Here is a 72,089-nt window from a genome sequence, read left to right as displayed (position 1 = left end):
AACATGACAATCTTAAATATGGTACACTACACGATGTTTTTCAGGAATGTTAAGTTGATGTTTTGGGATGATGAAGTTTTATGTGTTGTGTAAATAAAGAATAGGTGTCCATCTCATGATATCAGAAACAAAAATCCCTATGAGATGTGTTATGGCCACATTCCTTTGGTAAGGTGTCTCATGGTTTTTGGTTCCACCTGTTATGCATTGATACCTAAGGAATGCAGAAACAAACTCGGTGAAAGTAGTAACAAATGTATCTTCTTGGGGTATTTAAATACCTCTAAAGCATATCGTCTCTATGATGAAGTGAATAAGAAGTTTATAATATCTAGAGATGTGATCTTTCTTGAATCTTCCAAGACTGACAATGTTGTTGAGTGACAGCTTGATCGCTTGGATATATTTAGACATGAAAAGTATTTTAGAGAGTTTGATAATGAGATTCCACATCTTGAAGTGGGGATCCCTATACTGGATCAATCTATGGAATCTCCTTCTGAAGCACTCTCTCCCCTACATGAAGCTCTAGCCATTGATCAAGATGACACTTTGAGTGATGTGATTGACAGAATTGGGAGGCTAAATCTTGATTCAACCCCATCTCGGTCAACTAAGTAGCTAGGGCCATCTCAGAAAGGTCGTCCAAAATGGATGAAAAAGACACTTGAAAGTATTCGTTCTGATGAGGTTGGAAAGACAGGAACTGTTAGGGTCCAACCCTAACTGCTTTATGTATGTAATAAACCCAATGGGCCGAGTCATAGTCATAGTTAGTTAAAGAGTCAATAAAGCCCATATTAATAATTGTAAGTGGTTGACTTGCATTTAAGAAAGGGACCATGGTTAGTTGGAAACCGGTCATAGTTAATAAATAAAGTGGTTAACCCATGTTATGTAAAGGACCACTAGTCGTTAGGTTGTTGGAGGTAATTTAGCTATAAATAGTCGTAGTTAGTAAGGGAAATATCATCGAGTCTTATTTGTAATCGAGCTCTACTCTGCTAGAGGTTTCCCCCTCGAAGAGGCAAGTGAACATTGCATCTATTTCTGCATAATAAAATACTTGCTATTTTTCTCATTTTATTCTATGTTCTAGGTTATATTTCTTCGCATTTCTAGTATTATGGAATTTCTTGCAGGTCAAGAGCATAACAAGTGGTATCAGATCAATTTCCAGGGCCAGTGGTACATCCAATTTTCACAGATTTTCTTTTTAGGCTAGAGATGTGTTTCGACATCTTTAGACCACAGGATCTGTCGTTGAGCGCATAAACCTACGGATTTGGGGAGGCATGCACGCATGAACTACAAGAGGTGGTCATGCTTATTGGACTCCCTTGTAACCCCTATGGGTACCCCTTCAAGTAGTGACACATTAGACCGAACGATGCACTGAATGCACTTCCATGTACCCTTAGGTATATAGGAAGCCCCCTAGGCTCACCTGAAACCTAACCTTAGATAAGTCGTGAACCATATTTATTCTACAATACAATGAGAACAACACTCAGGGAGATTACTCACGTGTACGATAGGGTAGTTAGGTAGTACAGCTAAGGGTACGGTCGATCCTCCTTAGTTAGCACTCTGAAAGATTGGGCCGAGTACTATTGTTGGACCCTTGTGTATATTGCGATCTTGGCCGAGTACCATTTTTGGACCTTTATTGTTGGGTTTCTACTGCCGCAATGAAAATCAGATCTAGCAGTTGGGGTTGTGCCATTGCCGCACAAATAAGATCCAACAGTTGGGGTTCTGTTGCCGCCATGAAACTCACATTCAACAGTTGGGGTTTCATAGTGTCGATCGACTCTCGGTGCAGTGAGGCTTCCTGTTGTTATAGTCTGGGCCTTATTTTCGTAGGACATTGGGAATGATCAAGTTTTATGGAATTTGGCTACTGTAGTATTGATCGGTGGGGATTAAAACTCCTTTCGAAGTAAAAATAAAAATAAAAAAATAAAATAAAAAAATAAAAAGATTGAGGCCATCCTAGGATGCTTGCTAGAGACTTATCCCATAAGCTTCAAGACGCTAAGCTGATCGGCATGGTACCATTCACTTGTCAGCCTCAATTTTCTTGTGGTCCCAAATTTTTCCGGAGTGACTTCAAGTGACCCTCGCTAAAAGATTCCTTAGCTCACCCTCTTTCCAAGAAGACTACTCTTAAGTAACTGATTGAGGTTTGTGTATGGTCAGTACCAGATCTCAAGTCATGGCCCATGATTTGATCGAGAGCCTTGAAAAAAGGTTGGCTGAGTTACAGGGACAAATGGACTGAATTGAAACCACACTTTCACAGTTCACTAATATGATGCAGGCGTCTCATCGAAGGAGCATAGTGTTGATGAACACCTCGAAGGAGAATCTAGCCATCACATTCACTTCCATGGAAATCACCAATATTCCCACCCGCGGCCACCCAAGCTGGACATGTACAAATTTGATGACTCTAATCCGGCAGTATGAGTAGCACAAATGGAAAAATATTTCTCCCTTAATGATATCTGTGAAGATCAAACTAAAATATGTGCGGGAGCCCTTTAGTTAGAACAAGAGAGATGGAAATGGTGGTAGTGGCATTAGAAATTTTATCCCAAGAAAATAAATTGGCACATGTTCTCAAAAGCCATATGTGACCGCTTTGACAGAGAATCTAATTTTTTTGGGTTGTCTCACTAAGCTCCGATAGACAGGAACAATAAAATACTATATTGTAGCCTTTGAGACATTGGCCATCAGAACTGATGGTCTAGGAGATGACTTCTACTTCGTGTTTCATTAGTGGTCTCAAAGAATCCATCCAAGCACATGTCCAGATGCACCACCCACCTACGTGGATGGGCGTTGTCAAGGTGGAACTTGCCTTAGCTGCCCAGTCCACTTGTCCAAATTTTGTAGCCAAGGGTCATCCCACCTAGGCTCAGGGCCCTACCCAAACATTTAAGGTTCAAAAGGTGTCTCCAACAGAAATGGCTGAAAGAAGAAAACAAGGATTGTGCTACTACTGTGATGACAAATACTCCCTGGGGCATAAATGCAAGGAACCAAAATTCTTTCAAATTGATACTACTGATAACAACTCATCTGAGGAAGCCCCACTCCTTGGGGGGCTAGAGGATGAAGTTGAGGAAACCCAACATGAAAATGATGTCACAGCTACACCCGATGAACCAATTATCTCACTACATGCTTTGGCAAGAATTTCTTCGCCTCAAACTCTCAAAATCTAAGGCTTTCTTAAACATCAACCAATAGTGGTATTGATTGATAGTGGCAACACTCATAACCTTATCCATAAGTGAGTCGCTAAAGCTGTTCATTGTTTTGTACAGGAAGTTTCTAATTTCCAAGTCCTTATCACTAATGGGGGGACCATGAAATGTGAAGGCCGCTTAGGAAAATATTAAACTTGAGATGGGAGACTACCACCTAAAGACTCGCATGTTTACTATTGAAATGGGTGGTTGTGACATTGTCTTGGGTGCTGAATGGCTTCGCACACTTGGCCTGATCACCATGGATTTCCAGGAGTTATATATGAGCTTTAAGCAGAATGACCACATTCATACACTACCTGGACTCTAGGCAAGTGCTCCTACTATCATCAGCTCACATTGAATGGAAAAGTTGATGAAAAAGGGTCGTCATGGAGTAATCGCCCAATTTGATGCCATCCAGGCCATTGAATCCACTACTCTTCATATTCATCCTGAGATGTAACAGGTCTTAGATTACCACCAACAATTATTTAACAAACCTAAATATATTCCACCCTCTAGGGGTGAACATGATCATAGCATCCCTTTGGTCCCGGGGGCCCAACCACCTAATGTGTGCCCATACATATATCCTTTCACCAAAAAGAATGAAATTAAAAAATTCATCATGGAACTCCTCGAAGTAGGTGTTATTCATCCTAGCATCAATCCTTATTCATCACCAGTGGTCACTGTGCAAAAGAAATATGGAGACTGGCACATGTGTCGGGACTTTCGGGCCCTCAACAAGCTCACTGTCAAAGAAAAATTTTGTATTTTGGTTGTTGATGATCTTCTTGATAAGATACATGGTGCTCAATTATTTACCAAGCTAGATCTTCTCTTGGGATATCACCAAATATGCACGAAGGAAGTAGACATTCCCAAGAATGCCTTCCGAACTCATGAAGGCCATTATGAATTCTTGGTCATGCCATTTTGTCTTTGTAATGCTCCATATACTTTTCAAAGCCTCATGAACCACCTGCTGAAACCATATCTCTGAAAAATTTTCCTTGTCTTCTTTGATGACATTCTCATCTACAGCCTAACTTGGGACAAACATCTTCAGCATGTAGACCTAATCTTGCAACTACTCTGGAATCACAAATTATTTGTCAAATTATCAAAGTGCTCTTTTGGCGTGGAATAAGTTGAGTCTTTGGGACACACTGTCGGTCGTGAAGGAGTGAGGGTTGATCCCAAAAAGATATAGGCAATGCAAGATTGGCCCCAACCAAAAGCCTTGAAGAGTTTGAGGGGATTCTTGGGTCTCAATGACTATTATCGCAAATTTGTCCACAATTATAATCGCACTGCAGACCCCTCACTAATCTTCTCAAGAAAAAATAATTTCTATGGACTAATGCAGCACAAAAAGCATTCGTGGCTCTCAAACAGGCCATGTGCTCCACTCTCGTATTGGCCCTATCGGACTTCACCAAACCTTTTGTGATTGAATGTGATGCTTTTGGTACTGATATTGGTGTTGTATTAATGCAAGAAGTTGACCATTGGCCTTCACCAGCCAACAACTGTTTGGAAAACATCTAGGTCAATCTACCTATGCAAAAGAAATGATAGTCATCTTACATGTAGTAGACACCTCGTGACCATACTTATTGGGGCGACATTTCCAAATCCGCATAGACCACCAAAGCCTAAAATATTTTTTGGAGCAACGTCTATTATCGCCACAACAAAAAAAATGGTTGGCCAAAATGTTGGGATATGATTATAAGATTGGCATGACAATGTAGTAGCTGATGCTTTATCATGCAAATTTGAGGATGAAACCACCTTTCTATTAATCTCTCTACACATACCAGATTGGATTGAAGAAACCCGAAAGGAATAGTTCTCACACCCCTCTCTCCCAAATTATTAATAACTTGAGAGAAGATCCTAATTCCTCAGCCGACTACTCTTGGAAGGATGATATTCTTATTTACAAGGATTGGTTAGTTATATTTTCGGCATCCAACCTCAAAACCTACATTTTGGAAGAGTTTCACTCATCTCCAAATACAGGGCATTCAAGATTTCAGAAGACTTATGCTCACACTCGTCATTATTTCTTTTGGACTAGCATGAAAAATGACATTCTTACTTTTGTAGCTAAATGTGATGTGTGTCAATGAAAAAAAGGAGAAACAGCCAAGTTACCGGGAACCTTACAACCATTTCCACTCCCTACCTCTGTCTGGACGAATGTTTCCATGGGTTTCACTACTGGTCTACCAAAGTCGGGAAACAAATTTGTCATCATGGTGGTTATGGACAACTTTCTAAATATGCTCATTTTTGCGCTCTACCCCACCCATTCACCCCTGCTTTGGTGGCTCAATATTTCATGGACCAGATCTTCAAACTGCATGGCATGCCAACTTCCATTGTGTTTGATCGCGACCCTACTTTCACTAGCAAATTTTGGCAAGAAATTTTCAAGATAGAAGGCATGCAACTCCAAATAAGTACTGCCTATCATCCCCAAATTGATGTTTAAACAAAAGTAATCAAAATTTTTTTGGAGACATATCTAAGGTGCTTCGCTTCCGAAAAGTAGCATCAATGGGTACAGTGGCTACCTTTAGCTGAATGGTGGTATAATACTAACTATCATGAAGCAACCAAGATGATTCCATACGAGGCAGTGTATGGCCAACTCCCACCTTCACCTATTTCATATATCCCCGGATGTTCTAAGGTGCAAGAAGTTGATCAAATCCTACAAAATCTTGCTGCCATGATCGCTCATCCCAAATATAATCTACATCAAGCTCATAATCGAATGAAGCAACATCGTTTCGAGTGCACATTTCAAGAAGGGGATCAGGTATTCCTGTGACTAAAACCATATAAGCGCACATCTCTCAAAGAAAAGGGTTGCCAAAAACTAGCACCAAAATTCTATGGACCTTATCAGATACTTCAACGCATTGGAGCAGTAGCCTAAAAATTGGCCTTGCCACCAATTTCAAAAATCCATCTAGTTTTCCATGTATTATGCCTCAAGAAAGTGGTGGGGAACAATTGCATAATTCAAACCAGTCTACCCGAATTGGATGAGGAAGGCTCACTTTGGCTCCAACCAGAACAAGTCCTCAATACCCGTTAAAGACATCTCCATGACCGCACAATCAAGAAAGTCCTCGTCAAGTGGAAAGACAACTCTCCAGAAGATGCGACCTGGGAACCAACGATTATTCTTCAGCAGTTTCTACAGCGTCATCCTTGAGGACAAGGCTGTTTTTGATGGGGGAGGTCATGTTAGGGTCCAACCCTAACCCCTTTATGTATGTTATAAACCCAATGGGCCGAGTCATAGTCATAGTTAGTTAAATATTCAATAAAGCCCGTATTAATAATTGTAAGTGGTCAAACCACATTTAAGAAAGGGACCACGGTTAGTTGCAAACGGGCCATAGTTAATAAATAAAGTGGCTAGCCCATGTTATGCAAAGGATCACTAGTTTTTATGTTGTTGGAGGTCATTTAGCTATAAATAGTCATAGTTAGTAAGGGAAATATCATCGAGTCTTATTTGTAATCGAGCTCTTCTCTGCTAGAGGTTACCCCCTCGAAGAGACAAGTCAACATTGCATCTATTTCTGAATAATAAAATACTTTCTATTTTTCTCATTTTATTCTGTGTTCAAGGTTATATTTCTCCGCGTTTCTGGTATTATGGAATTTCTCATAGTCCAAGAGCATAACAGGAACAAGAAGCTCAACCTGACATAATGGAGGTGATTTAGACGATCTTGATTCACATGTTGATACGGATGTTTCTTATGATTGTGAACTAAATTTCTCTACATATTTTGAACCAACTTCCTTCAAAGAAGTTGCTTCCCATGATGAATGGAAGGAAGCGATGCAGAAAGAATATGATGCATTAATAAAGAATGGCACCTGGAAGTTGGTTGATCCTCCATTAGGAACCAAACCAATTGGCTGTAAGTGGGTCTTCAAGAACAAGTATAAAAAAGATGGCTCACTTAACAAGCATAAAGCCATGTTTTTTGCAAAAGGTTTTGCACAAAAAGGAAATGGTCGATTATTAGGAAACCTTTCCACCACAAAAAAAAGGGTTACCATCTAGACACTCTTTGCCTTGGCAACTTAGAACGGTTGGAAAGTCCATCAAATGGCTGTAAAAACTACTTTCTTGAATGGAGATTTGAAACAATGTTTTTATGTCCCAATAAGAAGGATTTTTTGTAAAGGGTCAGAAACATAAAGTATGCAATCTTTTAAAATACTTGTATCACCTCAAGCAAGAACCATGAACCTGGTACAAGAAGTTGATTGAGCATCTTCTAAAGCTCAATTTCAAACAATATGATCTTGATTATGCAACATTGTTTGTTAAGAAATTTCGAAAACCAATTGTATATCTTGTGGTGTATGTAGATGATCTTTTGATTGCAAGGAGCAATGAGAGCTACATTGCATCCATAAAGAAAGAACTGAGGAAATATTTTAAATGACATATTTGGGCTATGTTCACTACTATATTGGTATTGAAGTAACCCAACATACGAATTTTATATTCATCTCAGAGAAGAAGTGCATTAGAGATATTTTTAATAGGTTTCGCATGGATGAGTGTAATCCTTTAACTACTCCAATGGAAAATAAAAATCTCACATCCATTGAAGGAAAATAATTCGAGGATGCAAAAAAGTACAAACAATTCATAGGAAGTCTCAACTACCTGACTATCACTGGACCAGACATTTCATTTGTTGTTGGAATCCTCTCCAGGTTTATGCAAAAACCTTATGAGGGTCATTGGTCTACTGCAAAAAGAGTTCTAAAGTACTTGAAGGGAACTCAAGACTTTGGACTCAAGTATACACAGGTGGGTGACTTAAGCTTGATTGGATACTCTGGTTTAGATTTCGATGGAGATAAAGAAACTGAGGTATCTACTTCAGGTTATGTTATGAGTCTTGGATCATGATTTTTCTCCTGGAGGTCATGCAAACAATCAGTTCCATGAGATTCCACAACTGAGGTAGAATATGTGGCAGCAGCTAAAGCAACAAAGAAAATTGTGTGGCTCCAAAAAATTATGGAAAATTTGTAGAAGAAACAAGTACATTCAACTCCTCTTTTAATTGACAACACTTCTGCAATAATGTTGGCCAAGAACCCAAAGTTCCATGATCTAATGAAATACATCAATACAAAATGAAATCTAATTTAACATCATGTTGAGGCAAAAACAATCCACCTATGGCATTGTTCCACCAATGAGCATATTGCATACATCTTCAGCAAAGCGCTTGGAAGGGAAAATTTTAAAATTTCATAATGATGCTTGGACTCGCCAACATCCCTTCATATTAAGTAGGGGAATGTTGACACCTAATATTTGGGATTAGGAAATCTTATGTAAATATTGTAAATATAAAAATAAAGGAAGTTAGAAGATGAAACCTGATAGTATCCCTCTCCTTGTATATATCTATGTTCTCTCTTAATGCAAATACAACAATTTCATTCGTAGTTACTCCTCGCCTCACAAGGTTTACCATTTAGATTTTCCTAGAAGCTCCGTTTTCAACCTAATTTTCAAAAGGTTATCCTACCCCTACCTTGTAGTTTTGGACCTCTTCTATGAAATTATATCATTTTTCAACTCTGCCTGAGAATTTGGTGCTAATTCCTATATAGAAGGTAGGACATGTTCCTATTCCTGATCTAGCATAGAAGACTCATAGAGTTTTAGATCATTTACATTCACCACTAAGTCAATGTGCATGCATGGGTGTGGATTGAGTCTATAGGTGTCACTCAAGTCATTTATAGTATCTCAAATGGACCATATTGTAGAGCCTTGATTTTCTTTACTAGGACCCTACAATGTTTGCTTGTTCAAGCACAACCATACTTTGTCTTGCCCCATGAATGAATCTCTATCTTGTGTTAACCGTGCATAGCCTTGTATTTTTCTTGTGACTTCTATAGTGTCTCTTGTACTTGTCTATGTATTTTCCTCATCTTCTCAGCAAACTTTTCTGCCCCTAGGGCATACACTATAAGATCCTCTCTCACTTCTCCTTGTTTCCCATATGCAATATCCAAAGATGAGGTGGAAAATATATAAAAACAATTTCAAATGGGGAATTAATAGTAGAAGTGTGGACTTCTCTGTTATAAGATTGTTGTATATATACAAGATTTTCATTCAAAGTCTTTAGATGCTTCTAATTGTATCCCATCAAAATTTGCACCAAAGTCCTATTGACTACCTCTATTTTCCTATATGTTTATGGATGGAATGTTGTATACCTCTTTAACTTTGTATCCATCTTCTCCCACAATATAATCTAAAATGCACTAAGAAATATTGTAACCCTATTTAAAATAATGATCCTCGCTATCCTAAAGTTCTCCCAAACCTATCCAAAGGACAAGTTTTCCACTTCTTGCCTGTTGATGGCATTTTTATAGGGCATTAAAACACACATCTTGTTGAACCAATCAACTATCATACACATGTAGTCACGTCCCTTCATAGTTATTAGTAAACCTCCCTCAAAGTCAATGGAAATTATTTTCCGAGGATGAGCGAATATAGGAAAGGGATGTTATTTTGGATGGAGTGTTGTCATTGATGTAAAAGGGGAAGTTTAAGGGAGCAACAACGTCCTTCACAAATCAAAGAAAATAGTATGGTAGTCCAATCTCTTGCATAACCTTATTAAATGAAGTCAAAGTGGTTGATGTTTATTGATTTTTTTGTTGAAGTTATGTTGTAATAATGCGTCTATGGATGGTATGGTTGGATAGTCCTCTATAAGAATTTTCCAACTGTATACTGCACTTGTAAAAACTCAGTAATTTAGTGATGTAATTTGTTCATAATGTCATGGTTTTTTAATTTTATAGTTGAAAAAATTTCAATTTCTTTTGTATCTAGCATGTTATGGTTGAGAACATGATGAATTTATACTTAGGAAAGAAAAATGATATTCTACCAAAAACATTAGTGTGTTTTTTCCTCATAAACAACTTTGTTTGGCACATAAAAATTTGGTTTTACTAGCATTTTTAAAAAAATTTGAAGATTGACCCTAAAAAAAAAATCATTCCAGTATCATCACTTTTTCATTTTCAAGCTGTATTTTGCACGAAAATTTCGTTTTCACTACCATTTTTAAAACATGCTCGAAATTGACCCTAAAAAAAAACCATTGTTCCAGTATACACACTTTTCACTTTTAACATTGTTTTTGATGTTTTATCGGGGATTTTTTGGCGAGAGTTCCCGTTTTTAGTTTATAGTTCCCGTTTCAAAGTTTACATTGTTGTTATAAGATTTTTGTATATATGCAAGATTTTCATTCAAAGTCTTTAGATGCTTCTAGTTGTATCCATCAAAATTTGCACCAAAGTCCTATTGACTACCTCTATTTTCCTATATGTTTATGGATGGAATGTTGTATACCTCTTTAACTTTGTGTCCATCTTCTTCCACAATATAATCTAAAATGCACTAAGAAATATTGTAACCCTATCTAAAACAATGATCCTCCCTATCCTAAAGTGCTCCCATACCTATCCAAAGGACAAGCTTTCCACTTCTTGCCTATTGATGGTATTTTTATAGGGCATTAAAACACACATCTTGTTGAACCAATCAACTATCACACACATGTAGTCATGTCCCTTCATAGTTATTAGTAAACCTCCCTCAAAGTCAATGGAAATTATTTTCTGAGGATGAGCGAATATAGGAAAGGGATGTTATTTTGGATGGAGTTTTGTCATTGATGTAAAAGGGGAAGTTTAAAGGAGCAACAACGTCATTCACAAATCAAAGAAAATAGTATGGTAGTCCAATCTCTTGCATAACCTTATTAAATGAAGTCAAATTGGTTGATGTTTATTGATTCTTTTGTTGAAGTTATGTTGTAATAATGCGTCTATGGATGGTATGGTTTCATAGTCCTCTATAAGAATTTTCCAATTGTATATTGCACTTGTAAAAACTCCTCCCAAATGACAATTTATGATCATTTGAAGTTGGTAGATATAATGAGCACCAAAAACACCAAATTTATTTGAAAATCACCAAGTTTGTTTAAGATCACACATGCTGGGGGTAGATCCAAACATTGGTAAACAATCAATGACGTCAAGCGCACACACGTGTACTTTTTAACATAACTAAACATCATTCAATTGATCTGACATTGATCAATATCATGTATGGTATATTATATGTAGAGATGCATGATGCTTAACAAAGAATGCACTCCAATATATTCCATGTGGTTTTCATTGGACTAATGACATGTTGACATGTGGAAAACATCTAATGGGTGTAAAGGTGGTAGGATATGACTAGTCGAATGGTAGTGATGACATGGAAACAAGATGATGATGTGGAATTGCCATGTAGCACTTTTGATGAGGATGCCAAACTAGCAGATCCATATGGCATAACAATGACACATGGCAACATGTGACAGGCTCAAAGGAGATGATGTGGTAGGAAATTATGACATGGAAAGTGGCGATAATGTGGAGTGAGGAGGATGATGTGGCATCATGTCATGGTCCCATGTGGCATGCCAATATGGCATTTTTCAGTCGACCAAATATAGGGGCAATTCTTGGCTACATGTGGCCCACTTAAAATGTGACATGTGGTCCCGTGATGTATATATTTACGCTTGGTTTGTGACTTATGAACATTGAATGAGAGTGTTAAGAATAAGGTGAAGGTATAACCTTTGTGACTAGTCTAGGGCATCATGGTTTGGGTGGTTGTAGGGTCGAAACCCTATTGTGAGAGCATCAAGAGCATAGTTATGTTGATTGGTTCATTCTAGTTTGGCATCAAAGCTTGACATGGTTAGTTCTTTGAGTTGAAGCTTACCTCTCAGCCCAAGTGAGTTATTTCTAGATGGGTCTTGGCATGAGGTCATGATAGCGTGTAGAAAAATCCTCAAACTGATGGTGCTCGTGAGTATTTCCCGTATGGGCCCGCTCTTGGTAATATGTGGCACCCCTCGAACCCATACCCATTGACGAGGCATTGAGGAGAGAATAGCAGGACAAGAAGACTAGAGCATTGGCTAATAAAGGCTAAGGAATTTAGGAGTATAGGAGGGATGCCACGTAAGATAAGTTCCAGGTAAAATATAGCTACAAATAGTGGGGATGTCTAGGAGGGATATCGGAAATGGCATCATAGAGTGAAGGAGAGAAGGACGACGAACCCCCACACACACCAACTCACCACTAGACCTTAGAAAAGAGGTTTACAAGGAGTCTAGGTTGAGAGAAGAGTGAGCACGACTGAAAAAAAAAAAAAAAAGAGGGGCAAAGATTCAACACCACATGGGAGAATTAAATCTTGTATCCACGAGAAACATAAAGGCACTAGGGAAGAAAGCTAAGATCACAAAGAATGAAGGAGGGGCGGGGACCTGCCGAAGCACCCAGGATAAATGACAAAGACAAGAAAAGGCAAGACCTCAAGCCCCAAAACAGAGAATGCACTAACACCTTGCAAGTTAGCAAAGAAGTCTGTTTGAAAAAAATATATGGAAAATTGAATTACCAATTCCCAATTGATGCTAAATAACATGAGAGAAAATAAGTCCACAAATTGTTAGAATCTCGTCTGGTGAGGTGGTTTCACGATAATTAAGGTTACTTCATGATTTTTCTAGTTGCATAACCACACTAGCTCTGCTCCATAACCTGCATTTGCTATCCACAACGTCCTCTATATGCGTCCCAGAACACTCACGAATTTTTTTTGCGAACTGAGTACCATGGGAGGAGTCTTAATGTTAATTTCTATCACAAGAGTGCCCAACTCGATTGCTATGAAAACTTCATTTCACCAACTATTGTTTGATTTCGATCATGGTTTTGCTGGCCTTAATGATATTCACCAATAGTAACTCCACTACTTTTAACATTCATGTCCATTGGCCAGATGAGATGGCGGTAGTGTGCCGCGCCCCTCCCCCCACCTGCATGCCAACCCGCATCCACTCTAGCTCAATTATCGCCCGATCCAAAGATGTTTCATGGTAAGTATTATTTAAGTAAAGAAATATTAAAAATTGCATAAATAATACATCACGTGTTAAAAAATATTAAAGAGAATTTTTTCATGTATATCTTCATCTAAGTTAATATTTAATTAAAAATCTTAAATTATGGAATACGTAATTAGTTCGTAACATAGATATTGTATGTTGTTTTGTAAATTGGTTTTAAAACATTAATATAAAATAAAATAATAATAATTTAATTTAATTTTAAAATTATAATAAATCAAGCTTAAATAATATAATTTATTTTTAAAATTATAATTAAAATTAGATTATTAGATGAAAATATTTTCTAATAAATATTTAAACTATTAAAAATATAATAATTTTTGTGATTAACAAAATCAATGATGATTATTCCCAGAGGCTATTAAAATCAAACAATAGTGTCTTTAATTGACATAAAACATATCAATATATTTTTATTTTACTTCATGTTTGGTGAAACAATAGTGTCTTTAATTGACATAAAATATATCAATATATTTTTATTTTACTTCATGTTTGGTGAAAGTCCATGGAAGCCAATATATCCCTTTAAGGATTTATTTTATTTTGGGCAATTTATTGACTAGGTTTAGTTTGAATGATTGAATTACTATAATATTTATTATTTTGAACCAAAATACAATTATTTCAATTTAACATTTCTATCGGCCTCTCTTTATACTTTTTGGAGCAATTGCTAGAGATCGCCGAATTCACGTACACTCTTCCACTCACAATGGAATGTCATATTTGAATGAAAATGAAAATTAATCTTTAAACATATCTTGGTTTCATCTAAATTTTTTCATTCAATTTTAATTTATATCCAACCAAAATTTAAATAATAAAAATTACGAACAAAACGCCTAATCTAGCCATAATCTAGCCATGGAGGCATTGTTGCTGGTAAATGGAGTAACACTTTTTCCGGTTTTAAAAGTTGTTGTAGATTAATTTTTTAATGGATAAGTATTTTAGTTAAATAAATATTAAGCATTATATTTTAAGTTAATAATTGGTTTATTGTTTTTATATTATTTTTATTTGGATAAGAATAAAATGATATTTAATATATAAGATGAAAAATAAATGAACTAATCATTTAATCATTTATTTAGTGTATGATCTTTAATTATAGTGAGGTCAAGAGGCTTCTCCAAGCTTTTTGAGTATAGGAATAAAATCTTAAATTAAACTAAATAAGTTGTTTCTTTAGGTATGATAGACCAAAATTTGGTCTCAGTGAATGTTAACCATCGTCATCATCAATATTTACTTTCTAATTATATTTTTATTCTCTAACTTATTTGTCAAAAATTCATAAAAAATTAGACATTAAACTCAGATACATTTAATTTAAATAATAATAATAAAATAAAATAAATAAATTTTATCCCTGTAAAAATTATTATTATTATTATTAAAATATTAACTTATTTATCAAAAATACATAAAAAGAAATATACATCAAACTTAAATATATTTAATTTAAAAAATAATAATAATAATAAACAATAAAAAAAATTGTTATTATTATTAAAATATTAACTTATTTCTCAAAAATGCACAAAATATACATCAAATTTAAATATATTTAATTTAAAAAATAATAATAATAAAAAATAAAAAATTGTTATTATTATTAAAATATTAACTTATTTCTCAAAAGTGCATAAAAATATACATCAAACTTAAATATATTTAATTTAAAAAAATAATAATAATAAAAAATAAAACGCAGAATGGAAATTTGCGAGGTATAAAAGGACTAAGTACAAAAGGACTACGTATCCCTCACTCCGAGTAATGAATGATGTCCTATCCATATGGAATTCGTTATTAAAATATTAGTTAGTTGGACAAATGAACGTTATGCCGTTAGTGGAATTCGTCATAAAATATTGATGAATTTAGCCAAAAGTACGCATACATCTTGGAATAAAGTTTCAGAATGGGATTCTTTTAGATTCAGACGTAGTAGCCTCTGACTTTGATGTTTGAGGTTAATGTTGATATTTAAACATAAAGTTTGTTATTTTAATATTAATCAATTGGCCAAAAGTACGCATGGAGTTTGGAAAAAATAAAGTTTCAGAATGGAAATTTTCAAGATTCAGACGTAGTAGCCTTTAACTTGAATGTTTGGGGTTTATGTTGATATTTAAACATAGGATCGTTGAATTTGATTTTAGGAATAATTTAGAATTTAAGAATAAAACTAAATTTGATTGTTTTATTTTATTGAGTATAATTATATTTACTATTGTGATTGATATATATTTATATGCATATATCTATATGTATATGTCAATCATGTTAATAATTAATAATAGATGTATAGTATAATTATGGATATTAAGGATTGACTATTTGTAATTTTTAATAATTATAAAAGAAAAAGGATATATATATATATGGGGTTATTGTCACACATCCATATATTAGAACAATTTGTAGTAATAAAAAATTTAACTACATATATATCCAAAATACATAATAATATAAAGTATTGAATGTTTAACAGTTGACTTTAGTATAATGGTATATCGCTTGGACTTAAGCACTATACATATTAGATTCTTTTAATCATAAGAATTAATGTTATATTTCATCGTCGATTTAACTTTTTGCGGGGTTAAGGTATACAGAAATACTGTTGACTAATTATCTGGCACCATTATATGTTTAATCACTTAATATAAGTCCCGCCTTATATTCAATGTTACCCACCTTGACATTACAGCGATAACCAGATCTTTATGGTGCTAATTAATTCCTCTCGGTGGTGGCATGCCCTAGGGCTACGGTCCAGTCTCTGGTGTATTCGCTATGGTGCCTCCATATTCGTGTGAGTCGATGCGCAGGATCAACAGTGTGCAGGTGATCACCAAATCGAATGGTGAAGGCATTGATCTGTTGAGCGAAGTATGGACCGAGAGTGGAAACCCGACATTTGGTGCTTCTGTCGAGTTGTTGGTATGGTCTCTGGAGTAGTCAAGCAACCTCCCTTCAGGTAAAGGCTTCTATTGCTCTTACTTCTTGCATTTCGTTAACTATTCTTTCGGCTAGCCCGAGTTTTGTCTCTGGAGCTGAGTTTTCTGCGGTCGCCACAGTTCAATGTTTGATTCATTCCTTGCTTTGAGAAGGGGTTTGCTTATTTCGTTCACTGTTTGAACAGGTACAGATTTTTGGCTTCATTCCTTAGAGGGTTATTTATACTTCTTTTTTTTTAAACAATATTGCTATCTAACTCCTAGTTGTTGCCTTGTTTTTCCTTGGCAGGATTATTCGGCTCTAGTGCAAAACCCTTGGGGTTTTCCAATTTCGATTGTTGCATTCTCTGTGTCTTGGCATTTCCCTTATCGGGTATGCGGCTTTAGAGAAATTTAGCTTAGATGTTACATGTTGGTTGCTATTCGTCCTCGTATGAGCATATAATGTTGGCTCTGATCGCCTAAGGGTTTTCTCATGTTTTGAGAGTCTCAAGCTTAGGGCCATGGACTCGTTTTCTAGTAATTTTGAGAAGAAAATGTTGTATAACAGAGGGTAACCCTATTATGATTTTATTTCTGTGAGGTTTAACTCTTCTTTTTTGTAGACCGATACTATATAATTGATTATGGGTTTATAATAGATTGACTATGTTCTATAATGCATAATTATCATATTCAAATCTTGAAGACCTAGAAGTTCTTTTATTCGAAGTGTTGCAGTTGCTGAATGTTCTTAAGCATCTCATGAATGGTATTCTGTATACTCAAATTTCTAGTTGCATTACTTCTTGGTTTGACAGTGTCTAAGCGGAAATACCGAATTTATCTCCGGCTCTGTCTTTAAGTTTCGAGTGGCTATAAAAAAGGTCCTATTGTCGATTCTTTCTGTAGGCTATGAACTGTTTTTGTTCTGGAATCGGGATAGAATCCCTGTTTCCTTTTGATTAGGAATGTTTGCCTCTTTATATATTTACACTGTAATTTTCTTAATAGAATAGGGTTCTATTACGGTATTTTCTCTTGTCTTTAATAATTATTAGTGAGCAATTTACTCTAGTTTTGTTGTATAGTAAGCTCAATGATTAGTATTATTATGCCACAATTTTCTTTAAGGTCATAGAATCTGAATGAGGGTAAACTATAACCTCGGTTTTCTATTGTTTTAACTGTCGTGAATGACAGTGAATACCTCAATATTCTACGTTTTTACCATTCTTACATTTAGAATCTATTCTCCATTTTGTTTCTACTGTTTCCCTGAAATGACAGTACATAACTATATTATTTCTCGAGGATTGTTGTTTCTCTGAAATAATGTTGATGTACAGGTGGCATTTTTTTTTTTTTTAATAAAGAATAACATTCTTAACCAATATTATTTCTACCAGCATCCTTCTTAACTACATAATAGAATAACCTTGCTAACACTTAACTTACATAAGAAAGGTACTATCCGTATCCTACTAACTGGAAGATACTTTCTGTAGCTATAAACAAAGGATTCAGATTTTACTTATCTGTTTCGCCTTTTCTAGGTGTATTGAATTAAATCTTCTAATTGTCTTGCCTCCCAACCTTGAGACTAGCGCTGCTTCGCTTGAAGTCTCCCCCCCCCCCCCCCTTCATAGGGTTCTCCTCAAGAATCCTTGTTCTTGATTAGTAAGAGTTGTCTGGTCTTAACCAGACATAGCCATGCTATCATTGTCTGTCCTTCCAACACAGTTTATCTATTCTTTTCTTAGAATCTTGAATTTTTTTTTCCTTAGGTCTCAGATGCCCCCCCATCCTCTTGATCCCTGGAATAAATCTTCTCTTTGGAAGTAGTTAGGGCTGGGGTAACCACCCCGCCTAACTGTTTCAGAATAGACTGTCATCCTTAGATAACTCATTCTCATTTAAGTTAAATTCAATAATATTGCTATAATTATGGCCTTCCACTTTTCATGCATTTAAAACAGAATTGCTATTTATATAAAATTTAATTAGTATTCAGTTTGTGAAAAAATGCAGTAAATAAATATTTACATATATGGGGGACATCACATCTCCCCCCTCTAATATTGAACATTGTCCCGATGTTCTTCTGTCAGAAATAAATTCAAAAACATTTCCCTCATGGTCCTTTCATTCTCTCAGGTAGCCTCTTCCGGCCCAAAATGTTGCCACTGTACTTTAACTTGGGTGATAACTCGTCTCCGCAACATTACTTCTTTTTGATCAAGTATACCCATTGGTTCTACTAGGAACTTGCCTTACAATTCTACCTATATTATCAAAAGTAAAAAAAAATTACTTTAGTTACTTGGTAAGATCAGAATATAAATCTACTATACATACATATATACATATTTACAAGATAAGTCAATGAGGATTTTTTTTTATTTTTTTATTTTTAGCTCTCCCCATTCACCTGTATTTCTTGCCAGTTTATTATGTGTTTTGGGTCATAAATATATTTCTTTAATACTGAAACGTGAAAACATTGTGCACCCGAATATGACTTGTTAAAGCAAGTTGATAAGCTACTGGTCCAACCCGTGCTAAAATTTGGCAGGGACCACAGAATCTGGGTGCCAATTTGGCACAATCCATCCATTGTAGTGTACTTTTCTTGGCCCGAACATGAACATAGACATGATCCCCAACTTGAAATTCCCAAAAACTTATTTTTCGGTCAGCAAAATTCTTTTGTTGGTCTTGGGCAGTCTTCAAATTGGATCGCACTTCTTTGACCATCTCTTCCATCTCTGCTAACATGTCAGGCCCCAACATTAAATTATCTTCTGGGCCACCCCAGTTTGAGGGAGTTCTACATTTACGCCCATACAACACTTCAAAAGGGCTCATTTGTGTAGAAGTTGATAACTGTTGTTATAAGAAAATTCCACAAGATTTAAATACTCTTCCCACTTAGATGGTTGCTGCATTACATATGTTTGTAACATATCTTCCACTACCTAGTTTACCTGCTCGGTCTTCCCATGTGTTTGAGGGTGGTAGGTGGTATTGAAATGTAGCTGAGTGCCTAGTCCTTCAAACAAGGCTTTCCAAAAAGCTGATGTAAATTTTACATCATGCTCTGGAATTATAACTTTTGGTATGCCATGCAGCCTGAAAGTAGTTTGCATAAATATATTAGAAATTTGTAATGCCTTATAAGTATATTTTACAGGTATGAAGTGGGCAGATTTTCTTAGCTTATCCACGACCACCATGATTGAATCGTTCTGCTTTCATGACCTGGGCAGGCCTGTTATAAAATCAATGGAAATAACTTCCCATTTTCATTCTGGAATAGGTAATGGGTGAAGTAAACCGGCTGGATGAAAATGTTCTGTTTTGACTTGCTGACATTCCAAACAGTGAGCCAAATATTCATCCAACTCCTTCTTCATGTCGGGCCAAAAATATTATTTTCTAAGAGCGTTTATCAACTTCTAATATCCAGGATGGCCGACATAAGGAACTTTGTGATATTCATCTAAAATTAAACCCTTAATGGCTTTTATATTGGGTACATACATCCTTGTTTTATAAATCAACAAACCTTCTTCATTTACTTCATATCCAAGCTGTTGTTCCTTGTTGTTCAGAATTTTTGTTTGCTACCACAAAGTTTGTTACTCTGGGTCTTGCATCGTTGCCTCATTGATCTGTTCCTTAAATGTGTTTTGCGCTTCATTGAATGATATTTCATATAAACAATTAGCTTTTCTACTTAATGCATCTGCGACACAATTCTCCTTACCTTTTAGATGTTTAATCTCAAAGTCGAATCTGCTTAAAAAGTAAACCTAGCGAGCTTGTCTAGCATTCAAAGTGGGTTGTTTAAAATAATTAGTCAAACTATGATGGTCGGTCATTAACAAAAATTTCCTACCCATTAGGTAGTGTCACCACATTTTTAAAGCATGAATAAATGTTGTTAGCTCCAAATCATAGGCTGAGTACTTCTGCTCATGCTCCTTAAGCTTTCTAGATTCGTAAGCGACGACTCTACCTTCTTGCATTAGTACGCCGCCTACACCTTCTTTGCTAGCATCTGTACACACCACATAATATTTATTTGGATCAGCAATGCTTAATATGGGCGCAGTGGTGAGTAAATGTTTAAGTTGATCAAAACTGTTTTGGCATTCGATACTCCATTTAAAGGTATTACCCTTCTTTTGCAGTGAGGTAATAGGATAAGCTACCCTAGAAAAGTCTTCAATGAATTGCCTGTAATATTCGGCTAAGCCCATAAACGACCTTATATTAGCCACATTCTTTGGTACTGGCGACTCCATTATGGTCTTTATTTTCTTCGGGTCCATAACTATTCCTTCTTTGGTAATAACATGGCCAAGATATTGGATCTGTCCTTTAAAGAAATCACATTTACTATATTTGGCATATGGTTGGTGTTCCCTTAAAACTTTCAGAACCATCCGAAGGTGTTCTTTGTGTTCCTTTACCGTTCGAGAGTAAATTAAGATATCATCGTTGAAAATTAACACAAACTTGTCCAAATATTGATGGAATATATTGTTCATAAGGAACATGAAGGTTGTAGGTGCATTGGTTAACCCAAAGGGAAGCACAATGAACTCATAATGCCCATATCAAGTTATGAAGGTTGTTTTTGCTATATCTTCTTCTTTGATTCTAATTTGATGATAGCCCGATCGAAGGTCGATCTTCGAAAACATAGTTTCCCCCTTCACTTGGTCAAATAGTTCATCTATGCGAGGTAGGGGATACTTGTTTTCGATGGTAAACTTATTTAGTTGACAATAGTCCATACACATTCGCAGGGTCCCATCCTTATTTTTGAGAAAAAGTACCGGGGCTCCCCAGGGTGACACACTTGGTCGAATATACTTTTTGTCAAGAAGTTATTGCAATTACATTTTTAGCTCTGTTAACTCTGGTATACTCATATGATAAGGGGCTCGAGATACCGGTGTAGCTCCTGGTACTAATTCAATAGTGAAATCTATATCTCTTTTTGGTGGAAGTCCCAGGATTTCCTTTGGAAATGCATCCGGGAAATTCTGCACTACTGGTATATCTTCTAAGGCGGAAGATTTTTCTTTTGAATCAGAGTATCCTACTTGTATTGCATAAATTTGGCATCCTTTATGGATGCATTTGGCCAATTGGCAAGTTGTCACGAGTCTCAGTTTTAAGGGTCTTATTATCCCTTGAAATTCTTGCCTCTTCCCGTCCTCATCCGTATTATTAATGGTTTTAATTTTACAGTTGAGGAGAGACCAATGTTTTTCCAACCAATCCATACCAATTAGGATATCATATGACCCTAGGGGTAATACATTTAAATCTTCCATTATGGGTTGACCTACTATATGTAGGGGACAATTACTGACCTTGGCCAACACTCTTCTCTTGGCCTCTGTAGCCAATTGTACTAACCAAGAATTCTTAAACTTAATAGCCTGTAGACTGCATTGTTCTACTATTTTGGGGCTAATATAACTTAAGGTAGCTCCGGGGTCAATTAAAATAGACACGGTTTGGTTGAATATTTTACCTTCAAACTCTATCATAGTCGGTTGGTACTCTGCTTGATGGTCCTCAAGAGTTGTATTGATTTTTGGCATGCTTCTTTCCACTTCTCCGATTGTCGATGCCTCTTGAACCTGTGCTACCTGATTGGTTCCTCTATGATGTGGGAATTTTTTAACATAATGAGGCCCTCCGCATCCCCAACATTGTACTAGTGGTCTGGCTGCCATTTCTACTTCAGTCCTCATTGATTGTTCATTTGTCATAGTCTCAATGGGAATTTTGAACCTGGGTAAATTTCTATTCATGTTTCTATTCATCTGTCCTCTAGGAGTCTTATTGATCACAAACTTATTTATTTTATCGCTGGAGGAAAATTTACTCCCCTTTTTGTCATTCCATTTCTTCCCTCCTTCCCCTTTCTACTTATTTTGCTGGTAGCACACCCGAGCCTTCCGTATGACTTCATCCATAGTTTTTGGGCTATCGAACTCGAGGCGTTCTTTCATAAACAACAACAAGGTGCTGCCAAATCATTGTACCTTATCCTTCTCTTCTCGTATGTATGGGACATATCGCAGCAAGGAGGTGAACTTGGTTATGAACTCATCCATAGATAGTTGTCCCAAACGAAGGTCATGAAACTCCTTGGCCTTCTCATCATAAAATCTTTTGGTTAAATATTTTTCCTTAAAATATTTTTGAAATTTATCCCAGGTTATTCTTTGTTCATTTACACCATGAACTGTCTTTACCTCCTCCCACCACAAGGTGGCTTTTCCCTGCAACTGAAAGATTTCCAATCGAGCCTTTAAATTATGATCATATTCATACAACTGGAAATACTTGTTCATGTTAATGAGCCAAGCTTCTGCTACCTCCTCCTGTTCACCATCAAAGAGTGGAGGCTTTATCTTCTAGAATTCTCCCTGAAGTTCTACTTTTTGTCTCTTGTGCTTGTTGTGTTCTGATGCATTTCCAGATTCTTCTTCTTGGTTCTCTTCACCACCTTCAGTTTCTGCTCATTCGGTATGATATTCCTGTTCTCCAGTCATATTTCCCCGCTCAGGACTGGGGATTTTTTGTCTCTGATTCTGTCTATCTAACAGAATTTTCATTATCTTTTATTTTTCTTACATCAGTCGTTCATTATCTGCTCGCAGTTGAGCCATTTCTGCTTTCATCTCTTGCACAGTTTCCAAAATCGTGGAATTAGTGTTTTGTGGTTCTTCTCCCAGTTGCACCCATACTTCAGGATTTGACTCCTGAAAGGTTGCTGCTCTTGTTCCTGTCACAGTCCAGTGTGGTATGGTTCCCATTCTTCTCATACTAGTTGTTTCTGTCTCTGGCTCTTTGTTGTGCACATACACAAATATTGTCAATTCTTGTTTCTCCAGAGGCCTCAATTTTGGTAACCTGAGTGCTTTGATACCACATGTCACACATCCATATATTAGAACAACCTGTAGCAATAAAAAAATTAACTACATATATATATCCAAAATACATAATAATATAAAGTTTTGAACATTTAACAATTGACTTTAGTATAATGGTATATCGCTTGGACTTAAGCACTATGTTTATTAGATTCTTTTAATCATAAGAATTAATGTTATATTCCATCATCTATTTAACGTTTTGCAGGGTTAAGGTATACCAGAATACTGATGACTAATTATCAAGAAACATTATATGTTTAATCACTTAATATCAGTCTTTCCTTATATTCAATGTTACCCACCTTGACATTACGGCCATAACCATATCTTTATGGTGCTAATTAATTCCTTTGGGTGGTGGCATTCCCTAGGGTTGCGGTCCGGTCTCTGGTGTATTTGTTGTGGTGCCTCTAGCTGACTTCTTTGCACGAGTCGATGAGCATGATCAATGATGTGCAGGTGATCACCAAATCGGACGTTGAAGGCGTTGATCTGTTGAGCAAAGTATGAACCGAGAGTGGAAACCCGACATTTGGTGCTTCTGTCGAGTTGCTGGTCTGGTCTCTAGAGTAGTGGGGCAGCCTCCCTTCTGGTAAAGGCTTCCGTTGCTCTTACTTCTTGCATTTCATTAACTATTCTTCCATCGAGCTCGAGTTTTGTCTCTGGAGATGAGTTTTCTTCAATTGCCACAGTTCAACGATTGATTCATTCCTTGCTTCGAGAAGGGGTTTGCTGGTTTCATTCACTGTTTGAACAGGTACCAATTTCTGGCTTTCTTCCTTGCAGGGTTATTTATACTTCTTTTTTTGAAACAGTATTACTATCTAACTCCTAGATGTTGCCTTGTTTTTCTTTGGCAAGACCATTCGACTTTGGTGCAAAACCCTTGGGGTTTTCTGATTTTGACTGTTGCATTCTTTGTCTCTCAGCATTTTCGTTATCGGGTTTGCGGCTTTAGATAAATTTAGCTTAGATGTTACATGTTGGTTTCTATCCGTCCTCGTATGAGCATATAATGTTGGCTCTCATGGCCTAAGGGTTTTCTTATGTTTTGGTAGTCTCAGGCTTAGAGCCATGGAGTCGTTTTCTGGTAATTTCGAGAAGAAAATGTTGTATAACAGAGGGTAAGCTTGTTATGATTTTAGTTCTGTGAGGTTTAACTCTTATTTTCTGTATACCGATATTATATAATTGATTCAGGGTTTATAATAGGTTGACTATGTTCTATAATGCATAATTATCATATTCAAATCTTGAAGACATAGAAGTTCTTTTATTCAAAGTGTTGTAGTTGCCGAATGTTCTTAAGCATCTCATGAATGGTATTATGTATACTCGAATTTATGGAACTTGCATTACTTCTTGTTTTGACAGTGTCTAAGCGGAAATACCGAATTTATCTCCGGCTCTGTCTTTAAGTTTCGAGTGGCTATAAAAAATGTCCTACTATCGATTCTTTCTGTAGGCTATGAACTATTTTTTTTTTTTTGAATCGGGATAAAATCCCTATTTCCTTCTGATTAGGAATGTTTTCCTCTTTATATATTTACAGTGTAATTTTCTTAATAGAAGAGGGTTCTATTATGGTATTTTCTCTTATCTTTAATAATTATCAGTGAGCAATTTACTCTAGTTTTCTTGTATAGTAAGCTCACTGATTGGTATTATTATGCCACAATTTTCTTTAAGGTCATAGAACCCGAATGAGGATAAACTATAACCTTGGTTTTCTATTGTTTTAACTGTCGTGAATGACAATGAATACCTTGGTATTCTGCGGTTTTACCATTCTTACATTTAGAAGTTATTCTCCATTCCGTTTCTACTGTTTGAAATGATAGTACATAACTATATTATTTCTCCAAGGTTGTTGTTTCTGTGAAATAATGTTGATGTATAGGTGCTACTATTTTTTTTTTAAATAAAGAATAACATTCTTAACCAATACTATCTCTACCCGTATCCTTCTTAACTACAGAATAGAATAACCTTGCTAACACTTAACTTACATAAGAAAGGTACTATGTGTATCCTACTAGCTTGAAGATACTTTCTGTAGCTATAAACAGAGGATTCAGATTTTACTTATTTGTTTCTCCTTTTCCAGGCATATTAGATTAAATCTTTTGATTGTCTTGCCTCCCAACCTTGAGACCAGTGCTGCTCTGCTTGAAGTCTCCCCCCTGAGCTACCCTTCACAGGGTTCTCCTCAAGAATCCTTGTTCTTGATTAGTAAGATCTATCTGGTCTTAACTAGACATAGTCATGCTATAACTGTCTGTCCTTCCAACACAGTTTATATATTCTTTTCTTAGAATCTTGATAATTTCTTTCCTTAGGTCTCAGATGCCCCCCATCTTCTTGCTCCCTGGAATAAATCTTCTCTTTGGAGGTAGTTAGGGCTAGGGTAACCACCCAGACTAACTGTTTGAGAATAAATTGTCATCCTTGGATAACTCATTCTCACTTAAGTTAAATTCAATAATATTGCTATAATTTCAGCCTTCCACTTTTCATACATTTAAAACAGAATTACAATTTATATATAATTTAACAAGTATTTAGTTTGTCAAAAAATGCAATAAATAAATATTTACATATATGGGGGACATCACAGTTATTATGCTAAAACTAGTACAACCACATTAAAAATATTAATGTGGTTGATATTGCTGTAGGCTTCATAAATATAACCAAAAAAACTATTGCAACACGAATAATGCGCCTTACTAATGCACACATTTACCTGATTAACCATGTATAAAAAGGTTATGGGTCAATTTTTACTTAAGAAAACAAAAGAATTATAAATAAATGTTATAAATAATAATGAGGAACTTACCATGGAGGAACTTACTAGAATTGGAATAATCTCAAATCTCTAGGAAATTGGTGGGCGGGGAGCCATGAATCTAATTTTTTAAATTTATTAAAGGTCAATGTAACCTAACCAACTCTTTAATACACTACAATATCAACCATTAAGACTAAGCATATGTTGAGCATATTCCTTTGAGAATCAATCTAAGTCCTCAATTAAAAAAAAGGTTAACAGATCCTCATTAAAAACAATAGTTAACAGATCCTCATCCACCTTAAGTTGAAATAAAAAGTCTTATGCAATTCACTGTGTACTAATATAATATACAATATAATATTATGTTATTATATAATGTTATATTAATATATTAACAATTAGTTTTCAAACACTAACACAATTAGCATAATATAATAATATCATCTAGTTATTATCAATATTTCTTATTTACCTCTGTCCATTATCTTAATAATTAATATATATTTATTAATATTAATACAACTTTAATTAACTTTTATATATAATTAGAAGATATTAATAATAATATATATAAATAATATAATATATTAGTAATATTAACTATATTATAATAATAATAGCAATAATAATAAAAATATTTATATTATAGTAATACTATAATTAATATGATTATTATAATAATATTATACTATATTAAATATATATTGTTTACTAAAATGAAGTATAATTTAATATATACTATAAAAATTATAATATAATTTTTTTTATTTATAATATTAATATTAATGTTGGTTGAACATTTTAATATTAATATATTAATATATAAACTAAATGGATTAATACTTTAAATCTTTAGTATTAAGATTATAAGTCCAAATTATTAATAAAACCAAGGGATCAATATTTTAAAACCAAAGAATTAATATTCTAAATCAAAAATATTAATATTAAAAATCTAAGCAATTGATATTATAAATATTTAGGATTAATAAACCCAATGGATTAATATTATAAACCCAAGGTATTAATAAACTTATGGGATTAATATTATAAACCTGAGAGACCAATAAACCCAAAAGACTAATATTATAAACTGAAGAGATTAATATTATAAACAAAAGCGATTAATATTATAAAACCAAGGAATTAATAAATGAAAGGTATTATTATTATAAACCCGAGGCATTAATTTTTTTTAGGGGTGGTTCACGGACACTGGGTGGCCACTACATCCACGAGAAATCCAAGCAAATCAACCTGAAGGGATCTACCCATCGGTCAAACAAGCAAGGCTTAACCCCAAGGGCATCGATCATAATTGACCCCATGACCTCCCAACAACGAGGTACTTAGCAAGGGGAAGTCGACCAACTGAGCTAACCCTTGGGGCTTCCAAGACATTAATATTATCAACCCTTGATATCAATAATATAAACCTAGAGGATTAATAATATTGTAAACCAAAGAGATTAATAAACCCAAGGGATTATCAATATTATAAACCTAAGCGATTAATAAACCCAATAAATTAATATTATAAGCCCAAGATATCAATATTATAAACCCTTGGGATTAATAAATGTGAGGGACCAATGTTATAAACCCAAGGGATTATTAAACCTTGGGTTTATTAATCCCAAGGGATTATTAGCATTATAAACCCAAGGGATTATTAAACCTTGGGTTTATTAATCCTAATGGATTATTAGTACTATAAACCCAAGGGACCAATAAACCCAAGGGGTTAATATTATAAACCCAAGAGGTTAATGAACCCAAAAGATTAATATTATAATATCAATGGATTAATAAACCAATTAGATTAATATTATAAACCCAAGAATTAATATTTTAACATATGATTTGGCGATGGCGGAGCGAACTAGGAGCGTGGTAGGTTAGGGTTTCAGGGAGCCTCGACTCTACCCTGAAAAACCTGCAACAACAGAACCAAACGAAGGCCTGCACCCTGACGAAGACGACGACTGAGAAAGGGATGAGCCAGTTGACGAGGGGTGGGGGTGGGGGGAGAGATCCCCTCCTACAGGAACGTTACAATAGGTGAATCAAGCCAATACGACGCAACAAGTGGGAATGGGGGAAAAGGTAAAGGGATCCTGGTTTTGGGCACCAAATGGCAGGTAGGACTGGGTGGGAGATGTCTGCCAAGAGCTGCAAAAAAACCCAGATTCTTCATCCTGAATAATAAACTGGAAGAATACAGAAGGTACATGAAGGACCATGCTCTCATCTGCAAATTTATAGGGCATGGCCGACAGAGAAAGAATTGATAAAATGGATCCAACACCGATGGCAGCCAAAAGGGCACACAGATCTCAAGCTGGGAGCGAAAGGATTCTTTACAGTGATCTTCTCAAACCTGGAAGACAAAGAGAGGATATTTGAAGACGGACCATACTTCTTTAACAATGTCGGCCTCTTCATCAGGCATTGGGAAGAATGCTACAACCTTGACTAGGAGAAACTCTTGGCAGCCCCAATATGGGTTCGGCTTTTTGGTCTCCCAATGGACTTCTGGGATCCAGAGATACTAGAAGGCATTGGAAACTCCATTAGCACTTTTGTAAAGGTTGCAGACTCGACAAGAAAGGGCTGATACACCTCCTACACCAGAATCTGTGTCTACATGAATATTACGGAACCACTTCCAGACTACATAGAGCTAGAGTACCATGATGAGGTATGGCCACAACCGATCGACTATGAGCACATTCCGTTCCGGTGCCGCAGATGCCATGAATATGGACATTAGTTCCAAGTTTGTCCCCTAAACCAAACAGGTAACCACTTAATGGAGGAGAGGGATGGAGACCATATGGCGAAAGTGGAAGGAGATGGGTATAAAGAAGTGCAAAGGAGGAAAAGAACCCTGAGACAAGACGGGAATCACAAAGCACACCAAGCAGAGAAGGAGCAAAGGCTGCAGAATAGATTTTCAGTCCTATAGGAAGAAGATCTAGGGGCAAAGATGGAGGACAACTCTCAGGCAAAAGAAAATCAGGAAGACAAAGGAATAGAAGGGAAAAAAAAGAAGGAAATGATGACCGAGGTAGAGCAAAGACCTGAGGATAACATGAAAATGGTGGAAACCCTAATGGAGATTGACAACCAGAAAGATGACCTAAGTGTAGAAGAACAAGTCATGAAGAGGCTACTACAGGAATGGAGACACTTGGATGAAAGATTCATCCCGGAAGATCAGAAACAACTCTACAAAGAAACCTTCCAACAATATAGAGACAAGCAGGACTCAGTGATCATAAGCCAACCTGAACAGCTAGGGGCCCAAGCAAATCAAGGACAAGAGACAAGAACACAAGGAAAAGGGGGGGGGGGGGGGGAAAAGAGGCAGGAAAACGATGAATGAATCCATACAAATGGTGGGTGTTGGGTCCCTATAATACTAGTGATTACCCCATTACTATTGTAGTTATACCCCTTATTTATATTGTTGTGCCTCCATTACCCCCATATTGTTATTAATGTGCCCATAGAATCCCTCTATTGTTATTATTGTGGCTTTATATTATTATTGTTAGGTCGGCTGGATTATATTGTGGCTCCATAGACTCCTATATATAGAAAGGAGGTTTTGTCATTTGAATCATCCAAGAATTGTTCATTTATGTAATGTAAAGGAGGTTGCCCCCTCGAAGAGGCTGAATTCTAAGGCGTGGATCTCTCTTTTCTATCTTTTTGTGAGCTGGTTTCATAACATTTGGTATCAGAGCTTTGGATTCTAGGGTTTCGCTGCTCCAAACAGGTCATCGTGGAATTTTCGCTATAACTTTTTTTTCTGTGACGTTTCAGAAGTCGCAAAAAAAAACCCATTTGAGAAGAAATCGCGCTGAACCTTGGGTCCGAATTTCAGAGCTTTTCGCGCGATATTTGCGGAGATATGATCTCAGGAAGTTGGTCTTTTTTCAGACTCCTGAATTACACTCAAAACAGGTGACCTGGGGAAAATCGTCATAACTTTCTTTCTGAGCATCGGATTGAAATTTCGTAAGAAGGTACAGAAAGAGGACAGACTGTAGTTTTCTTTTATATATTTTTCAGAGTCAAAGGTTGAAACAGTGACACGTGGCACTTCATACAAGTTCGCTCTACTGAACTAGTCTATAATCAGGTCACTGCGGGAGATTGTGCATAACTCTTTCTTGGAGAATCCAATTTGGTTCAGACTAGTGGCATTGGAAAGAGGACACAGAAGGCTACTACAGGTCACAATTTCAGAACTGGATGATTCGAAATTACAGAGATACATCAGATTCAATATCAGGCTTCTACAAAGTAAAAAAAAGGTGTGTAGTTTTTTATTTTTGCATAAGCTTGGTTTGAAGGAATTCAAAGGGCATAGTAAAGCATTATTATCGGTAACTGATGCCCCGAGGAAAGAAAATGCAAACACCTAGTAAGGAACCTGAAAGCTCTAGCATGACTCATGAAGAAGAGGAAGAAATGCTACATGATATATCAAAATTACAAGAACAAGTGCAACAAATGTCACTCTCACAAAAGCTAACAGATGCTAAGATAAAGGGCATGGAAGCTAAGATGGACGATTTGAAGATAGATTTGAAGACATATTTGAAGAAAGACATGGCAAATTTGAAGACAGATTTGAAGACAGACATGGCAGATTTGAAGACAGATTTGACAAATTTTCTACAAGAAATACTTACTAATGGTGAAAAGGTTGTAAAGGAAACTCATGATGTGAACAAAAGAAATGTTAATCATGATTCCATAGATTCTAATGTTGGATCGAAGACCCACCATATTCCAAAAATCGATATGAGGAAGTTTGATGGCAAGGATCCTGCCACATGGATATTACAGATGGAGCAATTCTTCGATCTCAATAATGTGCAAAACACACAAAAGGTACGTATGGCAACTTTATATTTGGAACCAAATCAGTTTGTATGGTATCAATGGCTTTGCTCTCGTAAACAATTTATCACTTGGGCAATTTTTACGGAAGAATTGATAGCACATTATGAGGATACAAAAAGCAACACTTTTTTTAGCCAATTGATAAGTCTCAAACAAAAGGGTTCAATAATGGAGCACATTGAGGAGTTCCAAAAATTGAACATAAGGGTAAAAGATATTCCAGAGGAGCATAGGATTGATGTGTTCATAGGGTCTTTAAAGGATAATATCCAACATGATGTTCGCCTTTGGGAACCTGATTCATTAGAGAAGGCATTCAGGTTAGCAAGAAAAATGGAAAGCAAAATTATGGCAACCAGGAAGCATACCACTCACAACTATAAAGACGGAAGTGTTGTTGCCCCTAGTCTTCCACAACCTATAAGGTTGACACCACAACAATTGGAAGAAAAAAGAGCAAAAGGGCTTTGTTACAGTTGTGATAGCAAATACACTAAAGGTCATAAGTGTGCTGAGAAGAAATTATTCTACATAGATTGTGAAGAGGAAGAAGAAAAGGAGCAAGAAAGGTCAAAAGAAGAAGATATACTCCAGGAACAAAGCCTAGATGAAGAACAAATAAATCCGACCATATCTTGTAATGCATTGGCGGGAATTACCACTCCTCAAACCATCAAGATAGAAGGACAAATCAAGAAGAAAAAGGTAATAGTGTTGATTGATTCAGGAAGCACCCACAATTTTATTCATTGTAGGGTAGCAAAAGAATTGAATTGCTTCCTATATCCAGCACCAGAGTGTCAAGTGATGATTGCAAATGGAGGAACAATAAATTGCTCTGGAAAGTGCCATAATATCAAGCTATCCATGGGAGAATATGTATTGACTAGCCCAATGCTTTCCATTCCAATGGGAGGTGCTGATGTTGTACTAGGAGTCCAATGGCTACAATCCTTGGGTACAATAGCTTTTAATTTTCAAGAACTTTTCATCAAATTTTCTGTGGAAGGAAAGGAAGTTGAATTAAGGGGTATTGCAGGGAAACCAGGAAAGATAATCAGCTCTAATGGTATGACAAAGCTTCTAAAAAAGGAGCAAAGGGTGTAATTGCACAATTATGTTCGCTAGATGTTTCCACATTAGAATCATCTATTTCTCCAGATCTCCAAAAAGTCCTGGACAATCATTCCAAGGTATTTGAGACTCCCAAAGGTCTCCCACCTATGCGTGATCATGATCATGCTATTCATCTGATTCCAGGAAGTGTTCCTCCAAACATCAGGCCGTACAGATATCCCTATGTCCAAAAAAGTGAAATTGAACGTATGGTTGCAGAAATGCTAGAGGCTGGTATAATTCAACCGAGTCAAAGTTCTTTCTCTGCTCCAGTAGTATTGGTGCACAAGAAGGATGGATCATGGCACGTGTCCGGATTATAGGGAGCTCAACAAGCTCACTATTAAAGATAAGTTCCCCATTCCTGTCATTGATGAATTACTGGATGAATTGCATGGATCAATTTACTTCACCAAGTTGGATCTTCGTTCAGGATATCATCAAATCAGAATGAAGATTGAAGACATTCCGAAAACGGCATTTAGAACTCATGAGGGTCATTATGAATTTTTGGTCATGCCTTTTGGCCTTACCAATGCACCTTCAACATTTCAAGGTTTGATGAATTCAATTTTCAAACCATTCCTTAGAAAATTTGTGTTAGTATTTTTTGATGATATACTAATCTACAGCAAGTCTTGGAAGGATCATGTTGAACATGTTGACAGGGTGCTACAACTATTGGAGAGAAACAATTATATGCAAAAAGATCCAAATGTTTCTTTGGAGTCCAGGAGGTGGAATATTTGGGTCATATTGTATCTCATGAAGGAGTTAAGGTAGACCCTAGCAAAATTAAAGCCATTAAGGAATGGAAAATCCCCACATCCATAAAGCATTTGCGAGGATTTCTTGGGTTGACAGGGTATTATCGCAAGTTTGTTAAGAATTATGGGAGAATAGCAGCACCTCTAACAACATTATTGAAGAAAGATGCATTTTCATGGACTCCGGAAGCAACAAAGGCCTTTGAACATCTTAAAGAGGCAATGTGCCAAGCACCGGTCTTAGCTACACCAGACTTCACAAAAACCTTTATTGTGGAATGTGATGCTTCAGGAAATGGAATTGGTGCTGTTCTAATGCAAGATGAAAGACCCATTGCTTTTGAAAGTCGTCCAATCAAGGAAAGTTTTTAAGAAAAGCTATTTATGAGAAGGAAATGTTGGCAATACTCCATGCACTTAAGAAATGGCGACCCTACCTAATGGGAAGACACTTCAAGGTAAAAACAGATCATGATAGCCTTAAATACTTTTTAGAACAAAGATTATCCTCTGAAGAGCAACAAAAGTGGGTCACAAAGATGTTGGGTTATGACTTTGAAATCATCTACAAAAAAGGGAAGCAAAATGTGGTGGCAGATGCACTCTCAAGGAAGGATGAGGATGTGGAAGCATTGTTGTGCGCCATTTCTATCATCCAACCAGATTGGATAAATGAAGCAAGGGAGGAATGGAAGAATGACGAAGAAGTGTGGGCACTTATTCGAAAGCTACAACAAGATTCCAGTACGTCTGATACATTTAGCTGGAAAAATGATTCGTTATGGTACAAAGATCGCTTATACCTCTGTAAGAATTCCCAGCTAAAACAAAAGATTCTTATGGAATTGCACACTTCTCCCTTAGGAGGGCACTCAGGATTTTTAAAAACTTACCACAGGGTTAAGAAGGAATTTTTTTGGGATGGCCTTAAATCAGATATTCAAAAGTTTGTGGCAGAATGTTTGGTTTGCCAACAAAATAAAGTTGAAACAATTAAGACACCGGGTCTATTACAACCTTTATCCATTCCAAGCCAACGTTGGGAGGAGGTTTCAATGGATTTTATCACAGGTTTACCCAAGTCTGAGGGAAAGAGTGTCATCATGGTGGTAGTTGACAGACTTACCAAGTATGCACACTTTTGTGCATTATCACATCCATTTAAAGCCAGTACAGTTTCTACTGCATTTATGGAAACAATTCAAAAGCTACATGGAAACCCAAAGATTATTGTAAGTGACAGAGATCCCATTTTCACTGGAAATTTTTGGACACAATTATTTTCTTGTCTTGGTACTCAGTTAGCTCATAGCTCATCTTATCATCCTCAATCTGATGGGAAAACTGAGATAGTAAACAAATGTTTGGAAGGATATCTTCGTTGCTTTGTATCTGATAAACAGACACAATGGGTCAAATGGTTGCCTCTGGCTGAATGGTGGTATAACACTTCCTTTCATACAGCAACAAAAATGACCCCATTTATGGCACTTTATGGGTATCAACCACCATCCATCACATCATATTTAAGAGAAAATTCTAAGGTTCAGGCAGTGGAACATCACATCGAACATCAACAACAAGTCCTCCAACTCTTAAAGGATAACCTCGTGTTGGCACAGAATAGAATGAAACAACAGGCATATCAACATCGCAGTGAAAGAAGTTTTGATGTAGGTGATTGGGTATTCCTACGGCTACAACCATATAAGCAAATGTCCCTCAAGCAAGCTAAGAAGGATAATAAATTATCACCAAAGTATTATGGTCCGTACAAGGTGTTGCAAAAGATTGGTACTATGGCATACAAATTGGAGCTTTCTGCAGCTTCTCGATTGCACCCAGTTTTCCATGTTTCATGCTTAAAGAAGGTTATAGGCAACAAGCTACCAATTCAAACAATATTGCCAGAACTTGACGAGGAAGGAAAAATTATATTGGAACCGGAAGCAGTTATAGAAACAAGAACTTGACAGCTACGAAATCAATCAATTTCAGAGTACCTTATCAAGTGGAAGAACTTATCCGCTGAAGATTCCACATGGGAGGATGAGAATTTTATGCAGAAGTATCCTGAACTACTCAAGCGTTGAGGACAACACTTTTTTGAAGGAGAGGGGCATGTTGGGTCCCTATAATACTAGTGATTACCCCATTACTATTGTAGTTATACCCCTTATTTATATTGTTGTGCCCCCATTACCCCCATATTGTTATTAATGTGCCCATAGAATCCCTCTATTGTTATTTTTGTGGCTTTATATTATTATTGTTAGGTCGGCTGGATTATATTGTGGCTCCATAGACTCCTATATATAGAAAGGAGGTTTTGTCATTTGAATCATCCAAGAATTGTTCATTTATGTAATGTAAAGGAGGTTGCCCCCTCGAAGAGGCTGAATTCTAAGGCGTGGATCTCTCTTTTCTATCTTTTTGTGAGCTGGTTTCATAACAGTGGGGGAATTACTGGTGAACTCAGGAAGAGTAGTGCCATTGTCAGAGGTTTTTCATCAGCCGATAAAACTGTTAAAATGATTATTACAACCTGGAACATTAGAGGCCTCAATAGCAAAGGAAAACAAAGTACCTTAAGGATATACTGAAAAAGGATAAGCCAAGCATTATGATAATACATGAGACTAAAATTAGCGAAAAATGTCTAAAAGACATAATGGAAAACTTCAAGCTGGAATACCAAGTCATGGCCCAGGATGCAAATGGGAGTGCAGGTGGATTGGCGATCATATGGAATCTGGCAGAAGTGAAGTTCGAAGAATGGGTAAGTATACCACGAATTCTCACAGGAAAATTTCGGAATCTAGGCTCCAGCAAATGGGCTCTGCTGTCAGGGGTGTATGGTCCGCATCTCCCAGGCGAAAGAGGAGCCTTCCTTCACAGTTTGAGGGACCTGAGGAATATATACCCAGACGAGCTATGGATAGTAGGGGGGGACTTTAATATGATCACAACCCTAGGGAAAAAAAGGGAGGAATGAGAAGAGCAGATCCCGATATGGAAGCCTTTAGTGAAACCATTACTAATCTATGGCTAGTGGATATAGATACAATCAATGGGATTCATACCTGGAACAACAGAAGAGGAGGGGTACACCAAATAGCAAGCCGCCTGGACAGGTTCTTAATCTCAGAACAACTGATGAGTAAAGATATCTTCATAGAGGCAGCGATACTCCCATGTATGGGGTCAGATCACTGGCTGGTCCACCTGGAAGTGGATCTAAAAGATCAACCTAAGAATAGGCCATTTAGGTTTGAATCCTTTTGGCTTAGGAACCCTAATATCCTAACAAAGATGGAGGAATGGTGGACACAAAGTGCCCAATAGGGCTGCAATAGGATGCATACCTTCCAACTGAAGCTGAAAGAACTAAAAAAGAGGCTCAGAAAGTGGAATAAGGAGGAGTTTGGTCACATCCTCAAAGACCAAATCGAACTCAGCCAGCGTATGGCAGACGTCCAACAAAAAATGATAAAATATGGAAGAATGGAAGACCTGGTGCGGGAAGAAGGATTACTTATCAATTAGATAGAGGAACGAAGACAACAGGAGGAAATCATATGGAAGCAAAAATCGTGGGTTCAGTGGCTGAGGGAAAGAGAACGTAACAAGAGATTCTTCCATAAAGCTATGGTGAATCATCAACATCACAATTGCATTTACTCTCTTAAAGATGTAGAAGGACAACGTAAAACACAACATGAAGAGATGGAAGGACTATTGGTCAACCATTTCAAAGACCTGCTTACGGAGAACGTGGAAAACAGGGCGGAAGCCATCCAAAGAATCACGCAGCAAATTCCCAAGATGATAACGAATGACCAGAATATGGCACTGATGCACGCGGTTACCAAAGAAGAAGTAGAGGAAATAGTGAAAGGAATGCCAAAGAACAAAGCCCTAGGTCCAGATGGATTCACCACTGAATTCTACCAAGCTACCTGGCCATTCATGGGGCAGGACATCCTGGAGGTTGTGGAGGAATCAAGATGTAATCAAAAGGTATGTCCTAGCCTCAACTCTACTTTCATTGCTTTAATTCCTAAGTCAGCTAAATCCGAGGATCCCCAAGGATTTCAGCCAATTTCCCTGTGCAATGTCATTTACAAGATTATCGCCACTCTAATTTCAAACGCCTAAAACCCCTTCTTCCCAGTCTCATTTCCCCAGAACAAACAGGCTTTGTGGAAGGGTGCCAAATCCTTGATGGCTTTATCTCGTCCCAGGAGGTAGTCCACTCCCTCAAATCCCAGAAGCTCTCGGGCATGATGATAAAACTAGATCTTTCCAAAGCTTATGACAGACTGAGTTGGGGCTACCTTACGAGCATTCTCAAAGCCTATGGCTTTGCCCAAAGATGGATCAACTGGATCCTAGCTATGATATCCTCTCCAGTCTTCTCCATCCTGCTTAATGGAACCCCCACGACGACCTTCAACCCATCCCGAGGCCTGAGACAAGGGGACCCGATTTCACCCTTCCTGTTCATCCTAGTAGCGGACGGGCTGGGCCGGTATATAAAGCAGCAGGTCCACACCTCCCAGCTCCAAGGGCTAAGAATTTGGGGTAATGACATGCCTATCACCCACCAGCAATTTGTGGACGACATTATGCTCTTCTGCCAAGCCACCCTGAGGGAAGCCCGAAGCATAAGAAATATCCTTAGCACCTTTATGGAAGCCTCGGGAACCATGATCAATAACGACAAATCCTGCATTTTCTTTTTCAACACCCAAGGAAATGTTAAGACCTACCTTGCTAGAATCCTTGGGTTTAGCTCTAGAACCTGCCCTCCAAATACCTGGGTATGCCTCTCTCCGATAATCCTCTAAGAAATAACTACTGGAAAAACATTCTCCAAAAATTACAGGGAAAACTCAAATGCTAGACCTTTTGATCCCTAAATATTGCAGGAAGAACAATTCTTCTCAAAGCAGTTCTTCAGTCGATTCCCATATACCAACTATCTGGAATGGCGGCCCCAAAAGGAGCATGCGCCAAGATGGTCGACATTTTTAAAAAATTCCTATGGGGAGGTGCCCAACAGATCAGGAAATGGGCATTGGTGTCGTGGCAGGGCCTCATCAAGAAAAAAGAGGAAGGAGGATTAGGACTTAGAGACCCATACCTCCTGAACCAAACCATGGGAGCCAAACTATGGTGGTGATGGATGAACGGGGGAAATGATCTATGGAAACAAATATGGACTCACAAGTATAACATGCCCACGAGAACTGAGGATATCCTCAGATATCAAGACCCTCCCAAGGGCTCTGCGATTTGGAATCTAGTGGCCATCAATAGACACATCATCCAACAACATGCCTTCTGGGAGGTCCGCAATGGAAAAACAACCTGCTTTTGGATGGAATCTTGGCAGCAAAGAGAGAAACTAGGAGAGAAACAGGAGATCAAGGAAATATATCAGCAGACCTGGAATAACAATACACAGGTAGTGAAACAGTACTGGAAGGAGGAGCAGGGAGAGGAAAGTTGGCGGAGATGGAAGACTAGAGAAGACTGGGAACAAGTGGCAGACACAGATCAATGGGGAAACTTAGATAAAGAATTAAGGACAAGGCAGATAATGATTCTTCAAGACCCGAACATTTTGAGATGGGGCCACACCACCAAGGGAACCTTCTCCATAAGCGAAGCATATGATATCCAAACCCGGCAAGAACAAGAAGGACAGGATATCATATGGAAAAAGGTTTGGAACGGGGGGTGGTGGCCAAAGGTAACCCACTTCCTCTGGATGGTCAGCAAAGGACGCATCTTGACCTGGGATCAGTTACAGAAAAGAGGATTCTAGGGACCCTCCTTCTGCGGGCTATGCTGCCAAAACGGGGAAGACATGGAACATATCCTCAACAACTGTCCATTTGCGGAGCAGAAATGGAGACAAATGCGAGGAGTTTTTGAAAGGATGGACAGAGACCAAAACAATATCAAAGGAACAATCCTATTATGGCAAACCCACATCTATTCCAGCCTGGTAGTAAATATGGCTTGGAACCTAGGCCTTGGATTCACCCTATGGGCCATATGGAAGGAGAGAAATCACAGAATTTTCAAGCACAAACAACCTTGCAAGAAAAAGTATGGGAAGGTATTGTTCAGAACATAAGGGAAACAATCTTGGCAGAACCATGGCATGAAGAGGACTGGTAGATGTCGCCCCAAGAAGGTCGAATATTACAAAAACTAAATTTAGCACCAGGGATGATCGACAACAAAGCATGGAAGACAAGAAACGTGGGCATGAGCTCTAGGTCCCACTTTACCCCTCCAGCAGAAGGATTCATAAAACTCAACTTCGATGGGGCCTCCAAAGGCAACCCGGGAGAGGCAGGCCTTGGGGGCCTCTTTCGAGACTCCCAGGCCAACACCCGTCTCATCTATGCAGAAAGTTGTGGGATTTCCAGCAACAATGAGGTAGAGTTTGTTGCAGTTAGACAGGGCCTCTTAATAGCTGTTAGAATGGGGTACAGAAACCTGGAAGTGGAAGGGGATTCAAGCTTGGTAATCAATACAGTGGAAAAATTAAACAATGGCACTAAGTGGGACAAACTTAGCTAGAGTTGGAGAACTGCAAGACTAATCCAGGAGATAGGAGAAATCATCCCCAAATTTGACTACATTTAGGTCAAACACATATGGAGAGAGGGAAACAAGGGGGCTGATTTCCTGGCCAACTGGGGGTGCAACCACCAGCAGGATCGGATGGAAAAACAATGGCCAGTTCGACCAAGGGACACAACCCTTGAAGCCTTGGAGGCAATCTTGGAACAAGATCTCAGGCAGAGCCAAGAGAGACGGAGCTAGACAATCCAAGCTCCTGATCGGGATGAGAGAGGGTGTCAGAGGCGACAGGCCCTGAGGTGACATGGTTAGTACAACCACAATTATTACAGTCGCCCCCACATGCTCAAGGCAGGGAGTGTGGTGTCCTTAGCCTTGAATGCATGGGAGGTGGGTTGGCAAGGTGGAAGAGGGAGGAATAAGGAAGGGTGGCAGAGATGGGAAGGGTATTCGACGTGCTGGGCAGGTGAATTTTGCAGTGGAGATGAAAGGCGGTGTAGAGCAGAAGAGAGGTGGAGAAACTACGTTTGCGGGCTAGCGACAGATCTCTAGTATGTAATCTGGTCTCGCCCTTGTTTAATTCATATGTTCTGGTTGGGTTCTTGTGGTAATTCCATGCACTTGTGGGGGTTCCATTGGGGGAAGGGAGAGGCAAGAGGCTGCCCCAATGGGGGTTAGCTTAGCCACGGAGAAACTAGGGGAGGCAAGGTGGGGCCATGGCTCGACTCTATGTCGTATTTATGTTGCTTTCAAGAAAAAAATTTGGCACTGGCATGAACAATACTAGGCTGACCCAAGATACAGGACCCTACCTGTATGCTTAGACTGGGGGTATTAGCGCTAAAGGGCAAGTCACACCGGGGGGATCGAGTGTAGCCGAGCGAGGCAAGGAAGAGCTGCAGGTAGGGGCACGTGACATTAGCAGTGTGGGCAATTTTCTGAGCGAACCCTGGCATTTGGATACGTAAGGTAGTGAGAATGCAGATAGGGACCTTGGTTGGCATGAGTGGCAGAGGGGCGAGCACAACCTGGGCAGGATATTGTTGGCAGAGGGAGGGGTATGCGGGTATGACAGCACTTGCAATGCTTGGATCTAGATGGGTCTCAAGGCCTGACTACTGCTGTAAGGGGATGACCAACAATTGCACCTTGGTAACGAGGAGAGGCATGGTGAAAATCTGGGTAGACCTCGCTCGGAACCCAATTCCCCTGGCCACTTGTGGGCACAGGGATACCTTAACTCGTCGCAGGCCAGGCATGGTAGAGAAGAAAGGCATGAGTAGTCGCGTCAGGATTAGGTGAATGGAACAATGAAGCTAACAATGTTGGAATGTTTACAGGGCACAAAGGAACAAGGCATGGCTCCAGCAAAACGTGGATGTGGCCATGGCAGCAAGGGCTTGGACCCTCGGGCAGCTAAAATACCAAGCACAGTGGAAGGTAGCAGGGGCCTCAAGCCTGTTGAGCACCTCATAGTAGAGACAGCTGCAACATACAGGGATGAAACAGATGACAGTATCCGTAAGCTGATTGATGACTAGGAAGATCAGATAAAACACGAAATGGAACCAGATGATGAGATAGAAGTGTAGAGGACTATGGTTCTTGACCCAGGGAATACACGAGGTAGAATTATGCAATTCAAACACACCCTGTATTTGTATTTCCTAATGAAAAGTCTGCTTGGTAAAGCAATTGAGCTATTTTTTGTGGGGATGAAAATTACAATGCAGGGCCTTCCCAATTACAAAAAAGACATGGAGAAAATCCAATTTAAGTTGCACAAACAGGACATTAGGATGGACCGTATTGACCGTCACATCCCTTGCATCATGGAGCTATATGGAATGTCAGAGGCAACTGTTGAAGATCCTGCCCCTGTAGCCTCGGACCCTGAGGAGCAGAATGCAAGAAAGATTAGTTTCCCTATGCTTTGATTTTGTTTTTGTGGATAGCATTTAAATTTCCAGTTGTTTATGTCAGTTGTCATAGTTATACAGTATTTGGACATGAGACTGAAACTTACCTAGCCTTGCTAGAAAGACTGAAGCAATTTTGTTTTTGGATGGCGTATAATGGTGACTGGTGGCCAATAGACTCGGTTTCCCCTAAGGGCGAGTTGAGGCCACCTCATAAAACTGTGTGGTGTAAATTTGCCTTATACATATAATCGAAAATGGATGGTCGTGCCAAGCATTACAAAAAAAAATATTATAAACGCAAGGGATTATAAACCTAAAGGATTAATATTAAATCGTGAGATTAATGTTATAAACCCAAGGGATAGTAAATATTAGGATTAATATTATAAATTGTAAGATTAATATATCAAACCTAAGATTAATATTAAAAACCATAGTTATAAACCTTAATATATTATAATACATATTAAATATTAATATTACAAACCCAAGGGATTATTGATAATATAAACCCAAGGGACTAATAATATTATAAAATCAAGGGATTAGTAAATATAGGGGACTAATATTATTTCGTTGGGTGTACTGGATTAATATTATAGACCCAATGAATAATAAACCCAAGGGAATAATATTAAACCCTGGACTTTATATTATAAACCCAGGGGATTATGAACCCTAGGATTAATATTATAAACCATATGATTATAAACCTTAAGATTATAAATCCTAAATCTAATATGGTAAACCAAAATAATCCCTAAACACTAAACTCAATATTATAAATGAGAATATTAAACCCTAATTTGTTCAATGTCACAATGCGACATTGAATAAAATGAAATGTAATGTACCATTGTGAGAATTATTGTCACACTAACTTGTCGCATTGCGACAATGTGGATATTAAAGATTGACTATTTGTAATTGTTAATAATTAAAAAAACACACACACGCACACATATATATGGTTATTATGCTAAAATTATAATGTATACTAATATAAAATTATGTTATTATATAATATTATATTGATTATGATGATGATGACGATTAACGTCCATTAAGACCAATGCAGTCTATCAGACCTTAAGAAGGAGAATCTCATTATAATTCTTTAGAATCTTATTTCTTTGCTCAAAAGAAAGGGAAAGAAGCGCACCAAGATAACTATAGTTGGGCTCCCTTAATATGTCAAGAAGGTTGGAAATGTGATAGATGTTAGAGAAATGAGAGCGTATGTCAGTAAGAGTCAGACAATCTAATATACACATAATTAACACAATATAATAATATCAATGTCATCTAGTTATTATCAATAATACTTATCTACCTATGTGCATTATCTTAATAATTAATATATATTTATGAATAGATTAATACAACTAAAAATAACTTTTATATATAGTTAGAATACAGTAATGATATTGATCTATATAATATAGTATATTAGTAATATTAATTATATTATAATAATAGTAATAATATTTATATTACATTAACACTATAATTAATATGATTATTATAATAATATTATAATATAATAAATATATATTGTTTACTGGAATGAAGTATAATATAATTATATACTATAAAAATTATAATATTAATTTTTTTGGTTTATAATATTAATAATGATATTGGTTGAATATTTTAATATTAATATATAAACTCAATATATTAATACTTTAAACTCTTGGGATTAATATTATAAACTAAATAAATTAATAAACCCCAAGACTATTAATATTATAAACCAAATGGATTAATAAACCCTTGGAATTAATATTATAAGGCTAAGGTATTAATAAAACCAAGGGATCAATATTATAAAGTCAACGAATTAATATTATAAATAAAAAATATTAATATGAAAAATCGAAGCAACTGACATTATAAATCTTTAGGATTAATAAACCCAATGGATTAATATTATAAACCAGAGGTATTATTAAATTCATGGGATTAATATTATAAACCCAATAAATTAATAAATGAAAGGGATTATTATTATGAACCCAAGGCATTAATATTATCAACCCTTGAGATTAATAATATTATAAACTAAAGAGATTAATAAACCCAAGCGATTATTAATATTATAAACCCAAGTGATTAATCAACTCAAGCAATTAATATTATACGCCCAATATATCCCCATCCACTTCATGGAAGTCAAATATAGTAACACACTAAGATTTAACTTTAACTTTAACGTGTTCTTTTAACAACAGTTATAACTTTAACTTCAACGTGTTCTTTTAACAATAATTATATTAATATTAACTTTTTCCTATATTAATGAACTAACTTTCAGAACGTGTTAACGTAGCCGCCAACACTTCCACACTAAAGCTTGCCACGCGCTTGGACGTTTTCTTTTCCCTTTTTGCACCCATGGATTAAACACTTAGACGAAGAATATGATGAGAATATTTGCTCTTCATCAAATTCGTTTGTCGATTATCAATACAGAACAAAATTCAACCTACCCTCTTCCACTGAAAGTTCACATATATACGCCTGTGAGTGTATATATCTATTAATTTAGTTGTATATTTCATTTAGACATTTTGTTTTATTTTATTTTATGTTCAATTTATTTAAAATATATATATATATATAATTTTTATTATTTTTATCTTTTCAATATAATAATATAAATAAATATGCAATAAAAATATTTCTCTTATAAATGTTCTACTTGGAAGCATAGAGAAATGTGTAGGGGTGTACTAAATCTGAGACATTTTGAAATGTGTACTCAATATGTTGAATTCTTTTAATTTTTTCAAACATTTTAAACCAAAATAATCACTGACCATACTTTTTGTATTATTAGATTATTAATAAGTACTTATCATTTAAAAAATAGGCCAGCTTAAAAGGTATAGTGTGGAGCTTATTATAACTTCAATATAGTTACAAAGTTTTTATGTTTGTGTGAAACTTATGATAACTTGATAAATTGCAAACTTAGGCTTTCACAAATATGAATTTATCATTAATGTCCATTTTAATATTATATTGAAAAGGTTTTGCATCATGTGCTCATCTAAATCATTTTTTGACTATGGGGGATTTTTCCTTCTGAATATTGAAATATTGAACTTTTGTATGAACTTTTGTATTATTTTTTAAATTTTTTTATATATATCATAATAATTGAATTAACAATAAGGATAAAAAATTTTCACCAGGGTTGTTACAGAACCCTCCCCCTGTGTTGATCTGCATAACTCTTTTTTCTATCTTATGTTGTCTTTATATTCTTCTTTATAACCTTCATTTCCTACTCCATGTCCGTCAACATGTCTGGTCCAATAAGTACCATGTTTACTGGATCACTCCAGGTGATGGGAGTGTTACAACTTCGTCCATACAATTCCTCGAAAGGACTCATCCTCAATGACTCCTGATAACCATTGTTGTACGCAAACTCCACCAATGGAAGATACTCCTCCCATTTCTTCTGTTGGTGCATCACATACATCCTCAACATATATTCCACGATCATGTTTTACGTCCATGTCTAACCACTTTTCTGCAGATGATAAGCTGTATTGAAGGCTAACTCTGTACCCAAGCCTGCAAACAACTCCTTCCAAAACTTGGAAGTGAACTTTGCATCCCTGTCCAACACAATCTTCTTTGGAACACCATGTAGTCTCATTATCTCTCTAATGAACATTTGTGATACCTCACTAGTTGAATATGTAGTCTTTACCGGAATGAATTGAGCTACCTTGCTCAACCTATCAACCACGACCATAATAGAATCATGTTGCTTCACTTTCCTCGGAAGACCTGTGATGAAATCCATGGAAATGACCTCCCATTTCCATTCCGGAATCACAATAGGCTGTAGTAGACCACCTGGGTGCTTGCATTCCACCTTTACCTACTGACATTATAAATATATAGCAACAAACTTAGACACTTCCTTCTTCAAATTTGGCCAATAGTAAAAATTATTTGCCACCGTCAATGTCTTATGACATCTTGGATGACCTGAATATGGTTTCACATGAACTTCCCTCAAGATAAGCTTCTTGAGCTCATTGCAATTTGGCACATAGATCATGTCTCGAAACCTCACTAAGCCATCTGTCGTGAGACAATAGTCTGCATCCTGATCACCTATACCTGTACTTTGTTATAACATGTGCATGATCTCCATGTATTTGTCATCTCGCTGACCTACCTGCAAAATCCTATCATGTAACTTTGTCCCATAAGAGCTTATAGTTGTTATATGATTTACCTGTACCTTCCTGCTAAGAGAATCTGCAACCTGGTTCTCCTTCCCTTTTATGTATATGATCTTGAAGTCAAACTCACTAAGGGTGGCAAATCATCTAACTTCCCTGGAATTTAGATTCGGCTGGTCAAAAAAATGCCTCAACCCACTGTGGTCGCTCATCAATGTGAACCTACTACCCAGAAGATAATGTCTCCACATCTTCAATGCATGTATAATCATTGCTAGCTCAAGATGATGCATCAGATAGTTCGTCTCGTGCTCATTCAGTTTCCGTGACTCATAGAACAATACCTATCCTTCTTGCATGAGAACTCCACCAAGTCCCCTTTTGCAAGAATCTGTAGACACAACAAACTCCTTGTCTGGATCCATAATCTTTAGCACTTGTGCATGTGTCAACAACTACTTAAGTTGCTCAAAACTATCTTCACATTCCGCCATACATTCAAACTTCTTACCTTTCCGTTGCAACGATGTGATAGGATATGCAATGGATGAGAAGTTCCTAAGAACCTCCTGTAGTAACCAACCAATCCCATAAATGATCTCACCTCATCTACATTCTTAGGAGCTGCCCATTCCATGATGGCACTTATTTTTTCCATATCTACTGTTATGCCTTGCTTGGAGACAACATGTCCCAAGTAATGTAACTTAGTCTGAAAGAAGTCGCACTTTCTAAGTTTAGCATACAATTGATGCTCTCTTAGCAATCTCAACACTACTGCTAAACATTCGACATGTTCCTCCTCATTCTTAGAATATACCAGTATGTCATCAATGAATACAATAATAAACTTATGTAGATAAGGACACAACACGCTATTCATTAAACACATGAATGTAGTTGGAGCATTAGTTAAGCCAAATGGAACAATAACAAACTCAAAATGCGCATACCTGGCCCTAAACGCAGTCTTGAAGATATCCTCTTCCTTGATGTGTACCTGATGGTATCCTGATCTCAAGTCAATCTTAGAGAACACTGCTTCTCCCTTTAGCTGATCAAAAAATCATCAATACTCAAAAAAGGGTATTTGTTCTTGATCGTTACTTTGTTGAGCTACCTGTAATCAATGCACAATCTAAGAGTACCATATGTCTTCTTTATGAACAACACGGGTGCACCACAAGGTGATACATAGGGTCTGATGTATCCTTTGTCCAACATTTCCTTTAGCTGCAACTTCAATTCTACCAACTCAGGTGTGCTCATCCTGTAATGTGCTTTTGATGCTGGAGCTGCCCCTTGCACTAACTCAATAGAAAAGTATACCTCCCTGTGGGGTGGAAACTCTGAAATTTCCTCAAGAAATACATCCCGAAACTACTGCAATACTGTGTACCTGCTCAACACATCAACATCCTCAAATTGCCTTGCCCTTGTCACTGGAAATGTGTACTGCAAACATCACACAACCTTTTCTACAACTACACTTGGCCTTCATAGCGGTAACCATCCTTACTAATGTAGGCTTCTTCTTTCCCTGCAATGTCCCGTTTCCCCCATTATCATCCACACACTCAATAGCCTTGTTGAAGAAATCCACTTTCTGTGAAGGTATAGCCAATCCATACCCAAAATCATATTATATGATCCCAATGGAATTACATTCAAATGAGTTGTTGTAGGCATACCATTTAACTCAAATGCACAAGCTCTTACCCAATGGTGGACTCGCTTCTTCGTACCTATAGCCAACTGTACCAACCAAGATTCTGCATGCACTTCTTTTCTCAAAGCACACTTATCCATCAGGTCAGGATTAATATAACTATAGTTAGATCCAAGATCAATCAAAATCGAAACAACTTGATCACAAAGCTTACCATCCATCTCAATGATCGCCTGATGATCCGCCTGTCTATTGTCCACAGCTACATAAATCCGAGGAATTCTATGGCCAACATCACCATCTGTATGTGCCTCTTGAGCACTATAGATTTGGGGTCTAGCATCACATTGATAGTGAGGAAAATCCCTCTTACAATGATCCTTACCACATATCCAACATTGTAATGGTTCCTTACCACTGCCTCTAGCCTACCGCTCTCTATGTCCCTTCTCAGATGCATTGAATCTCTTGTAAGGAACTGCATTATTTTTCTCACTTGCATCTTGAGGTCGTCCTCTCTTTGGTGGACATTTTCCTTTAGCTTCGTCATTTCTTTTTAAGTCATGTTTAGGCTCCACTTTGCGCTTCGACTGCTCATAACAATGCTTCAACTTTTGGATGGCCTCCTCGAACAATCTAGGCTCATCGAACTCAATTTGGTCTCTTTATACAACTTGAAATCCACTGATGAATCTCTGAACCTTGGCCTTCTCCTCTCTAAGGTAAGGCACATATCTCAACAACTTCAAAAATATGCTAGTATACTCCTCATTTGTCATAGAACCCTTCTGCAACTCATAAAACTCCTTAGCTATGTTATCACAATACCTCTCAGAAAAGTACTTCTTCTTGAATAGCCTTTCAAGTGCATGTCAAGCCAACTCATACACATGTATGTCCTTGACATTCTTCACGTCTTCCCACCAAATATCCGCTTTACCTTTGAGACTAAAAAGGGCTATCCTTGCTTTCATGTTTTCTGAGTAGTCATGCAATCTAAATAATTTACTACATGCCAAGCAACCAAGCCTCCACATCCTGTGATTTATTCATCTCTCCATCAAAGGTAGGTGGATTTTCCTTCTTGAACTCATCTGGAAAATATCCTCTATCATTCCTCCTGTACGGATGATAATGATGGTGATCATGATGTCTATCAGAACCATAACTAGAGTAATACATGTGTCTAGTACCTCTCCTATCTGGAGTGTCCAACAACCTGCCATCTCTGATAGTCTCAGATCTATCTGACCTGTGTCTACTATGAGACCTAATTCCATATGCCCCATTAGTTATATCCTCATGTCCATGGCTGATCCAAAGAGGTCCCTATTGCTGCAAATATGACAAACTTTGAAGTAATATTGCATTCAGCTCTGCTTATTTCTCTTGTGCTTGCATGATTTTGTCATTTCCTGCTTTGAAACTCCTGATTTCTTCCTTCAGGCTTCTCAAGGTGTCTGCTAAGTCAAAAGAGTTCCCCAAACCACGCTGCCCATCTGATTCATAAAGAGATTCTATGTAGTCTACCACCTTGCCAGTCATCTGATCTCTTTCCTACAAGGCATACTATGTTAGCTAAACTAAATCACCATAAATCAATGTACCTTAGCATACTCAGGGAGGATACCTTGTCTGCAAGATCATCAATTCAGCGTGATGCATGTAAAACATAACCATAATAACATGTATACATATATCAATAAGCGCATCAACACATAACCATCATACTAGCTAGGTCCAGTCATCTATGTAAGTCCATATCAACAATGCATGCTATGATCTCATGCATGACAACAACCAATACTCCAGTATACACATTTCCTCATGCAACTATCTACCTGCATAAGCAATGCCTAATCAAATACACCTACGCATAACCGCATATAGTCGAGCATAAGTAATCAATTCTTGTAATCAACCTACAAGATGGATGCATGTAATCAAATAACCAAGAATGCAACCCAACATACAAGAATGTAATCAAGCTGCATATAATTGTATAACCAGTCATATACTCTTGACAATGCATTCCGTAAAATCAACATCAGTTACTCATGATAGCCTTACTTCTACCATGATCAATATTATGTCATGCAATAAGCACATGGAACGTCAGTGTAAGAGCCACACACACAACTGACATTCATGCATGAATAAGACATTCACCCATATCTATAGCACCCATTATGACCCAAAGAGAGCGTAACCATGATCTCATACCAATCTGTAACACCCCCTCCCAGTTTTTCTCAAAGTAACCATGCCAACCGGGGTAAACAAGAGGAGAGATGCTACTACAATGAGATTCGACCACCTCTGTCACCTTAAGGAAGTGGAATTGACGAAATATCACATACAATCATCCAACCTCATCAACAGACCCCTCAGGAGACAAGTCAACCACTTAGACAGCATGTCCATGGGTCACAACTTTTAGGCCATAGTTGCTCTCATGTTATGGGCAAGGGAGCGACTAGCAACCTAAGGTCACTCTCACAAGCCTGCCTGCTAGTGACTGTGGTCCAGAATTGCTAGTTCTGTGCCAGCGACCTCGAGATTTGAGCCACTTTTCTAGCCCAGAAACCTGGCCTCTTCCTAGAACTTGCTGTAACTTTAAAAAATCATTAAAAACATATAACCATGCTGATCAATCAAAGCCACCCTCAAGACTAGGCCTGAGCATCCCCAACCGGTACTGGCATTCTGTCAAACACTTGGCATCAATGCAACCTATAGGTCTAGGATACAAGACAAAGCATAAATGATTGAAACAACTTATGAAACATAACCAGAAGGATCACCTCCTTCTCCATTGAACTACTACATTATTAGTTAGGTCTTGCATCCATCCATTTAACAGTTACAAGTAAATATACAAAATAACCATGACATGAACCAATCATTCAAACATGCTTATAATGAGCATAAAGCCATACAAATATTAGAGATATGACAACCATTAAATCCACATATAAATCAATTCAAAAGTAAGAGAACTTAGATTTTATTAATCATAGGAAAATCCAAACAGGTTTGGGGCTTCCATGTACCACCCGACCATAGACATGGTTGAACCAAATCTCTTTTTCAGCCAATAACCCCCATGCCATATTCCAAGCATGAATGTGGGATCTCATAGAAAAACCAATCCAAGAACAACTAAGGGAATCTAGAGGTTAAACCACCTCCACCCTCATCAAACTGTGATCACACCAAAACTGGTGCTCCAATCACAATCGAACATAACTTGGAATGCCATCAGAAATCCATCACTATCCTTGAAGAATTTTCTATTTCCTTGTCTCTCAGGCTTTACCACAATCCTAAACCCGGATCACTAAGCCCTAAACCAAGACTGCTCCCTCAGGCCTTACCGTGTATCCAGCCAAAATCGGTCAATAGATTCCTAGGCCTTTGGGAATGAACCTTGAGACCACCTCTGCCCCGGAGTCTGAAATCCATCCGGCAATTCCAAATTTCCAAAACTGAAATAAACATCCCAACATACCATGGCATCCGGAAAAACGTTAGGTTAGGATGAAAACCAATGTCATAACCTGAAAAAACTATGCCACCAACAGCAAGAGTACCATACACCAACATGCAAAGCCATGCATGCCCAAACCAGCTAGGAAATCACACATGCAAAAGGTTACCTGCAAGTATTCATGTTGAAGCTGCTTGATCATGCTTTCCTTTCCTTGTTCCTTGCCTGCTTTTCCTTTCCTTTCCTTGCCTTCCCTTTCCTTTGCTCCAAACTAGAGTGCTCCAAGAAAACTCTAAGTGACCAAGAGAGCTAGAGAGAGAGAAATAATAATGAGAGAGCTCCAAAATTGAACTTGACAAAAGCCATGAACTAATCCTCAAAAGCCTTTTTATGCATGAGGCCTCTAATTTCTTCATTTTCCATTATTTCCTTCAATTTCCTCCTCACATGCAACTTGTGACCTTTTACCTTCAGTTTCTCCTAATTTCCTTTATTTTCATAAATAAATGTGCCAAAAATGCCTTTTTTTTCCTTTTAATGCCTTTGCCTTATCCTTTTCCAATTTCCTTAGCCAAAACACACATCCATTGATGCCCACTAGGATATACTTGCCCAACATTCATCTTGCAATACGTGTCCCTTAATCGTGGTTTTATTTTTCCTTTATTAACGTTTATTACATGAAATTTTCACTAGGGTTGTTACACCCTCCCTCCCTGTATCCATCTCTCTCTTCTTCCCTCTCTTCACCTTCAATCTATATCTCTATCTCCCTCTATCTCTCTATATCAGCCCCAAAAGATACACTCTCTTTCTCTAATATATTTATCTGTCACTCCCTCCTCCTCTCCCTCCCTATATCTCTCCACCTTTCTCTCTCTATGTCTTTCTTCTTACCTCCCTCTCTTTCCCCCTACATATCCATCTCTCTTTCCCTACCTCTCTCCACTTTGTCACATCCTCTCTCTCCCTTTCTCTCCCACATCTCTCTCTCTCTCTCTCTCTCTCTCTCTCTCTGTTACTATAGGCCCCTCTCTCTCCTTCTCTGCCCCCTTCTCCCCATCTCTCCTTATTTGTCTCATTATCTCACACCCAAACATACACAATCTCTCTCCATCTCTCCCTTGTCACTCCCACTCTCTCTTCACTTCTCACTCTCTGTGTCTTTCTTCTTCCCTCCCTCTCTCCCCCTACAACTTCATCTCTTTATCCCTCCCTCTCTCCTCCTCTCTCTCATCCTTCGTCTCTCTCCCTTTCTATCCTACCTCCCTCTCTCTTCCCCCATCCCTCTCTCTCTTTCTCTCTCTCCCCCCTCCAATCCTCTCTCTTCCCCCATCACTCTCTTCCTCTCTCTCGTCCTCCCCCCCTCTCTCTCTCTTCCCTCCAATGCTCTCTCTTTGCCCATTAGCCTGTCTCTCTCTCCAACTATGTTACTATATCCCTCCCTTTCTCCTTCTATCTCCTTCTCTCCCCCCTTGTCTACATCTCTCCTTCTTTATCTCTTTATCTCACCCCTAAACATACAAAATATCTCTCCATATCTCCCTTGTCACTCCCTCTCTCTCTCCACTTCTCACTATCTATGTCTTTCTTCTTCCCTCCCTCTCTCCCCCTCCAACTCCATATCTCTATCCCTCCCTCTCTCCCCTTCTCTCACAAATCCTCTCTCTCATCGTTCCTCTCTCTCCCTTTCTCTCCTACCTCCCTCTCTCTTCCCCCATATTGCTCTCTCTCCCCACCCTCCAATCCTCTCACTATCTCCCTCCCTCTCTCCTTCTCTCTGTCCCACCTCCATCCTTATGTCCCCATCTCCCTCTCTTACCCTTCTCTACCTCTCTCACTCCTCTCCCTCTCTCTCTCTCTCTCTTCATTCGTCCTCTCCCCTTCCTTAAGTTTATCTCCATCTCTCCCTTGTCACTCCCTATATCTGTCCACCTCTATCACTCTATGTCTTTGATATTCCCTCCCATATATATATAATTTAATATTGTATTAATCCAAAATTATTAAATTTAATAATATTAATATTATAATAGATTAATATGAATATTAGATTTAATAATAATATAAATATTAATCTTTTAATTTTAATATTAGGGTTAATAATATTTTTTTGCATGGTATTAATAATAATTTGTCCCATGGTATTTGGCCATAGGCTTCACCTAAATAAAACCTCTTTTTTGAATTTTTGTAAATATAAAGAGGTTTATGGATTAAATATTAAAAAAAAAACATTTTATTTATTTACCATACCTATAGTTCGTTTATATTCTTATTTATTTACCATACCTTTGGATTAAGTATAAAAGGTGGTTTTATTTACTTATCATACCTTTGATTTATTTATATTTTTATTTATTTACCATACCTCTTATTTGAGTGTTTGTAAACCTCTTCATATTTTAAATTTATATTGTGTTTATACATAATAATAATTAGATTGATTATTAAATAGGATCGACATTGGATTAAAAATGTTAAATGTTAATCATTACATGTTAAATGTTTAGGTGTTTATGTTTACATTTTTAAGTGAGATCTACCTCTCTCCACTCTCTCACATCCTCTCTCTCTCTTCCTTCCTCTCTCTCCCTTTCTCTCCCACCTCTCTCTCTCTCTCTCTCTCTTCACCCTCCAACTCTATTACTATATGCCTCTCTCTCTCCTTCTCTCCCCCTTCTCTCAATATCTCCTTCTTTGTCTCGTTATCTCACCCCCAAACATACACATTGTCTCTTCATCTATCCCTTGTCACTTCCCTCCCTCTCCTCCCCTCCAACTCCATCTCTCTATCGCTTGCTCTCTCCTCCTCTCTCTCATCCTTCCTCTCACTCCCTTTCTCTCCTACCTCCCTCTCTCCTCCCCCATATCTCTCTCTCTCTCCCTCCCCTCCAATCTTCCCTCTTCCCCCATCACTCTCTTCCTCTCTCTAATCCTTTGTCTCTCCCTCTCTCTCTCTCTCTCTCTCTCTCTCTTTTCCCTCCAATCCTCTCTCTTCCCCCATCACTCTCTCTCTCTCTCTCTCCAACTGTGTTACTATATTCCTCCCTTTCTCATTCTCTCCCCCCTTGTCTCCATCTCTCCTTTGTCTCTTTATCTCACCCCTAAACATACACACTCTCTCTCCATCTCTCCCTTGTCACTCCCTCTCTCTCTCCATTTCTCACTCTCTATGTCTTTCTTCTTCCCTCCCTCTCCCCCTCCAACCCCATCTCTACATCCCTCCATGTCTCCTCCTCTCTCTAAAGTCCTCTCTCTCTCTCTCTCTCTACCATCCAATCCTCTCACTATCTCCCTCCCTCTCTCCTTCTCTTTGTCCCACCTCCATTTTTATGTCTCCCTCTCCCTTTCTTACCCTTCTCTACCTCTCTCACTCCTCTCCCTCTCTCTCTCTTCATTTGTCCTCTCCCCTTTCCTTCAATTTATATCCATTTGTCCCTTGTCACCCCCTATCTCTACACCTCTATCACTCTATGTCTTTGATCTTCCCTCCCATATATATATTTATCTATATATAGATATATATATATATATATATATATATATATATATATATATATATATATATATATATATATATATATATATATATATATCATGATATATTAATATATATTATAATATAACAAATTTAATATTGTATTAATCCAGTGTTATTTAATTTAATAGTATTAATAGTATCAATATTCTAATATATTAATATAAGTATTAGATTTAATAATAATAATATTAATGTTTTAATATTAATATTAGGGTTAATAATGTTTTTTTTTTAATAGTCTTAACAATAATTTGGTTCATGGTATTTCTCCCATAGACTTGGTATATAATTAGATGTTTTTTTTTGTAAATAAGATAAATATATTACTGTAAAAAGGAAGTATTTACAATGGTAGGATTGTGCGAGATAGTCTCCAACACAAGAGCCTTCTACACTGTCTTTTCTAACCATTAACTTGACCGAGATATGTTGTGACTTTACAAAATTTGGGTTATGTTTACTTTGAGAATTATAGATATCAGTACACGGAAAACCAAAAAAAAACTGATTTGCAGTAAACTCCAGAAAGAGACCAAAGGACTGAGCCGCACTTGGACAGACAGTGTCGAGGGCCTTTATTCTATGCGTTGGTAATGTAGTCACATTCTCTACCGCGACCTTGCATCCGCGAGGGATGTTGAACAAAAATGTACTTGCAACAATCATTCCGTATTTGCAGTGACCTGGTCATCGTCTAGACTAATCGGGCATTCCTCCGTGCTCCCCTCCTGTAGCGCTATGGCGGATAGGTGGATGGAGGAGGAACTTGCCATATCTTTGTTGATAATTGGAGAAAAATCAACATACAAATGGACCTTGGCCGTGGACTTCTTCTTTAATATTGTGTATTATGGAGATTCTCGGGTTATGAAGTGACAATGGTGAACCGCTTCGACAAAAATCACAAATTTTTCAGTAAGTCTCTCGATTTTGTTTTCAACCACTTTGGAGCATTCCGCTTGCTGCTATAGAGCCAAGCCCAGTATGGTCTTCATCTGCCACCAGATATCAATGGAGCAAGCATAAAGATTCTCTCTAGCTCTGGTGAGAGTGGGGTCGGATATCCAAGAAAAGTCAGCTTCCACTTCCTTTGAGGGAACGCCTCTGTGAAGAGCTCTAGCTTGAGCCTCAAGGCTAGCAATTCTCTCTTGGGTTTTAGGGTTCACCGCCATAATGTAATTTATAGCAGCTCGCCTCGTGGAGGACTCATCGTGGGTGATGGAATTTGAACCTAAGCAATTCCAACGAGAAGTCGCTTTGCCTCACCTGTGCTCCTGACTGGGAGCCAGGCTAGAGCTGCACTTAGGGGCCATGGGAGAGGGCGTGGACACCAGAATGCGAACGGGGGAAAGACGAAAAGACCAGAGAATAGAAACAGAGGGAATGACAGGAAGAAGAGTGTGAGGGATGATAATCATAGGGGTAGGTGGACCTCGAGGGGTAAGGAGCTGAGGAGATGGGAGTGAATATGGTGTGTGGGAAGTACGAGAGTTAGGTGGTGGAGAGGGTACTACACCGAGTTGATTAGAAAGGAGGCTGGCTTCCCCGCTTGTGAGAGGGGCCATGGGTGGGTTATCAATCATGACTATCAAATAGAGGATGGCCCTGGGCATATAAATGTCAGAACCACATTCCACCCAATTCCTAGAGCCATCATTGATGTGACTTGGGATTCTCAAACAGTTATTGTTCATTTTTCTGGCTGTCCTTAGCATTGATAGCTTCACAGTGCTGACGTAGATTTCCTTCTTCCAGATCATGCCATGACCTGGATCTCAGTCGTAGGCTCCCTGTTATCCCCTCATTGGCCAACCTATCCACCAACTTGTTCCCTTCTCTTCTGATTTCCTGGAAATGTAACCCTTCCATGCTCTCAATGTTATTTTTAATTCTCTGTAGGATTTTATTTAGGCACCAATTATCTGAAACCTTGGCTGCTTCCATCCCCTACTGAAGTTTCCAATTGACTTCTGTTGCTAGAGTTGAATTACCTTCAATGATCAAAGGGCTTAGCTTGTGTCTTTTCATGATGGCGATTACGTGTTCCAATGCATGTAATTCTGATGTGTTATTGGTTGATGAACCAATGCTTCCCTCATATATCCATAGTATTCCCCCTTGAGCATTTCTGAAGACACCTCAGAATCCTTCCAAGCTCGGGATACCTTTGGCCGCACCATCGTAATTGAGCTTAATAGTTCCCTGCTCCGGGGGATACCATTTGGTATTTTGTCCCCTGATTCTAGAAATAGGGGGGGCCTTAAGGGCACGAACTAGATGGAGATCCAGCATGGTAAGTATTCTCAGGTAAGCGCTGTTGGGAGGGGCATTGGAAACCTGAAGAAGTGAGGAGGCCACCAACTCTCGAATAGAATTCTTGACCTTAGAAATGGTGATTTCCTCCCACGATGAAGTTCCTCGGAAGATTCCTTCGTTGCATTCCTTCTAGAGCACCAAACAAATGATGCCCGAAAAGAGATTCCAATCCCTATTGACAGGAGGATAGGGGGAGAAGGATGAATGCCAATTAGAGATGATGTGTTGGGTGTGGAGCCTGATTATCTTCTGTATTCAAAGGTATCACCACATTGGAACCCAGTTAGTAATGGGGCAGAAATGCCGCCCGTCTATGTACGCCACCAGGGGGGTCTAGGGGGAGCGATGAAGATTATTTGGAGCCCCCCCGGCTGGGGATCAGGGGCAACGCCCCCCAAGCTAAAAATAGATGTAAAATTGCCTTGTAAAATGTTGTAATTTCATAGTCAATCTGGGTCGTTCTTTAGGCGGAGATCTGATGGTAGAATTTATGTTTAATTTAGGGGTTTTTTCCCTAGAAGGCAACCCCTCGCTATATATGAGGGAATTGTATTGTGTCTATGTAGATCTATATTTTGAGTGAGAAAGAGAGAGGAGATTGTGTGAGAGCGAAGAGGGAATTACAACGGATCTGTTGTAGGTTGTACCTCTTCAGTTTGCTAGATAATATAAAAGGAAGGTTTGGCTATTTCTCCGTGGATGTAGCCCAAATTGGGAATCACGTATATCTGTGTCTCGCTTGTTTGTGCATTTTCTATGTTTATATTTCTGCAATATATTTTATGTGTTCCATTACTCTGTAATATATAATTTTCTAGGATGATGTTGAGGATGGAGGAGGGATCCCGATCCGATCCTATAAAGACCAAATTAACCCAGTTCCATAATTTAATCGCATAGGGACATTGATTCAGTAAATGATTTGAAGTTTCTTCTTTTTGTTGACATAGATGGAATTTGGAGGGTCCAATAAAACCCTTTTTTCGGAGGTTTTCCTAAGTTAGAATTTTCCTATGGAAAACAAGCAAGAGGAAGATTGATCCAGGTGGATGTTGGTGGCCACCCACCTAACCCACTTGGACCCCCAAAACTATCTCATTCAATTTTTCAGTTTCCTTAGTTGTAGCACAATTTACTATTTTTGGCAGTTTTTCGGGTCCTAAACTTTCAGAGCTGTTTTGAGGCCCTAAACAACGATTTTTGAGGCTCACTCAAAAGTTGTAGTCCTCGGATAAATGTTTCTAACGAGGTATTGTGCACATCAAACGAATATCGTATGCCAAAGTTACGACCCCAGGAAGTTAATGTACCAATTTACCCAAACGGGGCCAATAGTTTAGTGCTTCATCTCCTAGGGTTAGGATTTTGGATGTTTAAGGTTTTCCATTGTTTCTCAACAATAAAAAGGGCTTCGAGCCTCACTATAACACAGTTCAGAGGCATGGAGCTGCCACATCTCTTCTCAAAGATAAGCTACCATCACCCTAGCTGGTTTATTTCCATTTCTGTTTGTAAGCATATTTCAGTATTTTACATTAATGAAATGAAGTATTATTTCTGTTGCATCTCTGTATTTATGGTTATATCTGTAATTTGTTGCATTCCTATTTAAATCTAAATTAGTGGTATCAGAGTGGTGTGCTCTTTCTCTATTTTTCTTTGCATGTCCCCAACAAGGTCGGGATATAAGGAGTTAGGGCTTGAACTGGTTGAACCTTTGCAAGACCAGCCTTGCAAATCACGACGACCTCCCATGGCGGATGAAAAGAAAGAAGAGGGGATAGGAGATCCTATCAAAATGTTGCTCGAAGAGGCCCTCGAGCAACAAAGGAATGCGATGATGGACAACTTTGACCATATCCTTCAGCGGCTACCCAGGGGTGACACATATACTTCCAGCAGCTACTCTGGAAATGCCACACCCTTTAAGGTACAAGTTAACTTTGAAATCCCAATATTCGAGGGTCCGATAGAAGCAAATGTCATAGATAAGTGGTTAAATCTTCTAGAAGTTTATTTTTCTGCTCATGATTTTTCCAGCCAGGAAAAGATCACTTTTTCACTTCTCAAAGCAGGCCCCCCACGTCAAGGACTGGTGGGAAACCTACTGCGAGCAAAAGGATGAGAGTACGACCTTACTATTTTCAGCCGCACCCACTTGGAATTTATTTTGGGATGCCATTAAGGAGCAGTACTACCCTGTCAAAAGCTATGAGGATAAATACATAAAGTGGACCACGTTGTGGTAGGGAAGGGACCAAGATGTGCTGGAGTTCACAAATATTTTTCATACCATTCGCACAAAGTTGGGTATCAAGGATTCTGAGCTACATTTGGTACTCAAATACTGCGAGTGCCTACACAGGTACATCTAGGATGAGTTGGAGTTCCTGGACATCTCCTTGCTTGGCACGACATACCGATACACTGTCAAGATCGAGAAGAAGTTTAAACAAAAGAAGTGAGACTTTGGATTTGTGAATCCGAAGAACAAAGGAAAAAGCCAAGGTGGGATGACCTAAGGCAACCCGTCGAAGCCACAACAAAAGAACAACACCACGAAGTCAAAGAAGGACATAGGAAATTTCCATAAGAGCCCCACTCATAACACAAGTGAGTGTCAGACCAAGAAGTCGTTGGTGGCCGAGTTGAAGACTTCAGAATCAGATGCATGTTTCGACCCTAAGTCAGAACCTGACAAGGCGAATGAAAAAGGGAAGAAAATCATTGATGTGGATCCCATTGCCATTGTTGCCACCACCAAGGTCTAGAAGATTGAGCCCGAATATCCAGAGGAGGGTGAGCGTCTTTTCCACTCACAAATGTGGGTGAAGGTTTCGCCGCTGTAATTCATTGTTGATAGTGGAAGCCAAAAGAACCTCATTTCAGAAAAGGTCGTGAAGCAGCTGGGACTACCAACCACACCACACCTGCAATTGTACAACATCAGGTGGCTTCACCAAGGACGAGATCTCCGAGTCTACCAACAGTGCCTCCTTCCCTACAGCATGAAGCCCTTCACAAATGAGGTATTGTGTGATGTTGCACCGCTTGATGTTTGTGATGTATTATTAGGCCAATCATACTTGTGGAAGCGACATGCTGTGTATGAGTCAAGGCCTCGCGCTGTTATTATTTCTTTGTGTAATACATTATACAGGATACCAGAGGTAGCCCCACCTACCGCCACTTCTTTGATCTCTGCTAAGAAAGGCAGTAAGATCATCTCCCAGACTAGGAAATTTATTTTCTGTCTGGTTCGCCCTCAAAGTAAGGGGAAGATCGTAGCCACATCCATGGCCCCCGAGAAGGGTTCCTCCACGCAGCAGAAGCAGGTGGATACAGGCATGAAAGAATATAGGGACATGTTCTCCTCACCCACAAGGGTACCGTTACACTGTCAGGTTAAGCATTCATCCGATATGTCTTCCGGAGCACCTCTACCCAATGGGTTGATCTATCACCACTCCATTGTGGAAAATTCCGAGTACAAGCAACAACATGATCAACATTGGGTGCCATAAAAGTTTCTGGTGGGCGAAAAATTTTGGTTGCACCTACAGAAAGAATGCCTTACAAGAACCCATTGGAAGCTCAGACCACTCCGATATGGTCCTTACACCATTACCAAGGTTGTGAGAAACAATGCTTTGGAGCACAGCATTCCCCCATTCCTTGGCTTGCACCGAGTGTTCAATGTGGGCCGCCCTCAACCATGCTTCCCACCATTACTGGAAACATCAGAGATTGCAGAACAACTCACCAGGGACCAAGTTCAGCAGAAGTTTCTGCATCTGATGGAGGCACTCAACGCAATGGGGACCATTGCTTCCTAAGGGGGGAGGAATGCTCCAGGATGATGTTGGTGGCCACCCACCTAGCCCACTTGGACCCCCACAACTGTCTCTTTCAGTTTTTTAGTTTCCTTAATTGTAGCAAAATTTACTATTTTTGGCAGTTTTTCGGGTCCTGAACTTCCAGAGCCATTTTGAGGCCCTAAATGACGTTTTTTGGGAAAACTGGGAGCAACATGGGTTCATGGACCAACATTTCTCACTCAAAAGTTGTATTCCTCGGATAAATATTTATAACGAGGTATTGTGTGCATCAAACAGAGATTGTATGCCAAAGTTACGACCCCAGGAAGTTGATGTACCAATTTACCTAAACGGGGCCCATAGTTTGGCGCTTCATCTCCTAGGGTTAGGTTTTCGGATGTTTAGAGTTTTCCATTGTTTCTCAACAATAAATAGGCCTTCGAGCCTCATTGTAATACAGTTCAGAGGCATGTAGCCACCACATCTCTTCTCAAATATAAGCTACCATCGCCCTAGTTGGTTTATTTCCATTTTTGTTTGTAAGCATATTTCAGTATTTTACATTAATGAAATGAAGTATTATTTCTGCTGCATCTATGTATCTATGGTTATACCTGTAATTTGTTGCATTCCTATTTAAATCTGGATCAAATATGCAGATTTTAGGCCAATGTTTTCTGTCCCACATTGATTTCCATTTGGGATCTGGTTGGATTTGATCATGTTGAGCTATGTATATGTATGCTTCCTTTATGTTGAAGTGCCATGCTAGGTTTTGTCCCCAACAGATCTTGTCCTCTGAGGTGTCATGGATGATTTTTGACTTTTGGAGTTCAGTTGATAGCTCAGACCAAACCCTAGGGTCTATAGGGGGAACCCACACTTGCTGATCAATCCATTCTCTCCACATGTCCCATTCTATGCTAGGTTTCCAATAGGGACAAACCCTGCTCCTACCCCTGTTTTTCATCTCGGACTTGATCAGTTGATATTGATCCTTGTAGAGTTTTTGCCTTTGCTTCCAAGCATCTTACCAGAAGAGTGCTTTGTCCCCATTCCCAACCTCCGAGAATCTATGTTTTTGGATGATAGCCCGGTTCTCCCACGCTTGATTCTAAATAACCGAACCTATGATGCTTCCATTGAGCCTTATTATTTTCTCCTGCGAGTGGGTGGGAGAATATTTTTCCTTCCATAGGATTCCCCAGGGGGAATTGGGATTTTCTATCAATTTCCACAAAGTTTTTCCTCCAAAGGCCTTTCCTAGGAGCTCAATGTCCCCGAGTCCAAGGCCACCATATTTTTTGGGCCTACACATTTTTTCCAATGTGACTAGAACCCATTTCTACTTTTTCTCTGCTCCTCCCCATAAGAAGTTCCTTTCCAGATTCCTGATTGTGTTGGAGATTTCTTTTGGGTCAGCCAAAGACGAATATAAGTAGTGCAGGATCGCCTATAAAACCGATTTTATAAGAACTAGATGGCCTACCATATTTAGCGATTGGAAGGTCCAGTTAGCTAGCCTCTTTTCTAGTTTGGTTATCAATGCTTCCCAAGTGGAATAGATTAGTGACCTATCTATGAGGGGAACCCCTAGATATTTGGAGGGGAGAGTACTTATGGTAAAATCAAGGATTATTACAATGTTCCTTCGAATGGCGAGAGGAGTGTTGAAGAAGAACAATTTATATTTTTCTTGATTGATGTAGGTGGCAAAGGCTTGTTGTAGTGGCTACAACCACCCTCCAAAATTTTGGCTTGCACCAATTTCGGAGCCTCCCTTGAAGAGTTTTTCTTGATGATTGCACACACTCGGGTTCACTCTGTGAGCTCCTGTGAGTCTTTACATCTGCCTTGCTTGATTCATTGCATTCACGTCTCTGCATGTTGATGTTTGAGTCACGCTTGCGACCATGTTCTGGTTATGCTGAAAGTATTCACTTCGTATGTCCTTGTTGTGTTCGCTATGCAGACATCTATCGCACTCACACATGGAGTCATATTCACTATCATGCAAGCGTCATCTTGATCAATGAACAATCAATCATGAGTGTCGCACTTGTCACATGCACCGTCGGTCAGTCTTGTTGAACATGTGTGTCTAGATAGTTTGGTTGTTTCATCGTCAAGTCATGCGAGTGTGTGTTCGTATGATCACCTATGCATCCTTCGATTGTTCACACACTTAGCCATTTTTGCTAAAGGATCTGACGACCTGACTCCCTTCTGACAGCCGAACCATCACCTTGCCATCAACTCGATCAACTGTCAACTAGAACAACATAGAAGCAACAAGCTAGTCTTCTCAAGTTGCGCTGCCTGCAAGAAATTCAATCGACTCTCATGCTAGCCACCTGGACAGTCGGACCCGACAGTCACCTTGAGACTGACTCCCCTAAAAAATTGCGCAGAGGCCACTGGCTTCACCCACTCAATTGACTAAGGCAATTACACAAACAGGTTGGACAACCACCAAGTGCCCGTCCCTGTTTCCCTAAGAAAATTATGCAGTTTTCCCAGTCAGTCATCCTGACATTCGATCAACTGTTCATCTTAGAAATTGCGCAATGTTCATGAACAAGCCTTCCGCTGCTCATCAGTGAGCTCAGCTCATGAATTCTGCAGAGATGATCATCAAGTCGGCATCTCGGCCTTAGTATAGTTTTCCTTACCAGCAACCCCTAACAACAGACTGCCAGTTCCCTCTGGGAATTGCGCAGTTTCTATTTCTACTCTCTCGAGAAGCCAACTGGTAGTTCCCTCTGGGAATTGCAAATTTTTGGTTGCCAGTGACCCGGGCAGTTCCCTAGAAAAACTACGCAATCCCTGCCTGTTGACCCTTCATGCAGCCCGACCCATTCCTCTGGAAAATTGTGCAAATCTGGCTGTCCAGCCCCGCTGCCCGTTCATTTTGAAAAATGCGTAGAGCATGCCTTGCTTGCCTTCCACCAGCTCGGATTGCTCCTCCCAAAATTTGCACAATTTTTCCTCCTAGCCGAGTCAGACCTTGTAGACAGTCATTGTCGACTTAGATTGTCTGTCTCCATCTCTCAGCGACTCTTGCGCAATTTTCATCAGCAGTTTCCTAGAGCCATCATCTCGCATCATAGCCTTACTGCCTTTCCCAATCACCTACACCTAAAATGGTCATGTGTAATGGTAGACTAGGAGATGTTGGATTTGATGTCGTCTCGTCATGAGTGACTATAGGTACAGGTACACCAACGAACATGGCAAGATGACAAATGGTATGAACGAAGAGAGAGCATGCAGAATGACAGGTTCACCAACGGATGAACTAATGAAGCATGCAAAGTAGACGAATGCGACGAACAAGCACCTTTGCGAACAGATAAGCATGTTAAGCCTTCCAACATGCAAGCAAGGAACAACATGCTAAAGCTTCATCAAGCGAACCAAGGACCATTGAAGACGCCACACACTTCGCCATGTGGAGGTGAAGCTATGATACAGCATGAAGACATCCATCACCAGCAACACTATAGCTTGACATGCACTCCAGCAACAGCACGAATGAACCAACATTGTCATGTCAAGTCATGTCATGAGTCATGTCGCCCACATCCTCACTATGGGCTTGTTGTCAATCAATGTGATGTAACGTGGAAGTAAAAGAGACCCACTTGTTGAAAAAAGAGTCATGTAAGTCGAAGAGTCATGGAAGTCAAACGGTCATGAGGGTAGTCGAACAACCACAAGGTTCAATTTCACCCTTGCCTATAAATACCCCCTCATTTGTACATGTAAAGGAATTTTCACCTCAGCTCCTCCCACATAGCCAAGAGAGTGTGTAATCTTTTCTTTGAGGAGTAAGTAGTGGCTCCAACGCCCCACTGACAGGGTTAGTGATGTATGGTGTAACGATGTGTCTTGGAACTTTCACTTAATTCAGAAGCCTGTTAACAGGCCAACAGGTTTTCACACATGTATTGTATCTGTTGTAACACTGATCTTTAACACTTGTAAAGCATGTTGCTTTAACCTGTGTTCTACATCTGAACTATTTCATTTGTTGTAGGGCATAATCTACTAATGGAAATGTGTTTTATATGTTGTTAATGTTGTCCCATCAGTGTTGAATGCTCTACCGGACATCAGACGGAATTTTCACCTAAACCTTGATGTAACAACCGTTGCACTCGTTCAGACTGTTCCCTGAATGTTGTATGTGTTATCTTACCTTGTATGTTGTGACTATCGCATCCGAGTGGACTCCTCCACTGGAAGTTGTGTATGTCCTTTTGTGTTGTGTGTTCCTAGCTGAGTTGGGACTGATCCCTTTCAACCTGGAACTCACCTTCACCTTCCTCCCCTCACAGTGAAAGAACCATTGACACAAGTACACTTACACTCACCACGCACATGAACCTCACTTCTTGAAGACAAAGTGAACCACTCTCTTGTGCTAACAAGCAAGGGTTGAGGCAAATCCTTAAGACAATGGAAATGGGCCATCATATCGGATGGGACTCCCACACCAAATGGTGTGAGGTCTAGTTGGGACTTCATACTGGGGTGATCCCATGAATGTTGGCAAGTCCAACACTGTCAACATTTCTGGTGCTAGAAAGAGGGAAGTCAGTTGTACATGGTTGAAATTCCCCTCACACTTAGTCATCAATCATCTAGTCAAGGCAGTAACTCGCACTCCCTCTCGCACAACTCTGTAGTTGGTTACTCTTGACCTCCCAGAATTGAACACGAGATTTCATATCAACACCTTTGCTTTGTCTGTCATGTCACTCGCCAGTTCGCAAAAGCAGTCGGACTCATCCCAGGCATACAACAATTTCCATACGCATCAAAGAAGTCAAAATCCATTCCCACGAGAGTTGTTGTGGCATCAGTGGAAGAAGCAGTCCTTGCCACACTTGAAGGTTTGTAGAATCCATCAAAGATGGAGAGGAACCTCCGGTTTTTCGGCAAGGCAAACAAGACACTCATGTGATCTTGGGATCAGACTTCGGTACAGGAGATGGAGGGGTAGGCAGTAGAGGAGATGGAGGTGGAGACGAACCAACAGACTCAAAGCCAGAACCATGAGACTACGAAAGAGAGGAAGAGGAAGAAGAAGAATAAGAGATGGCTGACCCAAATCTTGAATGGATGACTCAGGGACCATTGGCTCTCCCTGTTGTCTTGCACAAGATGTCGAGGTAAGCGGAGAGAATGAACATCAAGTTTGACCCTGACAACATAGTAAATGCGGAAGACCACTTAGACAACTTCTACCTACAACTATAGACCCTTGAGGTACGTTATGATGATGTAGCATGTAGATTGTTACCATGTACCTTGGACGGTCGCGTAGTTGCCTGGTAGCATAGCCTTCTGCCCAACTCCATATAGAACTGGGGTTCTTTCAAACGAATGTTCCTTGAAAAGTTTGCTGATGACAAGACCCCAGCCATGCTGCTCAAAGAATTGGGAAGCCTCAAGATGGAGGGTAAAGAGAAAGTAAATTTTTTCAATCAGAGGTTTATAGGTATATTGAATAAGTTTGCAACAGAAACTAAGCCTCATGACTCCATCACCACTGAGTACTACACGTCTGCACTTCCAACCAACATCGCGTAGTTTGTCAAGTGAGCTACGAAACCAACATTATTGGAAAACTATGAAGAGGATGTCACCATTGAAAAATACCTACGTGCAGTCAGAGTCATAAAGGATGATGAATTGGCGAAATACTCCAAGGATGCGAGAAGGAAGTCTCAAGCAACGACAAGCAAGGGTAGAGACAAGGAAGAAACCGACATTGATACCCTCACTTGACTTGTCAATCGCTTGTCCACTAAAATGTCTGAACTCAAACAATGTAAGACAGACAAATTTGCAAGTAGTCACCCGCCTAGGCAGAGACAGGCAAGCAACGCATCAAGCAACAACTAGTTCGTTTCAAAAACTGTGCAGAAGCATGTGTTCCAACTCGAACAGTGTGTCAATCCGAAATTTTGTTTCTTCCATAAAGGTAATCATCCTGAGAACTCTTGTTCGGGTTGGAAGCGAGTCACAAATGCTTTTTGCAGTCATACACTCGAGGCGGGGAAAAATATGCAGAAGCAAACAGAAGACACGGACAATGAAGAAGAGGTTGCACCTGATGATCCAGCAAGTTCGGAGCATGTGGTGAACATGTATCAGTGCTCACAAACAATGGCAAAGACTAACACCAAAAAGCAGCCCCGAAAGAAAATTGATGATTACAATCTTAGAAGCAAAGGGGTACCCCCCGCACTTGGGGAGATGCGAGAAAAGATCATGCTACTGATAAGGAAGACCAATCCACTAGCTGGCCCAAATCAGAAAACACAAAGCAAGTCTGGGAGGATAGAGGTGGAAAAAAACACATCCATGAGTAGCAAGCTGCAAAACAATCAGCCGGATAACATGGACACTTGTTTCACCCCAAACACCTCGGTGATTCTACCACATCTCGATTACAACATTGTTGATGATATGAAGTAAACTTGGTCAAACATCAGTTTGCTCGAGTTGGCTAAGATCTAGAGCCGACGAGATATCCTCTTGCGCGCGATGGGATAGATAGCGATAGACAACATAGCCTCTACCAGCAGGGAAGGAAGCACACCTCCCGGATCACTTTCCAATGTGCTCAATACACTCCAGATGAAAGAAGCGCACTCAAGTTGCCCCCCATTTCTGCTATCTTTTGAAATTTTCAACTGCAATGTTCACAACTATTTGGTTGATTTTGGAGCAGCAACCAACGTTATGCCACTCTCCATTGACAAGAAGATCAATGCACAATGGAGCGAAACATTCGTGAGAATCATCCAAATTGATAGAACGTCAGTCCCAGCCACTGGTGAACTGTGAGCCATGATCATCTGACTATCCCATGACAATCGAGTCCACCAATGCATCAACATAGTTGTTGTGGACATACTAGAAGCATATGGCCTGCTACTCAATAGAGACTGGTCCAGCAAGCTAGATGGATATTTTTCTACATACTAGTCTCACATGTGGCTTCCATACAAGGGCAAGTGCAACCAAATTCGGGTAGAATCTGAGAGGTACATGAAGCATAATGTCACTCCCATTAATGGCGAGAATGAATCATTGACTTTTGTAGAACTCACGTTTGGCAACTACCTCCTTGAGACAACATTGGCTTGTTATCCTGCACGACTAGCTCCAACCCCAACAGACGCAAAGCTGGGACTCCTTCCTGGCCCAACTGATGGTAATGAAACCTGTACAACACATTGTACTAATAGTAGCAGCAACAATAGAAGCAACAGTACTAGCACATCAAGTGGTCCGTGTATAGATGAGTTTTGGACCATGTACGTTGATGGGAGAAAGACATAAGACAGCTCAGGAGTCGGGTGTGTCCTGATCGACCCTTGCAATAGGAAGAATTTGGTGTCAAGCCGCTTGGAGCTTGAGTGCACGAAAAATGTAGCAGAATATCAAGCATTGGTATTAGGATTGCAGAGAGCCATCGGCCTCAATGTAGCCATGCTCAAAGTGGCAGGTGATTTAGAGATAGTGGTACGACAAGTACATAACACCATTCACTATTTATCACCGCATCTAAAAGGTTACCAAGAAGAGGTATGGTGACTAAATTCAAATTTCCAAGCGTTTAATATCATTGTTGTACCACGTGCGCATAATGTAGCTACCAATGCACTAGCAAATGCAGCCTCGAGAATGTCACTGATTAAGGATAGATTTACTATTGAAATTTTGTATAAACCATCTATCCCTGACAACATAACTAACTTACACATTTTTAATGATGATCGACAGATACTACATTTTATGGCCAATGCTAACGTTTTCAAAGATGCAGCAATGGACGATGACGAGCATGAATGCTCTCTGCAAGCAAAAGTTGGGGACATGAAGGATCAAATTATCACAAAAGGTTTGGCATCATTGGAAAAGCTATATGACTTGCAAGAATAGTTCCAAGGGCCAAGGAATAGTAGGACCCATAGTTCAACCATGAGGCACGAACTAATAAACCTGGGAACAGAACAGGATCCGAAGTTTGTCAATCTTGGTACATGTTGTACACAGTAAGAATGACAAGCCTTTATTTGCTTATTAAAATAGTATCGAGATGTGTTCATGTGGATGTAAGATGAACTGAAAACTTACGACACGTGGATCATCCAAAATATCATTCCAATCAAGGAAGGGGTCAAGCCATATCAACAGAAGCTGAGAAAAGTACATCTGTTGCTTGAACCCCTCATACCAAAAAAGCTTACTAAAATTTTGGATGCATGGATCATAACATTCTACTTGGGTCTCCAACCTTGTGCCTGTACGAAAGAAGTCCGGGGAAATCCGCTTGTGTGTCGATTTTCGGAACGTAAACCGTGCCTCGGACAAAGAAAACTACCCTGTGCCGTCTATGGACCATATTTTGAAAACAGTATATGGGGCACAGATGTTCTCTGTCCTTGACGGTTTCTCGGGATACAATCAGGTTCCGGAAGTAGAACCTAACAGACTCAAAACCACTTTCCATACCAAGTGGGGTAACTTCGCTTATAGACAAATGCCGGTTGGGCTTGTAAACACAGGCGCAACATTTCAGCATGCTATGGACATCACCTTCTGCGGACTCATTGGGAAAAGCATGGTGGTATACCTCGATGATGTGACTGTGTTCTCCAGAAGACGAGACGACCATGTACGCCATCTTAAGAAAATTTTTGAGCGTTGCCAAAGATCGGGATTTCCTTGAATCCCAAGAACAACATATTTGCCATGTGAGAAGGAAACCTCCTCGGACACATTGTTGCCAAGAGCAGGATCAAGGTGGATCCGGACTGGGTCCAAGCCATCACACGGATTCCTCACCCAGTCCACAAGAAAGCCATGCAGTCCTTCTTGGGCAAGATAAATTTCCTCAGGAAGTTCATCTCGGATTATGCTCAAATAGTCAAGCCCATGCAGGACATGATCAAGAAAGATGTAGTGTACACTTAAGGTAACAAAGAAAAGCATGCATTCACCTGGATTAAGCAGGGCATTTCCGAAGCACCTGCATTTTACAACCCATATTTCAAAAAGGATTTCCTGCTATACACCTTCGCTTCCGATAACTCACTAGCTGCAGTACTCACTCAGAAAGATGAAGCTAATGATGAACATCCCATCTCTTTTATGAGTGCAAGTATGTAGGGACCAGAGATTAACTATCCTGCCATTGAAAAACAAGATTATGCAGTTTACAAGGTGGTAAAACACTTTAGGCCCTACTTGCTAAAAAACCATTGCATAGTCTTCGTCCCCCACCCAGGAGTCCATACATTGCTAGTACAGCAAGAGCTGGGAGAACGACGTGCGAACTAGATGGCAAGTTTGCAAGAATATGATCTTGAAATCAAGTCAGTGCACATGATCAAAGGAAATGGGCTCTGCATACTTGCAGCTGAAGCAGTGCACGCTCTAGAGAACTAAGAAGAGATTTCCAGTTGGGAGTAGGAGATTGAAATGTATGACATAAGGTGAGAAACACCCACGAAAAATGGAACCTCTTTGTACACGGATGTATGCCAGTACCTCGAGCATGGCACCATACCCTCTCACTTTTATATTAGACAGAAGAGGGCATTGTGCCTAAAAGCCTTAACATATCAGTCGATGAATGGAGTGCTCTACAGAAAGCACACTAATGGAGTTTTGCTCAAGTTCCTGGAGGCACAGGAATTAGAGAAGGTACTTCAAGATCTGCATGACGGACCCGTCGGGGGTCACTTTGCGGGAAATACCACCGCACAAAAGGTTATGCGAGCCGGTTTTTATTGGCCCACATTATTCAAAGATGCGCATGCCTATGCCCGCAAGTTCCCAATTTGTTAGTGATGTGCCGACAGGACACGAAGATCAGCAACCCCATTGCACCCTGTTGCAGTGACTGAACCATTCCAATAGTGGGGCCTGGACATCGTTGGGGAAATTTTCCCTCATTCATCAAAACAACACCACTATATCCTAACAAAAACTGACTACTTTACATGGTGGACAGAAGAAGTTCCTCTCAAACAAGTGAATGATCAGGAGGTCATCAGCTTCCTCCAACCGAATATCATCTCACGCTTCGGCGTTATAGTATCACTTGTTTCTGATAATGCAACTTAATTTTCAACCTTGAAACTTTACGAGTTTGCATTATAGAATGGTATTGTGCTAAAGCATTCATCGAATTACTATCCGTAAGGAAATGGTCTAGTAGACTCTACAAATAAAAACCTCATCCGTATAATCAAGAAGACTGTTTTCTCTAAGCAGCGTAAATAGAATATCGCCCTAACGAATGCACTATTGGCTAACCATGTAACACTTAAACCCTCTCTGAATACCTCACCATACTTCCTGGTTTATGTTAAAGAAGCCATCCTCCTACCAAATATCTACTTGCCTGTTCTTGAGCTTTCCCATTAATCCCAAGGCGAGCCTTGCTAGCTAGTTCAGCGTAGGATGGATGCCCTCCATAAGTTTAAGGAAGAAAGGATGAAAGAAAAGGGAAAATTCACACTCCACCAGAACTATATCAAGAGGTGGTTCGATAAGAAGTCTACAGGGAAAGCTAGCTTTGATGTGGGTGACTTAGTTCTGAAATTGGATAAGCCCCATGAAGACAAAGACAAGCATACGAAGTTCCACTCCCTGTGGATTGGCCCGTACACAGTCCATGAGAAGCTTGACCCTCACATGTATAGTTTGTGATCACTTGATGGGAGGATTGACAACCTTCCTATCAACGGCCAAGATCTCAAGCATTATTTTCAATAGGTCGGGCCACGACCGTGCCATGTAGATAGTCTGCTTACTGCTTATTATTTTCATTTGATTTGTTTTTCTTATTATATTTGCTTTTGCCTTGTTTAATTCTGCTTACTATTTTTGTTCATGTTCATTTTGTTTGTTTCATATATTACTATTTTTGTTTCTAGAAATAAGTGCTACCAACTACTACGTTCTGGATTTTGAATAGAGTATGTGGTTGAAATTTGAAGAGACTTGTGACACTGGAACACTTGGCCAGTCTTGTTTCTGTCTTCTTTGTGCCTGGTTACAACCTTCGGTCGATGAAGTCCTGACGAAAAATACGAACTGTTTGTAAGGGAAGCTTTGGTCTAACCATGAACCCGTGTCCATACTGGGAAGCCCCATGCTTGTACTCAGCCTTCTACTCTGTGTGTCTAAGCTCATCCAACTAGTAGAAATGGAGAAGGGGAAATCTAAATGAGAAAACCTATGTTAGAGGTCTTACATGCTTCTCTGAAGGAACAACCTCTTTTTCTCTCAATAAGTCGGGACCCCTCTTTCGCCCCAAAAATAAATAAGTGCCTATGCATATTCCTCTTGGAAAAATACAAAGGTGAAAGAAGAGAAAGGCTTCCTGTACAAAGAGGTGAAGCATGCAACTCCATCGGGTACTGACCAGGCTCGCTGGCAATGGAGCAATGTGTGTGTTCCTGCATGACTCCATCGGGGTACTGTCCAGGCCTACTGGCAGTGGAGCAACACCAGAGATGAAAACTTATACCCTGAAAATATTCAACTCGCGAGCTAAACTACCCTCCTCGTATTCGAAACACTGAGATCTAAGCTAAA

This window comes from Pinus tabuliformis, chromosome 3_1, assembly GCF_031772625.1.
Source record: "Pinus tabuliformis cultivar Carrire ecotype Pingquan chromosome 3_1, CPIR1, whole genome shotgun sequence".
Classification (NCBI taxonomy): Eukaryota; Viridiplantae; Streptophyta; class Pinopsida; order Pinales; family Pinaceae; genus Pinus; species Pinus tabuliformis.
This window is presented reverse-complemented; position numbering follows the sequence as displayed.